This window comes from Myxocyprinus asiaticus, chromosome 32 (assembly GCF_019703515.2).
Source record: "Myxocyprinus asiaticus isolate MX2 ecotype Aquarium Trade chromosome 32, UBuf_Myxa_2, whole genome shotgun sequence".
In the NCBI taxonomy this organism is placed as follows: domain Eukaryota; kingdom Metazoa; phylum Chordata; class Actinopteri; order Cypriniformes; family Catostomidae; genus Myxocyprinus; species Myxocyprinus asiaticus.
In genome coordinates, this window is record NC_059375.1 from 41,912,414 (window position 1) to 41,984,502 (window position 72,089).

Sequence of the window (72,089 nt, forward strand, 5' to 3'; positions counted from 1 at the left end):
CTGTATATCTGTCAGGGACAAGTGTGCCTCATTATGCACCACAGTTCTGACTATTATATAATTAAATAAAAATAAAAGAATGATTCCTAGATTATGCTTATAGTGATGATCTTGTAAGTAACCATATATTGTTAATATATATGGTTTTATTTGAACACTTTAAGGTTCCCTTTGTAAAGGGTTTATAAAGGGATTCATTCATGACTAATAACTCATCTACAAATGCATTATTAAACATTTATGTGCAATTATAACAACATGAATTAAAGGGGTGAATTTCATGCAATGCCTGCCAAATAGTGAGCCTATTTTAACTCACATGTTATAAATGCTTAATAAAGGCACTAATTCATACATATTTTAATCAAAATTCATGATTTATGTCATGATCCAGCAAAAACTGATCAGTATAGAGATTAAAAGGTGTTGTGCTTATATTCATTACTCTAATGCCTTGACTTATGTTACTTCCCTGGTAATTTTAATGTAAAAGTAATGGGACAACTCCGAGTCTTACCCAGTCCTCTGCGGGTCTTCATGCTCAACCAGTGCATTGTTTGACAGTTCTGATTTTTCTATTGTTTATCAAAATATTGTTCACAAAAACTTTAATTTTATAAATCTTTAAGTCTTAATCTCATAACTTAAGCCATAACTCAATAAATGAGCTTGAGTCGTTCAGCTTGCGTACATTTTTTGAGGATGTTATATAAGTAAATCCACCTTAGACTTGTACTATAAGGTGCATTTATTGTTGCTTAATTGATTAATGACCCCTAAAGAATTATTAGAAATAAATAGTATAGATATACTTTTGATAAATGAGAGAAAGTTACAGGTGTGGATAAGCATGAAGACCTAATAGGTGAATGGCTGAGAAATTCCAACTTTGATACGCAGGTAACCACTCTGAGTAGGGATATTCTTTTGTCACCAACTAGATAAGCCAAGTGACATTTGTCAAGATATTAGAGTAATGAATACATTAACACCTTCTACTCTCCCTATAATAGTCTATTTTGTTGTATCATGACATAAAAATATTATTATGACATTTCATGGTTTTGATTAAAATTAGAATGAATAGGTACCTTTATTAAGCATTTATAACATGTGAGTAAAAATAGCTCACTATTTGGCAGGTATTGCATGAAATTCAAACTTTTTATCTATCTATCTATCTATCTATCTATCTATCTATCTATCTGTCTGTCTGTCTGTCTGTCTGTCCGTCCGTCCGTCCGTCCGTCCGTCCGTCCGTCCATCCGTCCGTCCGTCCGTCCGTCCGTCCGTCTCTCCGTCCGTCCATCCATCCATCCATCCATCTATTCATTTTTGATCAGTGGAATCATTTACTGTATGTTAATGGATTAACTTTATTATCAAGTAAAGCAGTAATTGTGCAAAAATTATCTTAAAAGGAGGAATAAAGGTAAACAGTTTATTTGTCATTTTGAAGGATTTTACAAGTCAGAAGCAATAGTCAAATTCAGTGTTTCACCATACCAAACAGAAGATTATGACCATAAACAAAGGCCATTTTTAAGCCCATCAAATAAAAGTTACATCACACAGTTCAATAACATGTAGTGTGGAATATAGACCAAGAAAACTGATGTTACAAACAAAAAATCATTCTTTGTGGAAAAATACTAGAAGATGGAAAGAGCACTCAGGAGCGAAAGAAGCAATATTATCAAGGAACCGCAGAGACCAGAAGCCCTGGACGCTTTCACTTTTTCTGGAGCCCATATATCTGTAAATAGAGGACATCATGTTTTTCAGTGCATAGTAAAGTTGCAAAACAGAAATGAATATGCATCAAAGAAGTGAAAATAAGAGAATGGAGCATGATTCATAAACATTATTAAAGTAAATGTTTACCTGAGTTCCTTTCAGACATGACCAGAGGGCCCATGGATATGGAAGCACTGTCATGGAAGTCTAGAGATCTGCCCACTCTCTGGTGGTATCCAGGGTAACAAGGCTAAAGATTGGAAATGATAGTCACAATGTGTAAACGTTTTAGTTTGAATTGACACAAAACTAATAACACTATAAAAGTGTGTTAGGTGGTGCATTTAAGCAAATTTACTATAATAAATAAAAAAGTCAGTCTGAATCTTTGAATTCTGCTAAATCAATTAATGTAAGCAATGTCTGCATAGGAAACATTTTACAGATTGAATTTTGTCTAAAACCTACAGTCTTGACTTTATTCATCTAAACATCTAATTTGCTCAGATCTGATGTGCATAGAGACTTACGCAGGATAATTTTATTTACCAAATAGTTGCACAGACACAAACCAATAAGTTTGGCTTGTATTGACTCATTGACCTACTGTATGTCTTCAAAATGCAATTTTCAAACTCAACAGAACTTATGAGAACTAAGGGAGTGCTCCAACTAAAAAAAAAAACAAAACATTGAGTTATGAGAGGATTTGTAAACTCACCGCTGAGCAGTCACTATGTGTCAGAAGGCACAGGTGAACAGCACAGTGCAGGTAAACCTTAGTGGAGTTTGCAGTAAACACAAACATCCTGAAAGAGAAACGGCTTGATGTGGAGACTCCATTCTGCAGCAGCTCCACTGTGTCATCATTTGGATTGGGACACCTGAGAATATTTGGAAACAGATTGACTTGTTAGGTTGCACTATTTGTAATTATGTAATGTTGCATAATTTGTTAACTGATTTAACCCAGTTTGCTTCAAATATGTGGTTGTGAGTAATTGGTTGCTGCATGTAGACATGTGTTTTGAATGTTGGACAGCTGGTGTCCTCACCAGGATTTTTAATTACCTTAACCAGTAAGAAATCTTAGGTCAATCAGCTTCACCAAATATTCATGGTTCTGGTTGACCAGCATGTTTTATTATTATTATTATTATTATTATTATTATTATTATTATTTCTTCACCAAATCAGCACTAACCAGCATAAACCGGCCTGGAACAGCATGTCAATTCATGACAGTCTTTTCAGCTGGGATGTGTGCTAGTTCTAACTGGTATTTTTAAATTCACAGTAAGCTACCATTTTAAACAATTCATTTAAAGAGGCTTCAGTTGTAAACTAGAAAGTTATTCTGAAGGACTGTGCCATGTTGGGTGGATGGAGGAGAAGTTAAAATTGTTGGATATTTAATTATCTGTTACGGGACAATCATTAGTCCGATAAGTTAGACAATATAAAGAATAATAAGTCAAAACAGGCTGAAGGTCTGTGCCAAGTTTGGTGGATGTACTTTGAGAAAAGGGAGTTAGGGATTTTGAAAATATCAAGTTAGTACAATAACAGTATCATGCATACACATATTATTCGTGCATGGTACACTTAAACACATCAGACAATCCTAACTGTGGTGTTGTTTATCCTCTGAGTTATGGCCTTATTTTTTTACAATTGTCTCTTACTCTCTAACGATGAGGTCCCAGCGGAGATGGTGATGTGGATCATTCTCAGGTGTAGCCCAACACGTGTCAATCACCACAGCAAACTGACGGTTATCAACCCCATCAGCACGAACTTCCACAAAAATCTGCTGGTTCAGTTCAGCATCCACACTACCAGTGAAGGGGTTGGAGAACTCTGCATCGTGATATGGAACCATCCTGACCTGATATCTGCCTTCACCAGCTGGAAGTATTCGGTGCACAATGCTGTTGAATAACAGAGAGATCTGTGTAAAATACTCTGTTTTAAGGGTAAAACATGGTTTTATGGGTGTGTATCTTTTACAGTGGCCCAAAAAAGTAGCTGGACCATATGAACACTTACAGTAAGTCACTCTTAAAAATATCTGAGTGTCATTGCATTAGGTAACAAAATATCAAAGCAAGTGGCATCTGCAAACAAATGCTATACTACTAAATACTACTAACATTTGACCACAAAGTGTTCAAGGTTTTTATTCTTCAGATTGAACAGAAGCTATTTCTATTGTTATTAGGGTTGTCGATTTAACATGTTAATTCAATGTGATTTTTATTATTATTATTTTTAAACACACAATTAATCATATGTACGGACCATAATAAGGAATATTTCTAGTAGCAATTAAAGCTTGAAGTACCACCTGTTTTCAGCAGGGGGCAGTAAGCGAAACTTTAGCTGCATACTCAATCTTGCTTAACACTATTGACAGCACAAGATGAGAAAACACAGCTGGACAGAGCCCAATTCCAAATGCAGGGATCTCGAGACATGTTTCAAACTATGTTTAACTTGGCACAATGACCTAATGCTGTGCATATGATGCCAAGCAACCAAATCGTCCATCTGATGCATGTGTACATTGACGCATCCGTAGAAAGCCCTTATAATAAATCTATTGTTTATCAGACTGTAAGCCATTGATAGGCTTATGTTCAGTAATATGGAAATAAACAATACATTGCCTTCTAAAGCCATATAAAAAATTTTATGCATTTTAGTTATCTGAATTATTTTATTTATACTATATGTTTTATGTATAATTATTTAATCATTGTATATTGAATTATTGTTATTTTAGGGAACATATTTATATATGTGATTAATTGCAATTAATTCGATTAATTATTCGGCATATCATGTAATATATTTGATTAAAAAATCTGAAAGATTGAAAGATTGACGACAGCCCTAATTGTTATACAGAATAGTTTTAAAACTAACAAAGCTAACCTCTTTTTGTGAAATGTTTTGCTTGAAAAGTGTTCTTGTGCCCCTCAAAAATATGTAATCTCTCATTAAAATAAATTTTACTTGGTTAGCTTTTGTGTGTGTGTGTGTGTGTGTGTGTGTGTCCAAACACACTTAATATTCTTGGTTTAGAGAATATTTGCACAAACTATATTTTATACTTCTGTTTTCTGCTTAATAACGCAGCCTGGCTGGAGTCAGAATGCTGAATTTAAATTTAAGTCCCACCTCTCCAGTGGGTTGATTTCCATATTCATTGAGAGAGTTTGGGTTTGTGGGTATACACAGCTGAAAGCTAGCTTCAGGATTCTCTTCCTGCTGATGAGACCTTCAGATGAGTCTGGTGCCCCCAGAATAAAGTTCTCATAGATGAAGTGGGTGCCATTGGCCTGTGGACCACACACATAATATTTGAAGATTTTACTTTAAATTGAATACAATATATTTTTAAAGAACAATCTCATGTGATAAGTCTTTGTTGTCCCAAATTGTTCTTTCTGGAAGTTATTCAGTCAGTTGCAATTCAAAATGTGAGTGTGTTTAAAAATCATACACCTAATGAATCCTACCAGAAGATTTGTCCCACAGATGTGCTCATCATTATCAAAATAGAACTCCACCCTGCCATTCTGGACTGTTCCTTTGCAACTGGGCTCATTGAGGTGTAAGATGCCAGCTGGAAAACCAGCCTCAAAAAGCTGACAGCGAGACAGAGACATAGAGCCAGAGCTGCTTTCACAGGTTTCAAAGGAATCTTGAAAAAAAAAAAAAAAACATCACACACACAAGATTATCAGTATTAATAGAGAAAGAAACTGGCAATGAAAAATGTATAGGCATATTTAAAATTTTGTTGATTCTAACCAAAAGAGTCAGGTTTAGGTCTGGAATGATCCTCATTGCAGAAACAGTCATAAACACCATTTTTCTTCCCACACCATTCATCTTTAGTACAGTTGAGTTCAGCACAGGGATCTGTCACAGCTAAGAGAAGAAACACAGATATATGAAATAGCTGATGCATTTTGGTCACCACCATGTTAAGATCACATGACTATCCAAAAATTCTCACTTCATCTTGGTAACCCCCCGTTCCTTTTGCTCAAAGAATAAATTAATCATGGTTAACTGCGATTAGCATTTAGTTTTTTTATTTCATCAGCCATTGAAAATGATCTGTACTAAACTATTTGTCAAATGTTGGATCCACACCACTAGGTGTCAGTATAAGTCCAAGATGACTGCATATCAGCAAGCACAACATAGAAAATTACTGAGTGCACCATTTATCTTAAATGGATGAGCAGGAATATGACCAGAAAAATCTCCACTGTGAAATCATTTCTATATGATATGTATATTTAACAACTACAACTGCAGTTCAAGGTGAGGATTTTGACTTACGGCACTGCAGACTCGAGCGCCATTCTGGGATCTGTATCTCCAACATTGCACAAGCCGTCTCATAGGCCTGAACAGCAGAACACAACATGCCATTGGCAGGTGTGTAGAGACACAAGTCATACACACAGGAGAAGTAGTAAGGAGCAGGGTCTACATGAAGGTGACAATGTTGGAAAGGTCCAGTGGCGTTGGTGATAATGCTACAAAGCTCAGAATACTCCCGTCTGAATGGACACTCATCAGCATTACCGATCCGGTCACTTGCACCACAACTGAAGAGGACACAATAATCAGGGGAACTGAAGGTCAGTAACATGGCTATACTGTTGAATTACTACAAAGAGCTATTAGGGGAGTCACAAATAGCCTTGCATTTGCTACTGTAACCTTGCAACAGTGATTCTCAACTGGTTTTGCTTCAGGACCCACATTGAGCGTTGGACATCAAGTGGCAACCCAACACAGTACCGAAATTGTTTATTGTACAAAAGAAACCAACAATGTCCTTGCAATGAAACACTGAAATGACCAAAGTTCTACCATGCAATTCTGTGTAGCACAAGCTGATAGGTTCTTTGACTTGTTTTCTGCCCTAGGGTTGATGGGTTGCCACCCATCATGTAAAATACAGGAGCTTCCTGTATTTAAAGATGAAATAATGCGTCCATTATCGAATCAAAACGGGGCACGATTTGTCCAGTATTTAAGCACATCTGATGGCATCACAGCAAAATCGTTCAATATCATTAATTTAACCTTGATATTCGTTGAAATTTTGCCTACAATGTTTTACTGAAAGGTCTGAAAAGTCTACACAATGTGCTAAATCATGTTAAAACTGTGGCGGGTGTGATAATAACTGTCTAAAAATGTCAGCCAGAACTCCCCCGCCATTCATGCACAAAAGATTGTGGTTTGCACAAACCATGTTCATTCTCATTGCAAGTGAACCTGTATTTAATGTGGTCTCACTTTTTTTTTTACCTAATGTAGTTTGGTTCATGGTTTTCCAAGATTAGGGCTTAAAATTAGGCAGACACTTTTATTCAAAGTAACTTACAGTGCCCTTACTACAGGGACACTGTACTAGAACTGTATCAGCAGTGCCTGTGGCAGGTTGAATTTCCTCAGCTGGTGAAGGAAGTACAACCTCTGCTGGGCCTTTTTCACAATGGAGTCAATGTGGGTGTCCCACTTCAGGTCCTGTGAGATGGTAGTGCCCAGGAACCTGAATGACTCCACTGCTGCCACAGTGCTGTTTAAAATGGTGAGGGGGGTCAGTGTTGGGGTGTTCCTCCTAAAGTCCATAATCATCTCCACCGTTTTGAGTGTGTTCAGCTCAAGGTTATTTTGACTGCACCAGACAGCCAGCTGTTTAACCTCCCTTCTGTATGCAGACTCATCGTCATCTTGGATGAGGCCGATGACAGTGGTGTCATCTGCAAACTTCAGGAGCTTGACAGAGGGATCCTTGGTGATGCAGTCATTGATGTAGAGGGAGAAGAGTAGTGGGGAGAGCACACATCCCTGAGGGGCACCAGTGCTGATTGTACAGGTGCTGGAAGTGAATGTCCCCTGTCTCACAAGCTGCTGCCTGTCTGTCAGAAAGCTGGTAATCCACTGACAGATAGACATGGGAACAGAGAGTTGGTGTAATTTATTCTGGAGTATAGCTGGGATGATGGTGTTGAAAGCCAAACTGAATTCCACAAAAAGGATCCTTGCATATGTCCCTGGTCTGTCCAGATGTTGCAGGATATGATGCAATCCCATGTTGACTGCATCATCCACAGACCTGTTTGCTCGATAAGCAAATTGAAGGGGATCTAGAAAGGGTCCAGTGATGTTCTTCAGGTGGGCCAACACCAGTCTTTCAAATGATTGCATGAACACAGATGTCAGGGCGACAGGTCTGTTGTCATTAAGTCCTGTGATTTTTGGTTTCTTTGGGATGGGGATGATAGTGGAACATTTGAAGCAGCATGGGAGCACTGCTCCAGTGATCTGTTGAAGATCTGTGTGAAGATGGGGGCCAGCTGGTTAGCACAGGATCTAAGACATGCAGGTGAAACGCCATCTGGGCCCTGTGCTTTCCTTATCCTTTGTTGTCGAAAGCACAGGCTCACATCATCTTCACAGATCTTAAGTGCAGGTTGAGTAGCAGGAGGGGGGAGGAGGGGGGCTTGCAGGAGGTCTTGGTGTTTGTGTGAAGTGAAGGTCAGAGTGGGTGTGGGTTGTGAGATTGGGCCTTTCAAATCTACTGTAGAACACATTCAGGTCGTCAGCCAGTGGTTGGTCCACCACAGGGTTGGGCACAGGAGTCTTGTAATTCATAAGTTTTTTCATGCCACTCCACACTGATGCAGGGTCGTTAGCTGAAAACTTGTTTTTCAGCTTCTCAGAGTATCTTCTTTTAGCCACTCTGATTCCCTTATTCAGTGTGTTCCTGGCCTGATTGTACAAGACTTTATCCCCAACTCTGTAAGCATCCTCTTTGGCCTGACGAAGCTGTCTGAGTTCCGCTGTAAACCATGGTTTGTCGTTGTTAAATGTTAAATAAGTCCTAGTAGGAATGCACATATCCTCACAAAAACTGATATATGATGTAACAGTATCTGTGAGCTCGTCCAGATTGGTGTCTGCAGCCTCAAAAACACTCCAATCAGTGCAGTCAAAGCAGGCTTGTAGTTCCAGCTCTGCTTCGTTGGTCCATCTCTTTACAGTCCTTAATACAGGCTTAGCAGATTTTAATTTCTGTCTGTAGGTTGGAAGAAGATGAACCAGACAGTGATCAGATAGTCCCAAAGCTGCTCTAGGAACAGAGCGATATGCATCCTTTATTGTTGTGTAGCAATGATCCAGTATATTTCTGTCTCTGGTGGGGCATGTAATGTGCTGTTTGTATTTGGGCAGTTCACGTGTGAGGTTTGCTTTGTTAAAATCCCCAAGAATAATAATAACTGAGTCCGGATATTGTTGTTCCGTGTCTGTGATTTGATCAGCCAGCTGTTGCAGCACGGCATTCAAACACGCGTTTGCGTGATATACACACTCACCAAAATAAACGAGGAAAACTCCCGCGGCGAGTAGAAAGGCTTACAGTTAATAAAGAGCACTTCCAAATTAGGACAGCACATCTTCTTTAATGTTGTTACATCTGTACACCAACTTTCATTGATGTAAATGCATGTTCCACCGCCTCTAGTTTTCCCTGTTAACTCCGCGATGAACAGCTGAAAGCCCAGCAGATGTAACGCGCTGTCCGGAATGGCTTCACTCAGCCAGGTTTCTGTGAAGCACAAGGCAGCAGAGTTTGAAAAGTCCTTGTTTGTGCGGGTGAGGTGATGTAGGCCGACGGAGTTTGACCAGCACGCCTGCTCATCTCCCTCGCCTGCGTCTCATAGTGTGTTTAAACAACACAGCCGCGCCTCCGACTAAAATGTCAAACAAAACATTTGAATATTCAAAATCCAGGAAAAGATTTACTGGTGTATGCTGTTGAATGTTCAGCAGTTCGTCTCTGGTAAAACTGACTTAAAAAAATATTACTAAACACAGGACAAACAAACAAAAACAGTAAAATGATAGAAGCACTCAATACCGAGGCGGCCATTCGCGGCACCATCATGATGTATTTGATTACCAGTTCTGCCACAACCACCAGGTTGTCACACAACCTGTCAATGTTTTGATGTCAACAACAAAAGATATGTGAATCATTTTTTATCCTTTTTGAAAATTGATACTCTAAGCCCAGTGGTGCATAAAAGTTGCAAAAAGTCGCTTTTCCATGCTGTTTGTGATCCCATAAAAACAGACATAAAACCTACAGTATTTTTGGGTCACGACCCACCAGTTAAGAACCACTGCCATAGAGTCTCATGCATCTTACCCTGGGGTGCTGGTGTCTGACATCCAGCTGTGGCCGAAGGCAGTGTCATCAGGAGCAAGGTCTCCACTGGGCAGTGCTTTATCATCCGCAGGATTGCCATTATAATTACCACACATTCCACATACAGATCTATAGAAATTTGCGCTCAGTCTGACTAGGAGGGTGCTATGGCCATCAAAATGGACAATGAACTCATTGAATGCATTCATGACCACAAATCCCTGCTCCTCATGTACCTCTACAAGATCATTGATCATTGAAGCCGGTGTGCCAATATCACTGCCATCAACCTGGAAGGAAATATAAATCATAGTCACCATCATATTTGTTGGTAAAAGAGCAATCTGGACATTCTGCTGAGTACGATTATTTGTGTTACAAGGAGAAGAAAATCATAACGAAGGAAACATTAGTCAATAATTATAAATTACTTACTTTGACTTTCCTATTCTGCTCAATAGTGATATGCATACTTTCTCCATGCTGAGACAACCAAATATCCACTACTGACACAAATGACACCATCATGTTGCCACGGTGTCTGTTGGTGGCCACCACACGGAATGCCAGATCATCTCCGGTAACATTACCACAGGTCTGTGCGATCTCATACGAACATGTTCCCTGGTGGGAATTGACACATTGCAGATCTCATTAGTGTCATAATCTTTTGCAATGTGTCCCACCCGGAAATATTTTACCAAACATTACATACATTCAGCAATTGCAGATTCTTGAGTTTTTTTTTTAATTTTTATTTGCTGTTTCAGTTTGTACCTGAAAGTGGGCCAAAGCACCATCAAAGGTGATGAAGTGGGGATCGCCCCAGACTGTGCATGTGGACATTTGACTGTAGCAACCACGACGCCCATTTCTAACAGTACACTCCATTGTCGATGGGCAGGTGTATGCAGAGCAGCGCAGATCATTTGGAGCAAAACACTCGCAGCGTTGGGAACATTCTTGATCCCAGAACTGTTCACCAATCTATAAAATCATTACGATAATGATTAACTTTATATTCCATAACAGAGCCAATTACAAAAACGTACTGTGGTATTACCATGTTTGTTTGGACTCATAATAACATAATATTCTTTGAAGTATCATCTAAACCATTCTGTAGTATGATATATTTAAATGTACCTTGGTAACTGATACAGTTTTTTTATAAGGAATTGAGATATATTTAGCAGTAATACACTAGCACTGCATTTCCTATTTTCTCTTGCATCTAAAACTGCTTACAAAAACATAATGTTTTAATCCTCACATCGTAGTAGAATCCATCATACAAGCAGCCACATTGCTCCACTGGTACACATAGACCTCCACTCCTCACAAATCCAGCATCACAGAAACAACCCTCTGAGCATGTGTGTTCACAACTAGCATCAATGCTACTGGCACATGTATGGCCACAGTCTGTACCACAGAGCTCATAGTGACTGTTTTCAGGGCAGGTCATGACTGGCAAAGGCAAACAAAATGTATCTTTGATAAGCATATATACAATAATCAATTGCATATACAGTATACAATATTCAAGATTCAAAATGATTAATACGGAAAAAAAACAAAATAATTACAAATCCTTAAATAAGAAAACATATTTGATCTATATTTTAAAGCAGTTTAAAGCAATGGTGTCTGCCCACATCCAGTAACTTACCACATGACACATTTTCTCTCCAGGGGTAGACAATGGCATTGGCCAATTGACAGGCACTCACATAGGATTGGATAGAGCGACACAAGACATCATTATGGTTCCCAGAAACACACACATCAAACACACAGTCATTAAAGTATACTTGTGGGTCTACAGAAGTTTGGCAGAAGCTTAAGGGGCCCTGATTGTCCTTGATAATCTCACACAAAGCCTGAGCGATGGTCTGATCTTGGCACAAAGGGCAATTGGCTCCACACCCATTACTGCATGACATATCATCTTCAACCTTCCAATCTGCCCCAAACTGGTCTGCTGAAGGTACCAGAGCACCTGAACGAGTCATGAAGTCATCATCCTTCTGGCCATTAAAGTTGCCACAGAGTCCACACGTAACTCCACTGTAGTTTGCTGGTACAATGATGTTCACTGCCCAGGAACCACCATAACTCACACTGACACCATAGTCAGTTGTGACAAAGATGAACTGTCCAGTGGAGTAGACAGATACACGACCAGAGTCAAGTAGAATGGGGAGATTTCTGGTCTCTCCATCAATCTGATTGAAAGGAAAGTAAAAACCAACAGATTGTTTAGGCTGACATCCAGTGAAGTAAATACATATGAAAGTGCACTTCCGCATGTGTTCTAGAAAGTTAACCAAGTCAAAATGAAGATTAAATTATGCATACATAAAATGCAAGCTTGACTGTTATTAAAATGTTTTACATATAACATGTACTGCAAAGCATTTTACTGTGGGTTGTTTACCTCAACAGCAGAAGAACCATACATGTCTTTTGATATGTGAACGAGATGCCCAGAGACATTGACAAAAACTTCAACTGTAATTGACACTGAGAGTCCCTGCCAAGCCTCATTTCTTGCATCCACCCGGAAGTGTGGAAGCCCATCACTGTCATTACATACTGTAGCTAGCACATATCGGCATGTGCCTTGAAAATCAAAGAAGGCTCCATCAAAGGACATATAATGGGGGTCTCCTGAAGCAGAACAACTAGCATGTGGAAGGGGATGGCAGCCGAACTCTCCCTCGACCACTTGACAGATTTCCTGCTCACTGCAAGATGATGGTGTGCAATGGACATTCCCAGTGATACCATCACAGACACACTGCGAGTGGCACTGTTCACCATGCCAAAACTGCTCTCCAGGATGCCGATAGCGCCCAGCATAGTGGCAACCACAACCCGTTGGGGGCACACAGCGATCTCCATTTAGGACATTTCCATCATTACACTGGCATCCCCCCTGGCATTGCAGAGTGCACAGAAAAGGAAATGAGAGGCTAGGGCAGGATTCAGGACAAGAAGTGCCACACAATTCGAAATGGGAATTTGGTGGACATTGAGGATCTGGGATGATCAAGACAAAAAAATAAATAAAATAAAATAAAATGATCAGCACTTTGCACTGTACTGAGAAATATGCAGATTTTGTCACAATAAGATACTAACCACAGTGGGTGATACTCCTCCACTCTCCAACTGCAATGCCATTCTGTTGGCAGAGAAGCGTGTAGCCTCGCAAGGCCTCGCATAGGGCCTCCTTGGCACCCCCTGTCTCAGCCAGCATCTGAATGCAATGTAGCATCCTTTGAGAAGGGTCTAATGTTCTGCTGCACTCAGCAAATGGTCCATCATTCCTGGCCATGATGTTGCAGTGCTCACTAAATTGGCTGCTGTTCTGATAATGTCCTGGTTCCCAGATGTCAGCTGGGTCCTCACAGTGGGCTGACAGAGACCCATCCCGCCAGCTGTCCGCAAACAATCGAGAGTCATCCAACAAGATACCATCTGGACTGTAAAACTCATCATCAGTGTTTCCATTCAAGTTCCCACATAGACCTCCAAGTGTTCCATTGTAAGAGCTTGGCGCCGTGATTCGGACAATGTGCGGCCAGTCAGCTCTAACAGTCACCCCAAAGTTTGTTTCCAAAACAAACCCCATCACACTGTTGTGAAAGATTCGAATCCGACCAGAACCAACATTGATGGGCAGACCAACCATCTGTCCATCCACCTGTAGAAGAGATTGAAAAATATTAATTGATCCAGTACATGAAATTTGGTTGTTTTTAATTCATGAAAAGCATCTGACAACTGGCGTACCTGTACATTACTACCTTCTCCAATTTCTATGGAAACCTGAGTTCCTTCTGCCTCAAACTTCAGGTACCTGGCAAAGTTGTGAAGGCCTCTGGGAATTTTTTCCACTGTCAAAACAAAGTAGGGTAGTTGGGATGGCCCCATTACCCTTGCTAGGGTCAGTCCACAGGCTCCCGGATATCTGAAAGTTAGTCCATCAAAGGTGTAATATGACCCCAGGCCTTCAACTGAACATGTGGAATAGCTGATGGGTCTGCATCCCCGCACACCATCATGGACTTCACACACCTCTGCAGGTCCACACTGGTGCTGATGGCAGATCATTGTCCCACTACTGCAAACACATTGCCTTCCACAGTCCCCGTCCAAAACTACTGACTGCCCCTTTGCATAATAGAAACCCTCAAAGGTACAGCCACAGTCTTGTAGAGGCACACATTGCCCAGCACTGAGGATGTACCCAGCATCACAGATACAACTCTCCTGACTGGGCAAGGGACAGTTTATTGGAGCCGATGGATTGCTACAGGTTGCAGGGCAACTTGTTCCTTGGGACTCAAAGTGGCTGTGCTCAGGGCACGGAATCTCTGGAAATGGAGGTTATAATAAGAATATGCACAAATCTTTCGGCTTGCAAAGAGATGTATTTTGTTACATCTAAAGAAGAAATAACAAGGCACTTACCACAAAAGCCCTGATGTCTCCACTGCCCTAGTTGTACACCCTGCTGCTGGCACTGAGCAGCATACACATTGAGAGCCTGGCACAGAATGGGCTGGTACCCTTGTCCTAAGCAGAGATCATAGACACAGTTCTCTATGTAGGTCTGTGATGCAAGCACTGAGTGGCAAGTAGCAAAAGGGCCAGAAACATCTCCCAGGATCCCACAGTGGTTTGTGTCACTGTAAACACTCATTTCATCTGTGGTACACACTGCACAAGCCAGACCTGTGCACCTGACATCATGGCATTCAGGATCTGTGTCCCCTTCTGCCTTCCAAGAGTTGGCAAAGTCAACATCAGAGATAAGGATCTCACCATTGGGTGAACGGAAGTCATCTTCAGGATGCAGGTTAAAGTTCCCACAAAGACCACATGTAGAATTTTGGTACTCATAAGGTACAGAAATGGTGACATAGCTATATGCATCATATGTAACTACCAGACCAAAATCGGTGCTGATGGCCAAGGAAAAACCTGACTGATAGACTTGGATGGAGCCATTGCGGAGGGTGAATGGTGTTGCTGTGAGTGTCCCATTAACCTGTACAATGTTGGAAAAAAAAGAATTTCAGAAAAAGGAGAGATGACCAAATTCAATTTAGCATTTCAGTATTACAGTGATACTAACCTTTGCCTCATAATAATGATCTTTGACAAGCTCAATTTCTTCTTCATAGACAAACACTCTGACCATTCGAGTCCATGACACATGTGTACTACCCCGGTGTTCATTTTTGCCTTCAATGCGATAAAACGGCAAACCATTTCCACAAGCCTAAACAACGAAACAAATTCAGAATCACTAAAAGAATACCTATCGAATCATATACATTTTACAATAAATAGTATGCCATTAGAACAATTGCTAAAAACTAACCTCAGACAGAACATAGGTGCAAGTTCCTTGAAAGTGAAAAATCTGATTGTCAAAAGTGTAGTAGTGTGGATCACCGGAGATGGTGCAGGTTTGTCGTTGAATGTTCTGACAAGAGTATTGGAAAGCAGCTGGACGGCAGGCTTGGGAATAAGTGCAGGGCTCCAGGCTGCACTGGAGGCCACTTCTGGTACAGGTGCATTTCTCCTGACAGGTGGCATCACTCCAGAAAGAGTCTCCTAGTTGCACTGGTAAATCTGTATGAAAGGTTTAGGTGTTATTGATACAAACACCTAAAATATATATTTTTTCTTTTTTTTTTTAGGGGTCCAAGCACCGAAGAGACACCAAACTTGGCAGGATGGTACTAAATCTTTTCTCCTTATTTAGATCTTGACAAAGAGTCAAAGTTTTTAAACACTTGGTTTTAAATCAACCTTACCTTAATACTCAATTTCACGTTATGTCACATTTCGGTCTGATATGTTATATATTATAATAAAATTTCCTCAAGAAAATCAAGATCTTTTCAAAGCAAAGTAACAAAGAATATATTACATAATTTTAGTTAAAAATACAGAACGAAAATAGCCAGTCTTGCGGAAAAACATTTCAAAAATATTTAAAAACACTTCTTGCAAAAAAAAAAAAAGGGAATTATTGCAGAGCGCACCTTTTGGTTTTCATAATGTTCTTTAGTGTGCTTCATTTTGAAGTGGTATAACAGATTGTTTGTATTACCTCAAGTGACTATTATTGCACGACAGTTTGCAGATAAATTTTTTCTAAGCTGTGTCGGCTTTTGTGAACCTACAACACAGATGTCACACCTGTTTTAATAACAAGTTCCCATTCATTTTCTTGAATTTTCTATTGATCATATCAGCAATAATTCATCATTGCTGATATGAGAAATACAGATGTGCGGTATAGTCAAGTGAACCTCTGCATGTTAAGAGATGATTCAGGTGTCTGGATCACAGTGACGCTGTCCCGGTAGAGTGTGTCTCCGTGGACTGCTGCATCCTCTGCTATAGAGTGCTCACAATCGGCCCACAAAATCAGAATTGCAAAGAATCAGCAACCAGTTTATATATATATATATATCGTTATATCCCCAGCCCTAGGTGGCGCTATCATAAGCACCTTTATGTTTTGGCTCATATCTTTGCAACTGTAAGGGCTAGAATAAATTTTTCTCTGATTCCCTGGGTCAAGACGAACAAAATGCATATCTCTGATTTCATTTCTGCCTGAAAAATTTTCTGCCATTTTGAATTTCCAGAAAAACCTTGTTTTGCAAACTCATTTGTCCGATTTACTCGAAATTTTGCACGCATGGTCATCTAGGGACCGTCCTGATAAAAAACTGATTTCGGATTTTTGATTCATCAGATCGTTTCGAACTTGGAATACTTTGATATCAGAACATTTTGAGGATGCATACAAAGTTTTGTCCTATTTCGTCAATAGGGGGCACTACAGATAAAAATTCCTTATAACTCTGCAATCATTTAAGTGAACATTTTTAAAAGCGGCATGCATTATCTCTGGGTCACGTGCTAACATATCCTTACAAAAACGATTCGACAAATCAACAAAAATTTCTGCCAGTAGCCAATCAAAAGTCAGCAGTTAATAACTTGCATTGCGAATGGCCAATCATTGTGAAATTTACGATCCATTTACAGGTCACCAAAATTAGACTGTATAACAAATTTGGTGAAAATCGTCCACAAGGTGGTGCTATAATGAGCTAATTTGCATTTTTGCTAATAACTTCTTATCTATAAGGGCTAGAATCAAAATTATTATTCCCTCTGATTCCTTGAGTCAAGACGAACAAAACGTATATATCCGATTTTATTTCCACCCCTAAAACTTTTCGCCATTTTGGATTTTCTGTAAAACCTACTTTTGCAAACTCTTCCTAGGCCACTTGTCTGATTTGTTTGAAATTTTGCACGTATCATCTAGGGACCATCCTGACAAAAAAAATAAAAAATAAAAATGTAAAAAAATACAAAAAAAACCAAACAAAAATAAAATCGATTTTTCAAATTGTTTCGAAGATATATGCCAATGTATTCTTTGGGTTTGAACTGTAACTACTACTATGTCTTTATTTGTGTGCACAAGGTCCAAACATGACAAAACTTATATAAGTTAACAATATAGACACCAGGATAGTCTGAGGACATGTGCTAAATTTCATCAATTTCCTCTTGCCAAAAGCAAATAAAAACTTATTTCAACTGTAATTGACAGATGAAGGGTGTACTACAGATTTTGTTCACTAGATAGAGCAGCAAGTTAAGAAATTCAATTCAATTAAATCCTCTGACTTTAAAAATAGCAACAGCTATCCAACAAATGAAGAGCCCTACAAAATCTGTTTAAGTTTTTCCTCAAGCTCAGTTTTTCCTGATTTAATTGTCCAAAAATCCTAAATCTCATTTATGATGGTAAATCAAGGATGTATAACTGATTTTGTCCACTAGATGGAGCATCAAAACTAAAAATCCTTAAAAATCCACTTTGACTCAGCTTTTTACTCTTTTAATGTGCTGTTGTCCAGCAAACCAAAATCTATTCTTCTTCTTCATCATCATATTCTATTGCCATTCTGTTGTCATTCTAATAAAATTCAAATTTTGCAACTGTGAAAAAAAATAATCTTTTGGAAGAGGAAGAAATTTTACACAAAACAGCTGTGTTCACAGCATCCACAAGACCTGTTGTGTCCAGTTTAATTATTTTGGCCATGTCCTGGCCATACGTGCTTGGACCCCGATGATTGTCGCATGCGGCTATATATAATTATTATTATTGTTATTATTATTATTATTATTATTATTATTATTATTATTATTTGCATAGCACTTTTCATATTCATTTCAAAGCAGCTTCACAGAAAACTATGCTGTAACAGAAAATGATGCGGTAATGTCTGTAATGTCTTAAAGTCCTCATTGAGCAGTTTTAAAAAAAAAATGTGATTAAAAATTGCATACACAAATTATTTGTCTTTAGGCCCACAGTGAGCAAGTCAAAGGCTACTGTGGCAAGGAACAAAAACTCCAGAAGATGTTAGTTAATAGAGAAAAAAATAACCTTGGGAGAAACCATGCTCAGCTGGGGGAGCCAGTTCCCTCTGGCTATACAGCATGAATGTAATGTCAATATTAGTTATCTATGTGTAATACAAATCATGTATTAATTGAGTAAACTGAATAGATATTGGTGGGCAATGTTTAAAACTAAAGATATTGACTGAACTGTAAGATTAATGATTAAGTGTCTTTAAAGTGCATCCCGAATTGACTGTGGAAAATACAGTGTCGATTTTTATTTGATGAATTTGTTCATCTCCAACCATTCAACAAGCAATACTTCAGTAGCAATAAATAAAATGCAATTAGATATTTTAAATACTAGAAGGCTTGACATAACGCTCACATAACCATTCATAGTATAACGGCTTACTATGGTTTACAGTAAGGCAGGCTACAGTAAATAACATTACCATTAAACTGACAACCCCGTGATCCATAATCTGTTCTGAAGGCCCATCTGCCTGGCATATCAACATTGCTGCTGTATGGTAGACTTGTGATGTTATTCAGGAGTGATCCGGTTATTGAGAAATGGTGGCTTGAGTCTGTGGTGTCATAACCAGCCTAATGATAAAAATATCAGATGTCTATTTAGTCAGTTTCATTGATAATGAAATACTTCATTAATATTTCATGTTGTGCATACCTGTATGTATCGTTGTGTTGGAGAAATTGTACCATAGTTCATTAAAATAAATGAGAGATGGCCATTTGAAATCAAAACCACTTGGAAAGATGTTTCCTGTGAAAAATAATAATAATAATAATAATACAGAAATTATACAATTATATGGTGAAAAATTAAAATGTAATTTGAAGAAGGACAAATAATAGTTAATTGTTAATAGTTAACTAAGTGTGCCTTCTTACTGTTCCTGAATATGGGTAGTATGCAACTCTGTCCCACGTTGCAACAAAGACCCATGAAGCAGAGAAGCTCAGGTGAGGGAAGTATTGGTTTATATCTTGTGTGGCCTGTGCAAGGACACTGCCAGAGGTGTACTGATTATATGAGACAAACCCATTCCCACGGTTGTCAAGATCTGTCCAGAATGGAGCAATGAGGTCTCTCCCACCATAAGCTGGGAACTGGTATGGAGAGTAGCTGTACCATGCCGCATCAAATGTCAAGTGCCCATTGTTGTTGACCTGAAATAAATGTGGATTTATTATCATGCACAGGATTCTTAAAAAAAGATGACAAATCCAGCGATGTGGCAAAAGAGCCATCCTTTTCACCAGACCCATTTTCAAATGTATGCCAACTTTACAGCTTGGTATAAAAACTATTGGTTAATTATGAGAATAATGAGAGTTTTGAATGATAATTTTGAATGTTGAGTCATGGACATGATAGATAGATAGATAGATAGATAGATAGATAGATAGATAGATATTTCTCATACTAGACTGACTTACATAAATTTGGTTGTGTGTGTGTCCAAAATATATAAACGGTTGCAGGAGGTAAATCACTGATGAACTTCCATCATCACTGCGTGCATTCACTGTTTCTCCAGTTCCAAATGGATAAAATGTGCCTGGGATATTGACACCAGTGCCTGAAATAATTAAATACATATTACTGAAGAGTAATAAACCTTTACTATAACATATAAATGAGTTCCTGACATCATGAAGGAAGTGCTTGATCTGGTTGTAATCATGAAAGTCGTGGTGCTAACTTTTGAAAACATACAGAAATCATTACGGAAATTTAAGACACATATTATTTGCACCAGCATTTCATCAATCACAGTAACCACAATCATGAGATCTTAAATGAAATGAGGGCCTGTATTTATATATGATAATAATCATAATAATAAAATGATAATAATAATAATCATGTTTTCATGTATATCCTCTAATAATTAAGTCAAGAAAATTGTGCTATAAAAATTGTAAAGTGAACTGTCACTAAACTGAACAGAATTTAATACAAACCACCATTTACATTCATATTAAATTTGGTATTTAACAGAAATATTTTAAGTTAATGAGAGAAATGAATTAATAATATGTGTATACTACATTTGATCTGAATCACATGCAGTTTGATATAGTGGTCTGCAAAAAAACTTTTCACATAGAGATTTGTTCTTTACATACAGTTACAAACACAACACAGATATAATCTGCTCATGCAAAACAATACTCTTCCACACTGTAACACAATTGAGTATACAGCACATTACATTACCAGTCATAATCTCCATGGTTGTAGTTTCTGGGGTTGTGGTTGTCTCTGGTCTCACAGTAGTCTGGGTAATGTTGCTAGCATCTGAAAGAAAAAAAAAAAAGATGAATATTAATCACCAAATATACAATTATCCCTTACATATACAAAGAGCACATGTAAATGTACATACCTGCACAGTATGCCAAACTACAGGCAGTTGGTGTCACAAACTCATAGACATAATAATTTCCAGGGCAGGCTTTGACTTTAATGGGATTGGATTGGAAAAAACAGCAGTCATTGTTCCAGTTACCGCACACAGTCCGGGTGACCTCTCCATCCTCAACTCTTGGGTGTTGACCGTTTAGCCACAGTGGGGCATGAGTTCCACAGCTCCACATAACAACACATGTGTCTGGCATCTGAACGCTCTGACCCTCAATGAAGAGACGGTACCAGCCGCTCCAGCTGACCCAAGTGTCACACATTATCTGAGAGGAATATTGATTGTTGGTGGATCTCCAAGGATCATCCAGCACAGTGTAATTGGAGCAGGGGTCAACTGGGATAGTCTCTGTTAGGAAAAAATTGATAAATGAATTAATACATATTTTATTATCATTATATTATTTTTTTTAAATAAATTTCTATGAAGTGGTTATTTCCAAACTCTTTACTTAAGCTTCCTGTTACACTTGCGTTTCAATTTATTGGAAGTTTAAGACATTTTGTGAGTCTGAGTATCTCTTTCATTTACAGAATGAACAAATGTGATATAAACAGCCAATATTGAGTCTTCTTTTACATTTGACTTTAATAAGGATACTTTCAACACACACTTTGCCTCTTATTCACAATAATTGATTTTGGGAGTTGGGCCTGCAAGAGAACCAATTTTTAAGATTTGACAGCGAGTATCTTGACTGCTTATTAAAAGGCGTAATTGAATCAGTATATTGTTAACACGAATTCGGGCACTGGCAAGGGTGTTGATTCACTAATCATTGGGACACTCACGACTCAATCGCCTGTGACACGATTATGAGGTTGCAATCAGCAACATCACTGAAGAAAAGACATTAGCATGCATTTTATTTGTAGATATTAAAATGAAAGTTTCATTATGAAAGATAACTTTCATTGATGAACTAATCTAAATACAAAGAATGTATTATTAATATTTTTTTAACAACTCTGATATTTTAAATGGTGTCATGCACATTATGGATTAAAGAGAATTACAAACAAAATCTGTTTTGAAAAGAAAATAAGGCTTTGACTTTTAAAAATATGTAAATTTACACTTGTGCTCAACCTGTAACGACTTGAGAGACTTAAGAAGACATGAGGACATTTCCGGTAAGGGAACACAGTAAACACTGGTGCACCCTGATTTTTGTAGTGCATTCTGGGAATGTTTTTTATTTGAATTTTTTTTATCATTTCTAACGTTTAGAAGTCAGAACTCCCTCCCCATTCCAAAAGGATTTCTGTTTTTTGGGGGTGCTGTGTCTTGTATTTCATCATATTTGTGTTTTGAAGCAGACTGTTGTCTTGTCATGGTTTCAACACGTGTGCTCATTGTTTGTAAATTTGTTTGGTTTTCATCATTTTTCAAGATTATTAATTGGATTTAGCCTGTTTTATTTTTTCTGTAGATTTAGATATTTTGTATTTTGTGGTGTATAGTTTTCTCTATAAATAAGACTGCACTTTCACAAGTTCAGCTTTTTTGTGACTGCCCATCTATTACAGTTTTCATATTTCTCTTCTGAAATGTTAGTTTCAGTTGTTTTAATGCATGCATTCTTATGTTTTCTTCCAGTAATCATATTTATTATTCTCTTTATTCAACAACTGTTTTCTTTTTCATTTGTATTGCATACTCTGTTTGTAAAATGGCATTTTAATGTGATTAAAATTAGTTTTGCAATGAAATAACCACAACCTTGTGTCACAGTGGGATAAACAAAAAGAGTTCAAGCTCTATTTTCATGCTCTTCTCCAATTTTCGTGAGAGCGCTCATTCTAAGTGCAATTTTCGTGCCAGTACAAAGTGCAAATGGGCATGGATGGGAGTGTTTGCGCTACTGTGGGTGTATTGTATGTAAATGGAGTGCTGCAAAGCGCAATTTGCTATTTTTCTAAGAATTTGGTCGTTGCGCTAAGACGTTTCAATAGCAACTCTTAACTCTGCGCAAAGTCTAAATTCAGTTCCTGCATTTGCAGTTTGGAGATTCCACCAGCAGGTGTTAATAAAGTTCATGTCCAAATTCTGAAAGTAGGCAAAAGAACATTAAATAATGTCCTTGAGGAAAATTTGTGTTACATTTTCTAGAGGTCGTGGTTTGTTTTTTTTCAATTATTATTATTATTATTATTTTTATTGTTATGTTTAAGTCACTTCAAAGGGGCCGGCAGAAGAAGGAGAGAGTAAAATGTTTGAATTTGGTATGATTTTTTTTACCATTTCATTATTTTGATTAAAGTTTCGTTCCGTTTGAAGTGTAATTTGAATTAAAAAAAAAAAAATTAAAAAAAATTCATGTTTCAATAAATGAATACAATTTTTCAAAATCAATGTTGATTTTGATGTAGAAGTGAAAATCTAATGAAAATATGTTTTAAAAAATGCCTGTGAGTGCCCATAAATGAAGTAATACAGTACTTTACCAGTGGTTGTGATGGGCACAGGAGTGGATCCTACTGGAAGGATTGTCTCTGTTGTTGTAGAATATGATGAGTTGTTGAGACTTGTGACATCTGTATCAGGAATATTTGTATATTAATATCAGTTATTTTCAAGAAAATCACAACGAGATAAATGAATAAAGTGCATATGAGTAAATGCTCTACCTGCACAGTAAGCTGAGCAGTATATTGGCCGGACAAACTCATAAACATAGTAATTTCCAGGACAGGCTTTGACTTGTATGGGATGAGATCTGTAACCACAGCAATTATTCCCATCGGAACCACAGACTTGCCGGCTGACCACTCCATCTTCCAGCTGAGGGTGAGTGCCATTGAGCCACAGCGGGTAATAAGTGCCACACATGCCATAATTTACACATGAATCTGGCATCTGGATACTCTGACCATTGTAGAAGAGCCTGTACCAACCATTCCAGTTGACATTATAATCGCACATTATATTGTAGTAGTAGTAGTTATTATAGTAAGGATTGTCAGTGGCTCTCCAAGACTCATCCAGACTGGTATAGTTGTAGCAGGGGTCAACACTTGGTGTGGTGTATGAAACTATAGGAACAGTGCATAATATATATTGCTTATATATTTATTGTGTACAAGATAATAATACATAAATATTTAGCAGGTCTGCAAAGGTGGTTGTCATAGAAAAATCAATTAAATTCATTATAAACATGTAAAAATATCAAACACTGTACCTGCACAATATACAGGAGCTGGGATTGATAGTTTTGGTCTGGTAAATTTGTAAACATAATAATTTCCAGGACAAGCTTTGACTTGGATGGGTTTGGATCTGTAGTTATTACACTGGTCATTAACTGAGCCGTAGATTTCCCGAGTAACAACTCCATCTTCTATATGAGGATGAGAGCCACCAAGCCACAGAGCACTATAACCTCCACATGACATGTAAGTCACACACCACTCAGGCATCTGAGCACTCGATCCATTAATGAAGAGTCGATACCAGCCATCCCATTCTACACGAGTGTCATCATATCCAGATAAATATCCATACATATACCAGTAATTGTGTGTGTCTCTCCAGTAGTTATCAAGAGTGTTGTAGTTATAGCATGGGTCTACTGTGATGAGATTAAAACAACAAGTTATATTTCAACGAGAGATGCAATTTCATGGCAGGTCTATTGTGTACAGTAAGACTAAAATGATTCCTTTAAAAAACATTTTCATAAACTAAAATAAAATAATAAAAGGACGATGAAAATCTAAAAAAAATAAAATAAAAATCAGATAAAAAATAAACAAATAATTAAATGAATACATTGTTGCATTCGTAGTTATTGGTCTGTTTTTTTTTTTGGTGGTGGACTCGACCGATCTGTGTGTCAGCTGCTGATGGTGATATAACACATGATGCAGGTTAATTCTGAGGTTTTGCTGCAACAGAGCATTGCTTGGATTGTGTCTAGAAGAAAACATGCAACTTTCTGGAGTCTCAAAAGAGTCTCATACAAAATAGATACACAGACACCCCACCTCTCAATCTTGACCCTAACTCATTCTTGTCACAATCCATCACTTGCTTGCATTGCAGAGAGCTTTGTTGATTAAAATAAAATCCAAAACTATAATAACCTTTATTCTGTAAGTTAAAACCATGCACTATATGACTGATTAATAGTGTGGCTACAAGTATAGACACCATGTCATTTTCTGTCAATCATGACAGTAAGAACTTGCAAAACTTTAATTGAAAAAGATGCAGTAGCATTTTAAGTTCCCCAATTAATTATTTAATGTATATATGAATTTATGTATGTACAGTGTGTATTTATTTCTCATAGATTTGCTGAAAGTAACCTACCCAAGGTAATGCTGGATCCAGTAATCATAGCTGGACTTGTAGAGGAAACCGTCTGTGATATAGTGCTAACATCTAAAAAAGGGGGAATTTTTCAGATGTGACTAAAATAACTGGAAAAAGCTGGAAAACTTTACTTGTGAAAAAGTGGGAGAAAGACACTCTACCTGTGCAGTATCCCGCATACCAGTATTGTGGTTTCACAAGTTCATATACATAATAATTGCCTGAACAGGCTTTCACTCTGATGGGTTGTGTCTTGTAATAACAGCATTCACTCCAATAAGTCGCCCCACAGACCTCTCTGGTCACAACTCCATCCTCTATCTGAGGGTGAGGACCATTGAGCCACAGACTCGGGTATGAATTGCAGGATGATGAACTAACACAGCTCTCTGGCATCTGGATGTTCATTTCATTGTTGAAAAGCCGATACCAGCCATTCCAGGAGAAAGATGCATCACCAATATACAAGCCACTTTCATTGTTGGCTCTCCAGGGACGGTCCAGAGACTCATAGTTGTAACATGGATCATTACTGATGCTTTTGAAAGCAACTGTTATGGACAAGGAATTTAATAGTACAGTTACTGTTAACATATATTATTTACATGAAAGGCAGTCTAGAGTATCATCAGGGCTCGAGTTGAGGGGGGATGCTAGGGGATGCCATCCCCCTTGCTGCAAGAAATACCAAAAAGCATCCCCCTTGTAAAACCACCATTCCCCCTTACCATCCCCTTTAGATCAATTGTGTCATGTATTACTTAGTACTAATCATGCAAGTAAAATATAAAATTTTTATACATTTGATAAATAACAGACTTTAAATAAGGGTGATTAGCCGGTTAGAATTAGATTTCGACATGTGTGGGGTTGCCAGATTTCTATAGGTGAAATCTCCCAATCAGATCTGGATATTGTACAGTTTGGATAAATGCTGCCTTTAGTCATGCAATCTGGCAGAGTTGAGCATGCGAGCTCCCTCTTCACTGCAAAAAAGATGCCGGTTTTCTGAAAACACTGTAAAAAAGGTATGTTGGAGTTTGCGATGGGTTGACTTGTCCTTTGTAGTGTTCACATCAGACTTACGCCACAAGTTTTTAAATATTTCACGCACTTTCAAACATGATCAAGAAGTAGATTGGAGCAGAAAAAATGTGTGTCTGCAGTGGGCGAGCGATCTAGAAAAAAACCCTTTTCATGATCATATCGTGGATTCTTTTTACAAGATTCATCATAAAATACAATAATAGAGGGTAACAGGTGCATATAATGGCCATGTGTCTTAAGGGTCAGTGAAGTGACGCTCATTTTTGTCCAGATCTATTAAATTGAAAATACATTAAAAAATGCATTTCACACAAACCATTTACTTGAATTGTCGTTAAAAAGGTGCATAGAAAGTATTATAATACATTTTTACGTAATGGTTACACCACATGACAATTTTAAATTAAGCTTTGACAACATCATCCCCCTTGAATTGTTTTTAGAAATTGTCCACTTTTGAAAACACAGAATGATGATTGAGTTTCATGATTGTAAGCACTTCTGTTGTAACTGCTTATAATATACTTAGTTGCATTGTGCATTTTTTTTTTTTTTTTTAATAAAATGAAAGTCTATATATATATATACTGTATATCAAGTATGCACTCTTGATATTGACCCTTTCAAAACCATGCAATGTTCACAAAACATCTTAGAGTAATAAAAGAGTACAAGAGTTTGAACTGCACCTGCACAGTATGTAGGCATGTTGATTGACACATCTGGCTTGACGAGTTTATAGACATAATAATCTCCTGGACAGGCTTTGACTTGGATGGAGTTGGATCTGTAGTTGCCACACTGGTTCGAGTAATACCACCCATACATATAAGTCCCCATGACTTCACGGGTCACCACTCCATCCTCAAGTCGTGGATGAGAACCATTTAGATACAGTCCAGTATAACCACCACATCCCATACCACTCAAACACCACTCCGACATTTGAGCACTTTCTCCATTCAAAAACAGCCGATACCAGCCACTCCATTCAACATGGGTGTCATCATATCCATAGTATTGGTATATATTTTGCCGTATGTCTCTCCAATAGTCATCAAGAATATTATAATCATAGCATGGGTCAGAGCTGAAAGTTGTAGACACTGAGAGAATAATGTCAAAAAAGACAACAGACGGTAAATAATCATCAGTCTTATTCTTTGGCAAAACCAAAAGCACATCACAAGCATTCAACTAACAACTGTATGAAAGAGATTTGATCTGTATGGATTAATTGATTAGATTGGCTAATCGAGTATATCTATTGAAAACACTATATACTATATTTTACATAATGTTTTTTATTATAAAACTTCAATAGAATTTATTCTGTATGTAAGAGTAAAACCAACTGTAAAATCTCTACCTCTATTCAGTATTCATAGCACACACCCTTTAAACCAATTTACAAACTGAAAATGTAAATAAGATGTATTCTGCATTACACATGAGCAAAGGTGTTTAGTAACAAAGTAGAAATCCGATTTTTGGAATATTTCTACTTTAAAAGATCATAAATGTTTCTGTTGTCTTTTATTTACTGCACTACATTTTCAAAAGAAAATTAAAACTTTGATTCTAGACCCATTTGTTACAATTGTGTCTAAATCTTTATTACAAGAGAAATGTCACAGATGCGTAATGAGAAGTCTAAAGAGACAAGACTACCCATTTTAGCTTTAAATGTGTTTTTTTAAATAAAATGTATTTGATATTTTTTTTATATTAACATTAAAAATGTTGTCAAATGTTGATGAGGTTATGTGTGCTAACATCTGTTAATATGACAGTGTTAACTGTTTAAAGGGGAAACCGGTGAGTGTTGTAACACATTTAGTCTCAGTTGTGATTGGAGGTATGGCAAAAATATGTTTTTTTTAACTCAAATTGTTTATGTACTGGCCAGATAATGGTATTTTTGGTTCTAACAGAATATTAAACGAGAGATCATCCATAGTGTGTTTTTTTTTAACAGCAATATTTTAAGTTATCCAAATAAATGAACGCAAGGTGTGTATTTATGATCTGAATCACACGCAGTTAGACAAAGTTCTGAAACTGAACATTTCACACACAGTTTTGATCTTTACAAACAGTGACAAATACATAGATCTGATCTGCTCATACAAAACAATACTCTTCCACACTGTAACACAATTGAGTACACAGCACATTACATTACCAGTCATAATCTCCATGGTTGTAGTTTCTGGGGTTGTGGTTGTCTCTGGTCTCACAGTAGTCTGGGTAATGTTGCTAGCATCTGAAAGAAAAAAAAAAGATGAATATTAATCACCAAATATACAATTATCCCTTACATATACAAAGAGCACATGTAAATGTACATACCTGCACAGTATGCCAAATGACAGACAGTTGGTGTCACAAACTCATAGACATAATAATTTCCAGGGCAGGCTTTGACTTTAATGGGACTGGAATGGAAATAGCAGCAGTCATTGTTCCAGTGACCGCACACATTTCGGGTGACCTCTCCATCCTCAACTCTTGGGTGTTGACCGTTTAGCCACAGTGGGGCATGAGTGCCACAGCTATACTGACCAACACATGTGTCTGGCATCTGAACGCTCTGACCCTCAATGAAGAGACGGTACCAGCCGCTCCAGCTGACCCAAGTGTCACACATGTACTGATTATATTGATTGTTGGTGGATCTCCAAGGATCATCCAGCACAGTGTAGTTGGAGCAGGGGTCAACAGGAATAGCCTCTGTTATTGAAACATTACAAAAATGTATGTTACTGAATTACATATGTTATTATATATTCTTTTTACAAACACATTTTATGATCTACTAAATAGTTATTTTCAATCTCTTTACTTAAGCTCCCTGTTAAACTGTTTCAAATCAAGTTAAAAACCTGGCTCAGATGGTGGAGCCAGTTCTCCTCTAGCTCCACAACATGAACACATTACCAATATTAGTTATGTCATGATCCACTGGTCCCTGTCTGTTTTCTGTTTGTGTGTGTTTGTTGTGTGTATGTGCACGTGGTTGAATCTGTGTTTGTTTCCTGTGGCCTGTACCATGAAGCCAGTTTCGGTGGCTAGCCAGGTAAGTTTTAGTTTAGTTTGCCTCAACCCCAGGTTTTAGGTACCATGAAAGTTGGTCGGCTTTCAGCGGTGTTGATCGCCATAGCAATTTACGTTACACAGCTAATCTTCTCTGTAGCAGGTTTCATTCTGGATTACAGATTGCTAACAGATGCTGAATCAATCAGCTGTGAGTAAAAGGACATCTCTGATGCAGTCAAATCACTTCCCCGTGTCTCTTAGGGTGTACTCACACTAGGCGATCTGTACCATGCCTGAGCATATTTGACCCCAATGTCCAGTTTGTCTGACTAGTGTAATCCCTCCGTACCATGCCTTGGCCCGCTTGAAGAGGTGGGCTTGGACACGGTTCAGTTGGCTCAGGCACGGTACGCATCTAGTGTGACTGAGCACAGAACTCGAAACATGACGTCAATGAAGCGACTGGGTAAAGGGATCACTTTGGTCTACGGCAGAGGTGCAGTGTTTACTGGAAATTTGGGGAGACGAGAGTATACAGGAACAACTGGATACAACTCAGAAGAACAGTGGATACCAAAGAACCACTGAGCAATGAAGTGACAAGCTGAAAAAACTGAGCATTCAGTATCTGAAGGTAAGGAATGCACTTCGTAAATCTGGCAACTCATCGGACGAAAAGGATAAATTCCAGTGGTACGATGCTGTCGACAATTTGGCATGTGAGAGGGCCGTGTATCACCGCACCCCTAACAACTCTAAATAAGCCACAAAGTAACGTTATAATGATGGATTGTGCACATTGTGATTTGCGAGAGCGCTTTTCTTCCTGTTTTCTTCGCATCGTAATGACATAAGCGTTCTCAGGACCGGAACGTTAAGTGAAATGTGAGTGCAGGCCAGTGGGGGAGTGGGGAGGGGGGACAATCGTACTTGGGCACGGTACAAGGCAACCGGGCCTAGTGTGAGTACGCCCTTAGGGTGCACTCACACTAGGTGATCTGTACTCTGCCCGAGCATTTTTGACCCCCAAAGTCTAATTCGTTTGACTAGTGTGCCCAGGCACGGTACGCTGAACCGTGCCCAGGCGCGCTTGAAGAGGTGGGATCAGGCACAGTTCAGTTGGCTCAGGCACGGTACGCATCTAGTGTGATCGCTAACCGTGGTCGAGTATGGAACTTGAAACATGACGTCAATGATGCGGCTGTTTCTTTTAACAAACAAAGTGGCAAAAGGATCGCTTTGGTCTAAGGCAGAGGTGCAGTGTTTACTGGAAATTTGGGCAGACGAAAGTATACAGGAACAACTGGATACAACACACAAGAACTCCGAGATATTTGGTAAAATTTGGGACTATCTTCTTGCTCATGGATACCAAAGAACCATTTAGCAATGATGTGACAAGCTGAAAAAACTGCGGGTTCAGTATCTGAAGGTACAGGATGCACTTCATAAATTTGGCAGCTCATCGGACGAAAAGGATAAATTTCAGTGGTGTGATGCTGACGACAATTAGGCATGTGAGAGGGCTGTGTGTCACTGCACCCCAAACGACTCCAAATAAGGCACAAAGTAACATTACAATGATGGACTCCGTTTTGCTCTGCGAGAGCGCTTTTCTTCTTGTTTTTTTTCAAAACAATAAGTTGCATCGTAATTAAGTATGTGTGCTCAGGCCGGAACGTTAAGTGCAATGTGTGCGGGCCAGCGGGGGAGTGGGGGGGTTCAATCGTGCTTGGGCACGGTACAAGGCAACTGGGCCTAGAAAGCACACTTTACAAATAAAATCGTTGAAATCCACAAAATAGACTCTTCATGCTAAATTATTTATTTGAGAATCTAAATGTAGATTTTCAACAGATTAACCCATTAATCCTCTTTACCCATAGCAAAAAAAAATATCTTATTTTATATATTTGGCTATCTATAAAACAGCCAGTAAGATGGATTACTATGATACCTGCTATTCTGATTACCCTAAATATATTTTGTTCAGTTTTATTTCTTAAGGACAATGGCATTTTACCCAAAATAAGGTTTTCTGGATGTATTTCTATTGTGCAGTTAAATATTAAATTAACCTGTCTAATCACTTCATTCCAATAAGTTGTCAATTTAGAGCACTCATATAGAATTTGACTGTAATGAATACTTATGCACATGTGATTTTTTTTTTTTTTTTCGTTTTTTTTTTTTTATAAATTTGCAAAGATTTCAGACAAACTTCTTTCACATTGTCATTATGGGGTATTGTTTGTAGAATTCTGAGGAAAATAATGAATTTAATCCATTTTGGAATAAGGCTGTAACATAACAAAATGTGGAAAAAGTGAAGCGCTGTGAATACTTTCCGGATGCACTGTATATATATACACACACTACCGGTCAAAAGTTTTGAAACACTTGACTGAAATGTTTCTCATGATCTTAAAAATCTTTTGATCTGAAGGCGTATGCTTAAATGTTTGAAATTAGTTTTGTAGACAAAAATATAATTGTGTGTCATGTGTATTCTGTTGTTTCATGTCTTTTATTTTGAAATTCTAGTTCCTGTTTCATGTCATGTTTTCCTGTTTCCCTTGTCATGTGATTCCTGTTTTCCCTCCATGTTCATGTGTCATGTTTTCATTGGGTTATTGTTTAATTATCTTATTATCAGTTCTGTTTGTTCATTGGTTTATGTTCCCCCATGTCCATGTATTTAAGCCTCATGTTTTCCATTGTGTAGTTGTCTAGTATTGAATGTGATGTATGTGAATGTTGTCAAGTCAAGTCAAGTCAAGTCAAGTCAAGTCAAGTCAAGTCAAGTCAAGTCAAGTCAAGTCAAGTCAAGTCCATGTTTTTGTTAGATCACGTTTATAGTCAAGGTTTTGGGATTCCACATCTGTAAATAAACTGCACTTGGGTTCTTCATCTTCACGTCTTCATCTTCATCATCATTGTCAGCAGCCAGCATACGTTACAGAATACTAGACCCACCATGAACCCAGCAGTTTTACTTCTGCGCCTACGTCAGGGGAATCGTCCCCTGGAGGACTATGTTGAGGACTTCTGTGGTCTAGCCTGCCAAGTAGACTTTAATGAGGTTGCCCTCAAAGACTGTTTTCGATTTGGACTAAATGAGTCCATTTCTTTTTTGATGCCTGGTGGTCGCAGTTCCCTCAGCCTGGCTCAATATATCGACCTCGCCCGACGGTTCATTGGTTCCCCGTTCACTGTAGGGGAGGCGGAGGCCGAGCCAGAGTTCCACGTCATGGCCGCCGCCGAGCCAGAGTTCCACGTCATGGCCGCCGCCGAGCCAGAGTTCCACGTCACAGCAACACCTCAGCCTGCTCCATGCCACGTCACAGCAACGCCTCAGCCTGCTCCATGCCACGTCACAGCAACGCCTCAGCCTGCTCCATGCCACGTCACAGCAACGCCTCAGCCTGCTCCATGCCACGACACAGCAACGCCTCAGCCTGCTCCATGCCACGTCACAGCAACGCCTCAGCCTGCTCCATGCCACGTCACAGCAACGCCTCAGCCTGCGCCATGCCACGTCACAGCAACGCCTCAGCCTGCGCCATGCCACGTCACAGCAACGCCTCAGCCTGCTCCATGCCACGTCACCGCAACGTCTCAGCCTGCTCCATGCCATGTCACAGCCACACCTGAGCAGTGGGACCTGGAGATGGTTCCCACCCTTATACCCACCCTTAGTTCTCCTGAGCAGGCAAGGGGAACTTTCGGCCCTCCGATCCCGCCTGGACCCTCTGAGCCCTGGACTTCGCCTTGGCCTGTCGGTCCCTCGACATTGCCTCAGCTTGGCATTCCCTCGGCTCCACTACGGTCCTTCAGCCTGTCGGCTGTGCCGGGGTCCCTTGTCCCTCCGGCTCCTCCTTGGTCTGTCAGTCACCTGGCTCCGCTTTGGCTCTCCGATCCTCTGGCTGCGCCTCGTCCCTCCGATCTGTCAGCTTCACCGGGGACCTCCTTCCCTACGGCTCCACCTTGGTCCTCAGTCCCACCGGCTCCACCTCAGTCTTCCGATCCCTCAGCTCCGCCTTGCTCCTTCGAGCCTCCAGCACCGCCTTGGTCCTCCCTGCCATCGGCTCCACCCTGGCCCTTCGAGTCTTCAGCTACTCTCCGGGCACCACGTTCCATGGCTCCGCCCCTCGAGCCTCTCACGGCTCCACCTTCCATGGCTCCGCCCCTCGAGCTTCTCATGGCTTCACCCCCCACGGACTATTCCCTGGTCCCATCATGCCCCTCGCCCTTTCTCGCCACGCCACGCCCCACGCCTCAAGACACCCCCCCACCCCCCACCGCTCCCTACAGAACTTTGAATTTATGTCATGTGTTACGTGTTTTGTTTATGTGTTGGGGTGTCAGGAGCCACCCCTTAGTGGGGGGGATATGTCATGTGTATTCTGTTGTTTCATGTCTTTTATTTTGAAATTCTAGTTCCTGTTTCATGTCATGTTTTCCTGTTTCCCTTGTCATGTGATTCCTGTTTTCCCTCCATGTTCATGTGTCATGTTTTCATTGGGTTATTGTTTAATTATCTTATTATCAGTTCTGTTTGTTCATTGGTTTATGTTCCCCCATGTCCATGTATTTAAGCCTCAAGTTTTCCATTGTGTAGTTGTCTAGTATTGAATGTGATGAATGTGAATGTTGTCAAGTCTAGTTTGTCAAGTTCATGTTTTTGTTAGATCACGTTTATAGTCAAGGTTTTGGGATTCCACATCTGTAAATAAACTGCACTTGGGTTCTTCATCTTCACGTCTTCATCTTCATCATCATTGTCAGCAGCCAGCATACGTTACATTGTGCCACCATATTAATTTATTTAATTACAAAACTAAAATTTTATAACAAAAATAAATAAAAAATGTTTTTGAAATTGATGACTTGGAGCAAATAAAACAGAAAAGCAGCCAATAAGGCCCAACATAGATGGGAACTCCTTCAATATATATATATTTTTCACATTAAGAATTAGTTTGCAGCAGTCCTCTTGAGCTCTCGTAGCAGCAGCTGTTTCTTCTTGTTGTGTAAATGTCTTTAATTGATTCATAATCTTACAGTTATCCCTTGTACTGTGTAAATCATGTGTTTTAAGTCTTTCTGATTTCATGCTGAACTCTTGAGCAGTGTAAATGCATTTTAATTGTTTTATATTTTTTTAAAACAATGTCTTGTGCACAGTTTAAATGAATTTACATTCTTATTTTCATAATCATCAGCTTTCAGCAGAGAGGTAAATCCTGCTGAGTCTCTCACGAGATGTGAATCGCGTTCACTCACACGATTGGTTGTGCGCTGTAAACGTCACTCATTCATGTGCATGAGCGCAATCTAATCTTAAATCAGGATTGAGGCCTGAGTTGACAGAGAAAGTTGATGAGCAGCATCATGATACCAATTAAGCCTGATTGGATTTGTTTGAATTTGACAACCTGAAACCAATCCTGAGTTCGTTCAGTGACCTTCATGGTACAGGCCTCTGGTTGCCATGTTTAGTCAGTTGGTCTGTATCGGTTCTTTGATTGGTTGTATGTTTTGTTACTGGTTTTCCTCCCTCATGAGTGTTTTTTGTTTCCAGTTTGTATTTTGATTTAATAAAGATTTACTTTCTTTACTTTCCTTGCATTTAGGTCCCATTTTCTGCAAAATTTGAGACACGTTAACTATGTGTAATACAAATCAATGGAGTAGATTAAGTTATGTAATTGTTTGGTAAAGACCATTTTTATTACAAAGTTATTAACTGAGCTGTTACTGTAGGTTATTGATTAAGTGTCTTTAAAGTCCAGCCCAAATTAACTGTAGGGGTGCAGGTAGATGCAGTGTCCTTTGCTGTTTGGCTGGTAATGGCTTTAGTTGAGCAGTCAGTTATCATCTATGTATTCCATTTTAAGAGAACAAAAATGCAAGCATTGTATTTTTACAGTGCGTTCTGGGATTTTTAATTTTTTTTAGGGAGCAAACATTTTAGTGCACTGGAACAATTTTGTGAATGGGACAGACCTACAAATGTCTTACTCCCTGTTCAGTGACCTGACTATTGAACTAGGGAGCAGAATGAGACACACATAATGAAAACAAAATTGTTGCACTTGTCTCTGTTTATTCTACAGCTGTTCTCCTTTGCATTTATATTGCAGTCTCCGTTTCTAAGATGTATTCTAATGTGATTTTATTTTATTTTTTTACACATTTTGGGTGAAACTAATTTAACAATGAATTTACTACACACTCATGTAATAGTGGGATAAACAGAAAAATAAAGAGATCACAAAATGCCTGTGAGTGCTCATAAATGAAGTAATACAGTACTTTACCAGTGGTTGTGATGGGCACAGGAGTGGATCCTACTGGAAGGATTGTCTCTGTTGTTGTAGAATATGATGAGTTGTTGAGACTTGTGACATCTGTATTAGTAATATTTTTATATTAATGTCAGTTATTTTCAAACTAATCCCAACGAGATAAATGAATAAAGTGCATATGAGTAAATGATCTACCTGCACAGTAAGCTGAGCAGTATATTGGCCGGACAAACTCATAAACATAGTAATTTCCAGGACAGGCTTTGACTTGTATGGGATGAGATCTGTAACCACAGCAATTATTCCCATCGGAACCACAGACATGCCGGCTGACCACTCCATCTTCCAGCTGAGGGTGAGTGCCATTGAGCCACAGCGGGTAATAAGTGCCACACATGCCATAATTTACACATGAATCTGGCATCTGGATACTCTGACCATTGTAGAAGAGCCTGTACCAACCATTCCAGTTGACATTATAATCGCACATTATATTGTAGTAGTAGTAGTTATTATAGTAAGGATTGTCAGTGGCTCTCCAAGACTCATCCAGACTGGTATAGTTGTAGCAGGGGTCAACAGCTGGCATGGTGTATGAAACTATAGGAACAGTGCATAATATATATTGCTTATATATTTATTGTGTACAAGATAATAATACATAAATATTTAGCAGGTCTGCAAAGGTGGTTGTCATAGAAAAATCAATTAAATTCATTATAAACATGTAAAAATATAAAGCAGAATGACTGTACCTGCACAATATACAGGAGCTGGGATTGATAGTTTTGGTCTGGTAAATTTGTAAACATAATAATTTCCAGGACAAGCTTTGACTTGGATGGGTTTGGATCTGTAGTTATTACACTGGTCATTAACTGAGCCGTAGATTTCCCGAGTAACAACTCCATCTTCTATATGAGGATGAGAGCCACCAAGCCACAGAGCACTATAACCTCCACATGACATATAAGTCACACACCACTCAGGCATCTGAGCACTTGATCCATTAATGAAGAGTCGATACCAGCCATCCCATTCTACACGAGTGTCGTCATATCCAGATAAATATCCATACATATACCAGTAATTGTGTGTGTCTCTCCAGTAGTTATCAAGAGTGTTGTAGTTATAGCATGGGTCTACTGTGATGAGACCAAAACAACAAGTTATATTTCAACGAGAGATGCAATTTCATGGCAGGTCTATTGTGTACAGTAAGACTAAAATGATTCCTTTAAAAAACATGTTCAATAAACTAAAATAAAATAAAATAATGGAAGGACAATGAAAAGCTAAATTAAACATAACTAAAAACAGTACTTGAAAAACAAATAAGATAAAAATAAACTATTAAATAAATGAATAAATTGCTGCTTTCGTAGTTATTCATAAATTTGAATTTTATGGTGGGCTCGGCTGATCTGTGTGTTACCTGATGATGGCAATATAACACATGATGCAGTTTATTTCAATGATTGTGTTGCACATAGCAAAAGAGCATTGCTTGGATAGTGTCTAGATGAGAATCCTCAATCTGGAGTGTCACGAGAGTCTCATACAAAATTCACATACTGTGTTTATTGTGTTTACTGCAATTCCCACAGACAGTTACTCAAGTAGCAGCAAATGTGACTCTTGCGAGACTTTCCCATCGAAGATTTCCTTCTACACACAATTCATTGCATTCATTGCGGTGTAGAGAGCTTTTGAGTAAAATGGAAGCTATTTAGTTTTGATGCATTGCATTGCACACTTGCATGTGTGGTGGCTCAGTGGTTAAGGTTTTGGGTTACTAATCAGAAGGTTGGGGGTTCAATCCCCAGCACCACCAAGATGCCACTGTTGGGCCCTTGACTCTATCTGCTCCAGGGGTGCTGTATCATGGCTGACCCTGCACTCTGAAAAAGATTTTCACTGTATATGTGCCAAATGTGTGATAAATAAATCAAATTATTATTTGTATTGCACTGGCATAGCAATTGCACTTCGAATTAGCGCTCTCACAAAAATGTTATAATACGTAGCGCACGTTCATTTCGCTTTGCGTACGCCTAGCACACTCATAGCAATGGAGCCCTTCAAGTTCACCAATTCATTATTTAATGTATGTACATGTAAGAATGTATATATGTACAGTTTGTATGTATTGTTTATAGATTTAAATAACCATATTATGATAACCTACCCAAGGTGATGCTGGATCCAGTAATCATAGCTGGACTTGTAGAGGAAGCTGTCTGTGAAATAGTGCTGACATCTAAAAAAGGGATTTTAAATAATAATAATAAAAAAAAGCTGGTAAATTTTATTTGGGAACAATTGGGGGAAAGGCATTGTACCTGTACAGTATCCCGCACACCAGTATTGTGGTTTCACAAGTTCATAGACATAGTAATTGCCTGGACAGGCTTTCACTCTGATGGGTTGTGTCTTGTAATTACAGCATTCACTCCAATAAGTCGCCCCACAGACCTCTCTGGTCACAACTCCATCCTCTATCTGAGGGTGAGGGCCATTGAGCCACAGACTCATGTATGTGTTACAGCTGTATGATGAACTAACACAGCTCTCTGGCATCTGGATGTTCATTTCATTGTAGAAAAGCCGGTACCAGCCATTCCAGGAGAAAGATTCATCACAAATGTACAAGCCACTTTCATTATTGGCCCTCCAGGGACGGTCCAGAGACTCATAGTTGTAACATGGATCATTACTGATGCTTTTGAAGGCAACTGTTGTGGACAAGAGAGTCATTGGTACAAGTACTGTTAAAACACATTATTTACATGCAAGGCAATTTAGAGTATCATAAGCCTATTCAAAACACAGAATGATGATAGAGTTTCATGATTGTAAGCAATTCTGTTGTAACTGCTTATAATATGCTTAGTTGCATTGTGCAAATATTTTTTTCAAAAAAATAAAAAGTCTATATATAAATACTGTATATCAAATATGCAGTCTTGATGTTGACCTTTTTGAAAATCATGTTACTATGTCATAAAAAAAAATCTCAGAGAAATAAAAGGAGCACAAGAGTTTGAACTGCACCTGCACAGTATGTAGGCATGTTGATTGACACATCTGGCTTGACGAGTTTATAGACATAATAATCTCCTGGACAGGCTTTGACTTGGATGGAGTTGGATCTGTAGTTGCCACACTGGCTGGAATAATACCACCATATGTAAGTCCCCACGACTTCACGGGTCACCACTCCATCCTCAAGTCGTGGATGAGAACCATTTAGATACAGTCCAGTATAACCACCACATCCCACACCACTCACACACCACTCCGACATTTGAGCACTTTCTCCGTTCAAATACAGCCGATACCAGCCACTCCATTCAACATGGGTGTCATCATATCCATAGTATTGGTACTGATTTTGGCTTATGTCTCTCCAGTAGTCATCAAGAATATTATAATCATAGCATGGGTCAGAGCTGGGAGTTGTAGACACTGAGAGAATAATGTCAAAAAAGACAACAGACGGTAAATAATCATCAGTCTTATTCTTTGGCAAAACCAAAAGCACATCACAAGCATTCAACTAACAACTGTATGAAAGAGATTTGATCTGTATGGATTAATTGATTAGATTGGCTAATCGAGTATATCTATTGAAAACACTATATACTATATTTTACATAATGTTTTTTATTATAAAACTTCAATAGAATTTATTCTGTATGTAAGAGTAAAACCAACTGTAAAATCTCTACCTCTAGGCAGTATTCATAGCACACACCCTTTAAACCAATTTACAAACTGAAAATGTAAATAAGATGTATTCTGCATTACACATGAGCAAAGGTGTTTAGTAACAAAGTAGAAATCCGATTTTTGGAATATTTCTACTTTAAAAGATTATAAATGTTTCTGTTGTCTTTTATTTACTGCACTACATTTTCAAAAGAAAATGAAAACTTTGATTCTAGACCCATTTGTTACAATTGTGTCTAAATCTTTATTACAAGAGAAATGTCACAGATGCGTAATGAGAAGTCTAAAGAGACAAGACTACCCATTTTAGCTTTAAATGTGTTTTTTTAAATAAAATGTATTTGATATTTTTTTTATATTAACATTAAAAATGTTGTCAAATGTTGATGAGGTTATGTGTGCTAACATCTGTTAATATGACAGTGTTAACTGTTTAAAGGGGAAACCGGTGAGTGTTGTAACACATTTAGTCTCAACAGTTGTGATTGGAAGTATGGCAAAAATATGTTTTTTTAACTCAAATTGTTTATGTACTGGCTCGATAATGGTATTTTTTGTTCTAACAGAATATTAAACGAGAGATCATCCATAGTGTAGTTTTAACAGCAATATTTTAAGTTATCCTGATAAATGAACACAAGGTGTGTACTTATGATCTGAATCACATGCAGTTAGACAAAGTTCTGAAACTGAACATTTCACACACAGTTTTGATCTTTACAAACAGTGACAAATACAAAGATCTGATCTGCTCATGCAAAACAATACTCCTCCAGACTGTAACACAATTGAGTACACAGCACATTACATTACCAGTCGTTATCTCCATGGTTGTAGTTTCTGGGGTTGTGGTTGTCTCTGGTCTCACAGTAGTCTGGGTAATGTTGCTAGCATCTGAAAGAAAAAAAAAAAGATGAATATTATTCACCAAATATACAATTATCCCTTACATATACAAAGAGCACATGTAAACGTACATACCTGCACAGTATGCCAAACTACAAGTAGTTGGTGTCACAAACTCATAGACATAATAATTTCCAGGGCAGGCTTTGACTTTAATGGGATTGGATTGGAAAAAACAGCAGTCATTGTTCCAGTGACCGCACACATTTCGGGAGACCTCTCCATCCTCAACTCTTGGGTGTTGACCGTTTAGCCACAGTGGGGCATGAGTTCCACAGCTCCACATAACAACACATGTGTCTGGCATCTGAACGCTCTGACCCTCAATGAAGAGACGGTACCAGCCGCTCCAGCTGACCCAAGTGTCACACATTATCTGAGAGGAATATTGATTGTTGGTGGATCTCCAAGGATCATCCAGCAAAGTGTAATTGGAGCAGGGGTCAACTGGGATAGTCTCTGTTAGGAAAAAATTGATAAATGAATTAATACATATTTTATTATCATTATATTATTTTTTTTAAATAAATTTCTATGAAGTGGTTATTTCCAAACTCTTTACTTAAGCTTCCTGTTACACTTGCGTTTCAATTTATTGAAAGTTTAAGACATTTTGTGAGTCTGAGTATCTCTTTCATTTACAGAAGGAACAAATGTGAAATAAACAGCCAATATTGAGTCTTCTTTTACATTTGACTTTAATAAGGATACTTTCAACACACACTTTGGCTCTTATTCACAATAATTGATTTTGGGAGTTGGGTCTGCAAGAGAACCAATTTTTAAGATTTGACAGCGAGTATCTTGACTGCTTATTAAAAGGCGTAATTGAATCAGTATATTGTTAACACGAATTCGGGCACTGGCAAGGGTGTTGATTCACTAATCATTGGGACACTCACGACTCAATCGCCTGTGACACGATTATGAGGTTTCAATCAGCAACATCACTGAAGACATTAGCATGCATTTTATTTGTAGATATTAAAATGAAAGTTTCATCATGAAAGATAACTTTCATTGATGAACTAATCTAAATACAAAGTATTATTAATATTTTTTTAACAACTCTGATATTTTAAATGGTGTCATGCACATTATGGATTAAAGAGAATTACAAACAAAATCTGTTTTGAAAAGAAAATAAGGCTTTGACTTTTAAAAATATGTAAATTTACACTTGTGCTCAACCTGTAACGACTTGAGAGACTTAAGAAGACATGAGGACATTTCCGGTAAGGGAACACAGTAAACACCGGTGCACCCTGATTTTTGTAGTGCATTCTGGGAATGTTTTTTATTTGAATTTGTTTATCATTTCTAACGTTTAGAAGTCAGAACTCCCTCCCCATTCCAAAAGGATTTCTGTTTTTTGGGGGTGCTGTGTCTTGTATTTCATCATATTTGTGTTTTGAAGCAGACTGTTGTCTTGTCATGGTTTCAACACGTGTGCTCATTGTTTGTAAATTTGTTTGGTTTTCATCATTTTTCAAGATTATTAATTGGATTTAGCCTGTTTTATTTTTTCTGTAGATTTAGATATTTTGTATTTTGTGGTGTATAGTTTTCTCTATAAATAAGACTGCACTTTCACAAGTTCAGCTTTTTTGTGACTGCCCATCTATTACAGTTTTCATATTTCTCTTCTGAAATGTTAGTTTCAGTTGTTTTAATGTATGCATTCTTATGTTTATGTTTTGTTCCAATTATCATATTTATTATTCACTTTATTCTATAACTGTTTTCTTTTTCATTTGTATTGCATACTCTGTTTGTAAAATGACATTTTAATGTGATTAAAATTAGTTTTGCAATGAATTAACCACAACCTTGTGTCACAGCGGGATAAACAAAAAGAGTTCAAGCTCTATTTTCACGTGTGTGCAAAGTGCAGCGACACGCGCTATGACCGTGCGTAAGGTCTTCTCCAATTTTCGTGAGAGCACAAATGCACAAATGCAAATGGGCATGGATGGGAGTGTTTGCGCAAACTGTGGGCGTATTGTATGTAAATGAAGTGCAATTTGCTATTTTTCTAAGAATTTGTTCGTTGCGCTAAGACGTTTCAATACCAACTCTTAACTCTGCGCAAAGTCTAAATTCAGTTCCTGCATTTGCAGTTTGGAGATTCCACCAGCAGGTGTTAATAAAGTTCATGTCCAAATTCTGAAAGTAGGCAAAAGAACATTAAATAATGTCCTTAACCAAAGCTGTTTGTTGAACCAAAAAAAATAAAAAAAAACTGAGATTTGTTACATTTTCTAGAGGTCATGGTTTATTTATTCAATTATTATTATAATTTGTATTGTTATGTTTAAGTCACTGCAAAAGGGGCAGGTAGAAGAAGGAGAGAGTAAAATGTTTAAATTTGGTATGTTTTTTTTTTAACCACTTCAACCATTTTCGTTTCGTTTGAAGTGTAATTTGAATTTAGAAATATTTTTAGTTACATTTTTTCGTGTTTCAATAAATTAATTACATTTTTCAAAATCAATGTCGACCGGAAGTGAAGTGCGTTCTGATACAATCACTGTTCATACTAGCAATGATTTGTGTGTCAGTAGATGAAAATTATTAATAATACTTACATTCTCTATAATTTAACGGAGCCTACATCCATATCCTGAACCACATTTTTTATGCTTATAAAAGGAATGTGTCCCATTTAACAAGGACACACAAAATAATGTAAATCCATATTTCTATTCTTCCAATTCATTGCATACAGTCCATTTACACTACCAACTTCTTATGAATGTACTGTCTTTGTTTATATCGCTGGTGCTTGACAGGGAATGGACAGTATAATAGGACAGAGACGGTGCCGGAGAAGTTGCTTCATTGACCCGATTAGCGCCTTGCATGGGCGATTTTGCCAAACCCACTTGCGCCCACACTTAGCGCACGCTTGCACGAAAATACTAAAACTTCATGGCCATGCCCACTGACTTTGTGATTATAAGTTAAGGCATTGCGCTGCGTATAGCGCTTGCGCAATTAAAGTAGGGCCCTTCATGTCTAATGAAAATATGTTTTAAAAAATCCGCTCATAAATGAAGTAATACAATACTTTACCAGTGGTTGTGATGGGCACAGGAGTGGATCCTACTGGAAGGATTGTCTCTGTTGTTGTAGAATATGATGAGTTTTTGAGACTTGTGACATCTGTATCAGGAATATTTGTATATTAATATCAGTTATTATCAAGAAAATCACAATGAGGTAAATGAATAAAGTGCATATGAGTAAATGATCTACCTGCACAGTAAGCTGAGCAGTATATTGGCCGGACAAACTCATAAACATAGTAATTTCCAGGACAGGCTTTGACTTGTATGGGATGAGATCTGTAACCACAGCAATTATTCCCATCGGAACCACAGACTTGCCGGCTGACCACTCCATCTTCCAGCTGAGGGTGAGTGCCATTGAGCCACAGTGGGTAATAAGTGCCACACATGCCATAATTTACACATGAATCTGGCATCTGGATACTCTGACCATTGTAGAAGAGCCTGTACCAACCATTCCAGTTGACATTATAATCGCACATTATATTGTAGTAGTAGTAGTTATTATAGTAAGTATTGTCAGTGGCTCTCCAAGACTCATCCAGACTGGCATAGTTGTAGCAGGGGTCAACAGCTGGCATGGTGTATGAAACTGTAGGAACAGTGCATAATATATATTGCAGATTGAATGTGTATAAGATAATAATACACACATCTTTAGCAAGTCTGCAAAGGTGGTTGTCATTTGAAAGTCAATTCAATTCATGATAAACATGTAAAAATATAAAGCAGAATGACTGTACCTGCACAATATACAGGAGCTGGGATTGATAGTTTTGGTCTGGTAAATTTGTAGACGTAATAATTTCCAGGACAAGCTTTGACTTGGATGGGTTTGGATCTGTAGTTATTACACTGGTCATTAACTGAGCCGTAGATTTCCCGAGTAACAACTCCATCTTCTATATGAGGATGAGAGCCACCAAGCCACAGAGCACTATAACCTCCACATGACATATAAGTCACACACCACTCAGGCATCTGAGCACTTGATCCATTAATGAAGAGTCGATACCAGCCATCCCATTCTACACGAGTGTCGTCATATCCAGATAAATATCCATACATATACCAGTAATTGTGTGTGTCTCTCCAGTAGTTATCAAGAGTGTTGTAGTTATAGCATGGGTCTACTGTGATGAGATTAAAACAACAAGTTATATTTCAACGAGAGATGCAATTTCATGGCAGGTCTATTGTGTACAGTAAGACTAAAATGATTCCTTTAAAAAACATTTTCATAAACTAAAATAAAATAATAAAAGGACGATGAAAATCTAAAAAAAAAAAAAAAAATCAGATAAAAAATAAACAAATAATTAAATGAATACATTGTTGCATTCGTGGTTATTGGTCTGTTTTTTTTTTTTTGGTGGTGGACTCGACCGATCTGTGTGTCAGCTGCTGATGGTGATATAACACATGATGCAGGTTAATTCTGAGGTTTTGCTGCAACAGAGCATTGCTTGGATTGTGTCTAGAAGAAAACATGCAACTTTCTGGAGTCTCAAAAGAGTCTCATACAAAATAGATACACAGACACCCCACCTCTCAATCTTGACCCTAACTCATTCTTGTCACAATCCATCACTTGCTTGCATTGTAGAGATCTTTGTTGATTAAAATAAAATCCAAAACTATAATAACCTTTATTCTGTAAGTTAAAACCATGCACTATATGACTGATTAATAGTGTGGCTACAAGTATAGACACCATGTCATTTTCTGTCAATCATGACAGTAAGAACTTGCAAAACTTTAACTGAAAAAGATGCAGTAGTATTTTAAGTTCCCCAATTAATTATTTCATGTATATATGAATTTATGTATGTACAGTGTGTATTTATTTCTTATAGATTTGCTGAAAGTAACCTACCCAAGGTGATGCTGGATCCAGTAATCATAGCTGGACTTGTAGAGGAAACCGTCTGTGATATAGTGCTGACATCTAAAAAAGGGGGAATTTTTCAGATGTGACTAAAATAACTGGAAAAAGCTGGAAAACTTTACTTGTGAAAAAGTGGGAGAAAGACACTCTACCTGTGCAGTATCCCGCATACCAGTATTGTGGTTTCACAAGTTCATATACATAATAATTGCCTGGACAGGCTTTCACTCTGATGGGTTGTGACTTGTAATAACAGCATTCACTCCAATAAGTCGCCCCACAGACCTCTCTGGTCACAACTCCATCCTCTATCTGAGGGTGAGGGCCATTGAGCCACAGACTCATGTAAGAATTACAGCCCAAATATGAACTAACACAGCTCTCTGGCATCTGGATGTTCATTTCATTGTAGAAAAGCCGATACCAGCCATTCCAGGAGAAAGATGCATCACCAATATACAAGCCACTTTCATTGTTGGCTCTCCAGGGACGGTCCAGAGACTCATAGTTGTAACATGGATCATTACTGATGCTTTTGAAAGCAACTGTTATGGACAAGAGAGTCATTGGTACAAGTACTTTTAAAACACATTATTTACATGCAAGGCAATTTAGAGTATCATAAGACTATTCAAAAGGCATAATGATGGAGTTTCATGATTTTGAGCAATTCTGTAGTAACTGCTTATAATATGCTTAGTTGCATTGTGCAAATCATTTTGTCAAACAAATAATAATAATAAAATTTTTTATCTTTAAATGGAGCATTTACTTGTAATATTGACCTTTTTTAAATCATGTTGTCATCACAAAAAAAAAAAAAAAAAAAAAAAATCTCAGAGAAATAAAAGGAGCACAAGAGTTTGAACTGCACCTGCACAGTATGTAGGCATGTTGATTGACACATCTGGCTTGACGAGTTTATAGACATAATAATCTCCAGGACAGGCTTTGACTTGGATGGAGTTGGATCTGTAGTTGCCACACTGGCTGGAATAATACCACCATATGTAAGTCCCCATGACTTCACGGGTCACCACTCCATCCTCAAGTCGTGGATGAGAACCATTTAGATACAGTCCAGTATAACCACCACATCCCACACCACTCACACACCACTCCGACATTTGAGCACTTTCTCCGTTCAAATACAGCCGATACCAGCCACTCCATTCAACATGGGTGTCATCATATCCATAGTATTGGTACTGATTTTGGCTTATGTCTCTCCAGTAGTCATCAAGAATATTATAATCATAGCATGGATCAGAGCTGGAAGTTGTAGTTGCTGAGACAATAATGTCAAAAAAGAAAAAAAATATGATACATACTCATTCACTGGCAAAACCAAAAGAACATTTAAAGTTGCAAATGAACAAATGTATAAAAGAGATTTGGAGTTTAGATTGATGAATCAGAACAGATGTGTCGAACACTTTTTAGTTTGCTGACCGGACTGGACTTTAGATTAGTGAACTGTGATTATACACAGTATTGCTAATTACTGATTATTAATTAAATAATAATATTAAAAAAAGAGAAAATCAATCACTGCTCTTCACTTGATAAAACACATATTAATTCAGGAATAATTCAACTAAAATCATCTACTCACTGTCATCACTTCTGAATACATGTATTTAACCACTGGAGTCAGATAGGTTACTTTTATGCTGTTTTATGTGCTTTTTGAGCTTCAGAGTTTTGGACCCTGCTGACTTTGCATTGTATGAACATGCAGAGCTGAGATATTTAAAACAAAACAAAAAATCACAAATCATCTGGGATGGCATGAGGGTGAAAAAAATTATAAAAATAATTTTCATTTTGGGGTGAACTATTCCTTGAACGTGTTTTTTTTTTTTTTTTTTTTTTTTTTTACATGCAATTTTATGTTAAATAGTCTCAAAGGTGTATAGTAGCATACTTAAGTAGACTTTTGGAATACAGATACATTACAAGAGTAGGGTAGACAGAGTAAAGTTGTAACACTTTTTGCTATACTGTATCCGTACAAAAACTGACAAGAATAAACATGCAGGATTTTTCCACATGAGATGATCTTTTCACAATGAAATGGGAGATAAAACATGCTAAACTTTTTCAGATTTTCTTTAATAACCCATTTAATCCCAAATTTTCTCCAGATAAGTGGGCACATACTTCTAAAATAGCCCACTGAAACATACCGGTTTTGTTTTTGTTGTTGATGATGAATAAACATTATAAATTATATTTATATACAAACAATAATTATATATATTTAGTCTTTTGTACATGTTTATTTATTTATTTTTTTATGAGGGGTACTTGAGCCTTAATTATGGTGCTATGAGGGTACTTATGGCCAGGGGCGTAGCACCACATTTTGGACCCTGGGCACAGAACTATTTTAGGGCCCCCTGACCAATTTGGGTTTTGTGTTGGGGATAATATCCAGTATAAACAATCTAGATGGATATTTAACAGTGCTAATTCATAAAATGTTTGTTTTCAGATGCAAATATTATTTGAATCAAGCAATACATTATAAAAAATAATAAAAACATCCTACTAACAATATAACTTATACATGTGTACATTTATGAGTTTTCTGGTTGGAAAAGTCACCGTATCATTTCTGAAATGAGAAGAGTGCCAGGTTGTTCAGTCTATCCTGAAACTTGCTAACTGATATTTACACAGGGTCTAAAATGATCTTAAAATTTGGGTTGGGTATTGTTCCAGATTTTCAGGTTCAATTTGATTTGATTCACAAGCTCTCGATTCGATTCTGATTTTATTCTATATGGATTAATTTAGGTGTATTTTGGTTACAGTGCCCATTTAACTTAAATATTAAATAAATTCTTTCTCAGCTCATGCTGTTAATTTTGTCAGTTTTTTGTCTGTTTTTCATCATATTGGTCGCATTTTAGCTTTTGAAAAATGGTCAAATTAATTATATTCCCACAGTAAATATCTTGAAACTGCATTTGTTATTTTACATATATATTTGTTACATGTTTGTTTACAAACATGTTTACATTGATACTCAGAACACGCTAAATCAGTACTGTCTCTTTAAATAGTCAATAGCATCTGAGCACAATGACAGGTGATTTTGTTCCTCACATATTCTTTTGATGGCTTAATGTGAAAATTTCACTTGTATCTCATGGAGTTCTGGAAACAAATAACATTTAGGCATCATAGATAAACATCTGAAGTGAAATACAGTGCATCCGGAAAGTATTCACAGCGCATCACTTTTTCCACATTTTGTTACAGCCTTATTCCAAAATGGATTAAATTCATTATTTTCCTCAAAATTCTACAAACAATACCCTATAATGACAATGTGAAAGAAGTTAGTTTGAAATCTTTGCAAATTTATAAAAAAAAAAAAACATGTACATAAGTATTCACAGCCTTTGCTCAATACTTTGTTGAAGCACCTTTGGCACCAATTACAGCCTCAAGTCTTTTTGAGTATGATGCTTCAAGCTTGGCACACCTATTTTTGGGCAGTTTCTCCCATTCTTCTTTGCAGGACCTCTCAAGCTCCATCAGGTTGGATGGGGAGCGTTGGTGCACAGCCATTTTCAGATCTCTCCAGAGATGTTCAATCGGGTTCAAGTCTGGGCTCTGGCTGGGCCACTCAAGGACATTCACAGAGTTGTCCCGGAGCCACTCCTTTGTTATCTTGGCTGTGTGCTTAAAGTCATTGTCCTGTTGGAAGATGAACCTTCGCCCCATTCTGAGGTCCAGAGCGCTCTGGAGCAGGTTTTCATCAAGGATGTCTCTGTACATTGCTGCATTCATCTTTCCCTCGATCCTGACTAGTCTCCCAGTTCCTGCCACTGAAAAACATCCCCACAGCATGATGCTGCCACCACCATGCTTCACTGTAGGGATGGTATTGGCCAAGTGATGAGCGGTGCCTGGTTTCCTCCAGACATGACGCTTGCCATTCAGGCCAAAGAGTTCAATCTTTGTTTCATCAGACCAGATTGGTCTGAGAGTCCTTCAGGTGCCTTTTGGCAAACTCCAGGCGGGCTGTCATGTGCCTTTTACTGAGGAGTGGCTTCCATCTGGCCACTCTACCATACAGGCCTGATTGGTGGAGTACTGCAGAGATGGTTGTTCTTCTGGAAAGTTCTCCTCTCTCCACAGAGAAATGCTGGAGCTCTGTCAGAGTGACCATCGGGTTCTTGGTCACCTCCCTGACTAAGACCCTTCTCCCCCGATCGCTCAGTTTGGCCGGGCAGCCAGCTCTAGGAAGAGTCCCGATGGTTCCAAACTTCTTCCATTTACGGATGATGGAGGCCACTGTGCTCATTGGGACCTTCAATGCTGCAGACATTTTTCTGTACCCTTCCCCAGATCTGTGCCTTGATTCAATCCTGTGTCGGAGGTCTACAGACAATTCCTTGGACTTCATGGCTTGGTTTGTGCTCTGACATGCACTGTTAACTGTGGGACCTTATATAGACAGGTGTGTGCCTTTCCAAATCATGTCCAATCAACTGAATTTACCACAGGTGGACTCCAGTCAAGCTGTAGAAACATCTCAAGGATGATCAGTGGAAACAGGATGCACCTGAGCTCAATTTTGAGTGTCATGGCAAAGGCTGTGAATACTTATGTACATGTGATTTATGTTTTTTATTTTATTTTTTTTATAAATTTGCAAAGATTTCAAACAAACTTCTTTCACGTTGTCATTATGAGGTAGTGTTTGTAGAATTTTGAGGAAAATAATGAATTTAATCCATTTTGGAATAAGGCTGTAACATAACAAAATGTGGAAAAAGTGAAGCGCTGTGAATACTTTCCGGATGCACTGTATGTTTATACAGTAGATTTGTGAGTAGCGGCAGATGTTGACAGTTTGATTTGAATTGTGCACGTCACTTTATTTTTTATTTTTATTTTTATTTTCTCCCCTTTTTCTCCCCAATTTGGAATGCCCAATTCCCAATGCGCTCTAAGTCCTCGTGGTGGCGTAGTGACTTGTCTCAATCTGGGTGGCGGAGGACGAATCTCAGTTGCCTCCACATCTGAGACCATCAACCCGCGCATCTTATCACGTGGCTTGTTGGGCGCGTTACTGCGGAGACATAGCGTGTGTGGAGGCTTTACGCTATTCTCCACAGCATCCACACACAACTCACCACGCGCCACGCCGAGAGCGAACCACATTATAGCGACCACGAGGAGGTTACCCCATGTGACTCTACCCTCCCTAGCAACCGGGCCAATTTGGTTGCTTAGGAGACCTGGCTGGAGTCACTCAGCACACCCTGGATTCAAACTCATGACTCCAGGGATGATAGCCCCCCGTGCATGTCACTTTATTAAGCAAGCATCTGATTGTTGTTCACTGTTTAATGAAAAGCATGTAATGATGCAGTTGCTAATAATGTTTCCTTCCACCTGGTGAATATTTCCGTTTAATTTTTTCACCAGAAGCTATTTTTTTCTCCTATTTGGCACGTGCCAAGTGTTAATTTTGGATGTTGTTCGCTAACATGGGAGGAGACAAGGCAGTTTATAAGGGAACTCCCCATATTTACAGGTGGAAAACAGAGTCTTGCGACATTTTATTCAAACCAACAGCATGTTATTACTATATATATATATATATATATATATATACATACAAATGATAATATAATGGAATTTCAATAAAGCCTTTATGTGGGCCCCCCTCCAGTGAGGTCCCCTGTTATGCGGGTCCATCATTACCTGCGGTCCGACGCCCCTGCTGTTGGGAAACACTGAGCTAGAGCAACCATAATTATAGATCCTTTAAATACTATAGCTTATGTACCAAATATGGTAGTTGTATACAGGGGTTAAATTGGCGTTCCGGCACCTTCGATTAAAAAAGAAAAGAAAATATTGGCAGCTTGTTTGTCAATCTATTCCATATCTTGTATGTTCTGGCCCAGTTTTTGTTTGATCCATTTCACACATTTTGTGTTTTTAGCAAGTGAACTTGTAAAAAAAAAAAAAAAAATCAAGGTCATTACATTAAGCATTATGCTTCCCTCTATTTAGCGAGAGTGGCACATTTCTCTAGTTTTCAAACTGGGGTCCAGGAACCACCAGGGGTGCCGTGATGGGGTGCTAGGGGGTCCGCAGAAGATTTCAGAGAAGGCCTGAGGTGATTATTTGAGATAACAGCAACTATTGTGCACTTCAAATTCCAAGGGTTTTACTGTCCAAGTAAGGGAATTTTAAGCGAATAATTGCAATGGCAATACCAAATTGGATATTATTGATGTTTCAATTCAGAAAAAGCTAATGAAAATCCCTAAAATTATCACATTTATTTTGAGCCAAAATAGCCTAAGTAAATAGCCTACTTATTTGTCACTTTCAGTTTTGTTTAAGGTGGTTAAATATTATTATTTTTTATTTTTTATTTTTTTTATTTTTTTTAACTGGTCAATTATTGAAATGATAAAATTGTGAAAGTAAGTACTACAGGCGCTTAGGAGGATATAGTTCTCGCCTTGGGGCGTAGGTCAGAACACAAACAGAGGCAGGAATTAGTTCAAAAGACTTTACTGACAGATCTTAGTTGAACAGCACAGACATACATTATACTGCCATAATGATGAATGAAGATGAGTGAGCTCAGGCACTGAAACTGACTAATTAGTTGAAACTCAGCTTATAATGGTGATTAGGATGCAAGGGTGGACATGGGTGTATGTGTGGATTTTTCAAATGGACACACACTGTTCTTACTAAACACGACTGCATCGGGAACACTCTTCTGTCACAAACTGTTACTGTTTCTGGCATGTGTGTAACTTATGTCTCGTGCACAGTTCTGTAGAGTGCGTCCAGCAGTTGCCACTAGATGGCGCATTTGCTCTGCCTTTGTAACAAAAACACAGTGTTTTTCTTAAGTTGGACGAATAGATTTAATATGGGAAGAAAAATAATATATAAAAGTAGGTTCATTAACTGATATAATCACAATGGAGATTCACTTGTTTATAGAATACTTGAGATGTTATGAAATGCCAAAAGTGATTGAAATTAACAGGAAATGGTTAACCATTTTCTAAAGTAGGCCTATGTATTTGAATAAGCATTATCTTAATTAGTAATTTATATATAGTAAAAAATATATTACTGTATCAAAAATATTTGCCTAAGTTGACAAATTTTGCCCTATAAGTAATGTCCCTATAGGTATTCTACACGATGTCACTATAACCCCCTGGGGGATTTTTACCCCAAATTCCACCTTTAAAATAATAATAATAATAATAATAATAATAATAATAATAATAATAATAATAATAATAATAATAACAAACTTCCGTTATTATTTCTTTTCAAACACATGATTTTGCTCCAACTATAATTAATACAAATAAATATATTTTTCCAAACTTGATACACTTTGTGACCAGAAAAAAGCAAATTTTCCTGGAGGGAACATGCTTTTGGACTATTGGTTGGAACTGCTAAACGAGGGCTGGATTGGTAATCTGGCATGCCGGGCATTTTTCCAGTGGGCCGACGGATTTTGGGGCCGATCAGGGGCATACAAATTAATTATATATATATATATATATATATATATATATATATATATATATATATATATATATATATATATATATATTTCATGTAATATTTTGCCACCTAATTTATTTTTGTAGCCCATTATAACATTATAACGATTGCTTGTTTTAATGGAGCTTTGACACAAACATCATCTTTCAGAGGGACCTGGTGGAATTAAATATTGTTGGTCATGTGATTATTGCTCCATCCATGTAAAAATGTTGAAATCAAGAAATGTCATTTATAGTTACCATAATGTTTCTATTTATTTTATTTTCAAAATAAAATGAGTAGCCATATATATTTACTGTGATACATTTCCCCAGATTTGTTTTGCAACTGCAAATTGTTAAATAATGATTAAAGTTGCAGCTGTAATCTACATTCGGAATGCAAGAAAATAAAAATAAAGAAAGAAAAAATCTCAATCAAAATCAAAATCACAAGAGAAATAATCAAGACATCACCGCATTGTTAAGTTTGAATAAAACAAGCTTAAATAAAATTATTAAAACAGTGTGATATAGGCCCTTTAATCTTTGTCTATTTTTTTTTATTATTAAGAATGTTGAATTGTTTATATGACTGAAGTCTCCCTCCATCCTACTAAACTGTTAACTGTAATATACAGTACAGCAGATCTACGGAAAAATCTGTTTTTTGGAACATTCAATCTTTACAAACTACAAAACTTTTACCAAAAGTAAGTTTAATAGAGCTATTATTAACAACAAAATATGATATAATTAGTTAAAATCATGCCTGTAGGAAACAAACGCTGAGAAACCCCATTTGGTACTTCAATATCTTTTAAATGTTACTTTTTTTTTTACAGGCAACTGTGTCATGATTCAATATAAGATACACGGTATATAAATACATTAAACCCAGTACCCACAGGATAGAGCACACGATTTTAAAAAGTCTGATGTCAAGTTAATTACATTTCATGCTAATCAAAGTGGGTTATTTCTTTAAACGAGATTATTTTTATTTGTATCTTAACCTGCTAAACCCAAAATCAGATGACATGATATCATTTACATTTGACATGTACATTTATTAATTTCGTCCTATGAGGCAATAATAAGAGTGCTAGGATAGGTCTACCTGTTGCAAATTGCTTTGAGAAGTACACGTATGAGAAAGGTGAGAGATAGTGGAAAAATAATGGATTGGATTTTTTTAAGAGGAAGAAAGAAGACAAATAGATATGTCGGCAAAGCTGATATTGGAACAAGATTAAAACGTGTTTGGGATTTCCTAGAAGTGTAGAGTTCATAAATTACATAAAAAAAATAAATAAATAAATAAATAAAAAATAAAAATGTTTTGGATGCTCATCAAATAAATTGTATATATGCAGCTGTGTGATAAAAAGTCGAAACTGTTTCAGAGCAATTTATATATATATAAGATAAAACTATAGTTAGTAGCCTATATATTTAGAATTACAACACTGAGAAAATGTTACATTAAAACATTAAAGAATGTTTTGCAAAGACAGGAAAAAAAAAATGTGTTCCAAACCAGTTACTCTTGGAGTCCGTATAAACAACATTGCAATGAATCTGTTCTGGGCCTCCTTTCCCAATAATAATTGATCTTAGCGGTAAAAAGCATTTTCTACCAGCAATTTTACGAACGTTTGTTATTGTTTACCTGAGTTTCCCAAAACTGCACTTAACATGAAGGAGCAAGGACGCGCTTTAAGTGCTACTTAAGAGAGTCGCTGTCCAGGTGACAGTGCTGAAATGTGACTGTATAGAGCTGCTCATCATTGTAACTTCATTATATTTGTGCGTAACTTTACAATCATTTGTAATTTACCTCGCTAAAGTTTGTTTTAAAATATGTTCTGAAATATTCGACCTAATTAAATGCATATTTACATTTTGTTTTTACAATAATTTTAAACAGATCATTTTATTTTACACAGTCTGCTTCCATAATCAGGTGTGCATTTGCAATATTTAGTTTTCACAAATTCCTCTCGATATAAAAGCTTCCAGGATCAGTGAAGACAGTGGAGACCCTGTGTGTTATCCTGCTTATTAAAAGCATTCATTGAATATTTGGAAGATGCGCTTTATGGACATTCAGCAATAAAGTGGAGGTCTGCTCTTTACTCTCAAAAGTCACAACGGTGACAGCAATGCTGCTTGTGTGGTGCTCCTCTTCAGAGAGGAAGAGGAGACAGGATAAAAGTGTCTACCAAATGAATGAATGTAAATGTAGGATGATGAGCAAATATATACAGACGATTTGAATGCATGGAAGCAAGTTAATTACTTTTTCTTTCTCTCTCTAATATTAATTTATACAGTTGCCTGCATCAATAATGCCACCACTTTGTTGTTACCTACTATTCCAACAAGTTCACACAAATAACTATATTTATTTACTGATTAATTTATTGATATATTTAGAGTATCTATTATTATTATTATTATTATTATTATTAGACTTTTCTGTAAAAATAAAAATAAATAAAACACATATCCTGATATTAAAGTCTCAGCATAGAGTGTAGCTATTAATATTTAAATTGTATGAAGTGAAATTCTTTGATTGTCCTGCAGCTGTCTGCTTATGATGCTCTTAGCGCTGTACGATTACTCCAGAGCACTTATAAATCTGTTTCTACTTAATTTACAATGCTTTTGGGAAACGAGGTCCTGGACTGGTTAAAAAATAAATAAATAAATAAATAAATAAAATTAATGCATCAAAGGGTGAAGAAGTAAAGTATTATAATTGAATATAAAGTGGAGGAATGATTACCAGATGTTTGTCCATTGATCAATTCACCTGTTAAACAGAATATAAGCATAATCATTTAATATTTGGGTGATGATAATCAGTTCACTTATTTGAATACTGCATCATTGTAATGTCTGTGACAGATATTGGTCACAGGTGTGCATTTAAAGATGTTCAAAACACTTACCATTAAACAGCAGAAGTGACACGCACAGCGAGATTAGAAACCTCATTGTGACAAACGCCACGTCCTGTACACACACACATATATAAACAACTTTTTATTTTATTTTTATTCACATATGATTATACATAATTAACTTGTTATACAAAATAATTAATATCCATAAAGCAGGTGACATAAAGAGTGAGTAGAGCCCAGTTGGATAAAATAAATGGAAGTAACATTACCTGAGATTAAATGCTGCTGCAGAGCAAACTCAGGGAGATTCTCTCTTCAGCAGTTTAAACAGAATACAGAGATGCTGAACTGCATCCTCACATTCTTATTAGTGCCTTTATTAATAAACGTGGGCGGACTCTTACTGGAATCAAGAGTAATCTCTTAACAATACCTTAAACCAGTTTTTCAAATGAATTTGTTTGTTTGAACAGTTTGCTTCCTTGTACACCTGTCACTCAGAAAGACATTCTTTTAGTCTATTCTTGAATAGATGAATGCAGATGGAATTATCAATAATCAGAACTATGACGATACTATACAAACACAAATTGCAAATATATGTACCCAATTAATATCTATTTTTTCCAGACAGTTTTGACTGTCCTAAAATATATAATCAAATCAAGTGACTTTTATTTTTCAAACTACTGTACATAGTTTTAATGTTGCAGAAAAATAGTGCCTGCAACTCTGCAACTATAGTCACATTTTTTGTCCTTGTATGCACAGTAGAGAGATGTTGTTCTTTCAGGAAACGATGAGGTTAGCTTTTAGAGAAAAATGCTACAAAGCAGCTTTTAAAAAGTCAGCAAAGTGCAGTTGTGCTGTCAATCTTTAAAAATGTGATTTACCAGCAATTGCAACTGGTAAAACAAGATTATGGTGATTTTGCAAGGGTGTTTTTGTTTTAATGGTAACTCTTGCATTAATCGTGTTAGTAAATTCTTTAATGCCAAGCATTGACAAAAGTTTTGATTATACTTTATAGACAAAATAATTTTTAGTCAAAGTAATACGATTAAAACAATAAGTAAGTCATAAAGAATGCAGCAAAACATTATTTGGCAAAGTGGAACAGCACTGAAAATTAGGACAACCATCACTAAAGACAGACAGACACACCTCTCAGTTTCTCTGAGAGTTAAAAAAGGTTAAGTGTATTTGTTCTGTTCATTTAAATCACAGTCCAGTAAACACTTTCACTCTCTTAAAGTGAACAATAAACTCATTTTTATTATTCATTGAAGTGACTGTAAACACACACACAAAAAAAAGGGATTTTTGCAGATTGTTCAGTTTACTTAATTAAAATAAACTAAAGCAACACAATTCTAGAACATTTTGTTTTAACTTGATTTCATTACGTTCTATACAAGAATACATTTGTAAAACTGAAGTTTACTGAATCAATTTGAGTTAGGACTACATGAATTCTTTTTGTAGCATTGATGAAACTGGGCAGGGGACTGGATGGGGTGGACAAATATTGAAACTAAGTGTCATTTTATGCATTTTAGAGTAAGATAAGAATAGGAAGAGATTTGTTCATGTTTAATGCTGTGTTATATTGGCATTTAAAAGGATTGTTTGTAGGCTGGAGTTTTTGGAGTTACCATTGTGGTGAAGATTGGTGCTTGTTCTTAGGTTGAGGATGGGCTCTCAAAAGAACATTTTAACCAGTGCAGCAACATTCTTCAAATTCTTTAGAAGTAAAAGTACAATAGCAAGGACATTCTCACGCAAATTATTATCAGTAGCATTGTCATGTTTATGTGTTTTGTCTTTGTTTTCATGTCTATTATTTTCAAGTTTAGTTCCTGTTCCTGTCATGTCATGTGATTTCCTGTTCCCTCATATGATCTTGTCATGTGTTTCTCCTGTTCATGTGTCTTGTTTTCATTGGTTCATTGTTTGATTACTTTGTTATTAGTCTTGTCTTTTCATTGGTTAAAGTTCATTTAGTCTTGTTGTCTTGTTTATAGTTTAGTCTTGTGATTGGTTGTCTTGTTTACCTGTTACCCATGTCCTTGTATTTAAGCCCTCATGTTTGCCATTGTCTAGTGTCAGGTATTGTGAATGTAACTTTGATTTGTTTAAGTCTAGTCTAGTCTAGTCTAGTCTAGTCTAGTCTAGTCTAGTCTAGTCTAGTCATAGTCCATGCCATGCCATGCCATGTTTTGTTTCTGTCAAGTCTATAGTCAAGTCATGTCAAGTCGTTCATGTTTTGTTTTGTTCACGTTTGTAGTCAGGGTTTTTGAATATCATGCTTGGAAATAAACTGCACTTGGGTTCATCACTTCACCATCGTCTCTTCGTCTGCCTGTTTTCAGCATTGTTACAAGCATCAGCAAGGAGAATAATCAAAACAATTGTACAGCCAGTAGAAAAATGTTAGACTAATATATATATATATATATATATATATTTAAAGAAAGGATTACAATAGGAAAAACAGACAGATTATGAAGCCACTTTGATTAATTCTTTCTATTAACCCTTTTATGCTTTTCATTTGAATAAACATGAATCTGATAGTCTTTGTTTTTTGTTTTTTTCCCACAGCCTATCTGAGTATTGTTGCTGACCATGTGTATCCCTTCATGGCCACAATTTACCCATCTTTTAATGGCTACTTCCAGCATGATAATGCACAATGTCACAAAGTAAAGTTCATTTCAAACTGGTTTCATGAACATGACAATGAGTTCATTGTTCTTCAGTGGCCTTCATAGTCACCTGATCTGAATCCAATAGAGCTCCTTTTGGATGTGATAGAACGGGAGATGAATGTGCAGCTGACAAATCTGAAGAAATTGCGTGATGCAATCATGTCAGCATGGACCAGAATCTCAAAGGACCTCATCTAAAGTGCTCAATGTGTGTGTGTGTGTGTGTGTGTGTATATATATATATATATTTACAGGGTTGGGAGTGTTACTTTTTAAATGTATTTCACTACAGATTACAGAATACATGCTGTAAAATGTAATTTGTAACATGTTTCGTTAGATAATAATAATAATAATAATAATAAACTTTATTTTATAGAGTGCCTTTAAAAGTAGCTTTTCAAAGCGCTGTATACGAAATAAGCAGTACATAGCATAATGAAAAAATAAATAAATAAATAGAAATAAATGTAAACATCAACAAGCAAATGCTATTTTGAAAAAGTATGTCTTGAGTTGAGCTTTAAAAATGTCATAGGTCTGAGCTTCCCTAAGTTCTAGAGGAAGAGAGTTCCAAAGGGTAGGAGCATAGACAGAAAAACCCCTGTCACCCAAAGATTTTAAGCGGGTTTGTGGAACAGTCAACCAATTAGACTGTGAGGAGCACAGTCTGCAATTTGGGGTGTGAGGGATTAAAAATGCAGACAAATAATGAGGAGCCAAGCCGTGTAATGCTTTGTATGTCAGCATCATAACTTTAAAATCAACATGGAAACTGACCGGGAGCCAGTGCAAAGACTCCAATACAGGAGTAATACGATTGCATGTCCTGGTCCCAGTCAGGATCCTGGCGGCAGAGTTTTGTACATATTGGAGCTTATTGAGTGTGGATTTAGAAACTCTGGCTAAAAGGTCATTACAGTAATCAATCCAAGAGACAACGAATGAGTTTATCAGCTTTTCAGCTACAGAGAAATTGAGCATAGGGCGCAATCTTGCTATATTTCTGAGGTGAAAAAAGGATGCTTTAACAGTACTCTGTACAAAAGAATAAAATGCAAGACTGGTATTAAAAATAATTCCAAGGTTCCTCATTTTACTTTGAGTCTCCAAAACAGAGCCATCAACAAACAGATACAAAGAGAATTTGATGACGGGAACGTATAAGCATAACTTCGGTTTTACCGCTATTCAGGCAAAGAAAATTATTATTCATCCATGTTTTTATCTCAGAAATACAGTCAGAAAGAAAACAAACATCAAGGTTTTCACCAGATTTTGAGTGTATATAGATTTGGGTATCATCAGCATAAAAGTTTACTCAAAATCAGTAACGTATTCTAAATACTTTGGATTACTTCTTCAGCACTGGTAGATTTTTTCACTTGTTTTGACTATAAAAACTCTGCCAGTACAGTAAGACAAAATACACATGTTAAAAATACATTTTCTGAAAAACCGAAATATCTTATGCAGTGTTGTTTTTAAAACAAAGTAAATCAAATTGATCTTGTTTTAAGGATTTTTAGATATTTTTACATGAAAACAATACAAAAATTATTATCAAGAATACAGTGTTTGCCCTAATATCAAAGGTCTTACTAGAAAAAAAGTAAAATATTTATTTTCTTGATAAATAAATATGATCGTGCCCGGTAATGTGCATGTAAAATGGCTAGAAATAGCATTTTAACTTAGCGTAAAGCTGTCAATTTACACAAGGTTTATTTCTATTTCTTCTGCTCCAAACTTACTTCAAACTTACTTCTCTGTCTGCTCGTATGAATGTAACACATCATAAGAAAGTGTTTCACTGCTGTTCAAATGCACTTTGGATCACATCATTTATATGTATAAATGTTTTCCATCTGAAAGGACTAAATATTAAATGAAACAAATGACAATAAAATGCAAAGTAATCTCTTCAGTAATCTAAATACTTTTTGAATGTAACTGTATTGTAATTACTAATGATTTAAATTGTAACTGTAGTGGAATACAGTTACTTATATTTTGTATTTTAAAAACGTAATCCTGTTACATGTATTCCGTTACTCCCGAACCCTGTATATATATATATATATATATATATATATATATATATATATATATATATATGTATATATATGTGTGTGTGTGTGTGTGTGTGTGTGTGTGTGTGTTTGTGTGTGTGTGTGTGTGTATTATATTATTATATCATTATTATTAGGGGCCAAGCACTAAATTTTCTGTGGCACCTATTATATCCGTTAGTATTATTATTATTATTCCTGCCCAATTGTAGTCTATGGCAGCCCATAGAATTCTTCATAATAAAATGATGAAATTTGGCAAACTTATAGGGGTGGTCATGAATAGTCCCAATAGCAAATTTTGGACTTCTATGCCAAACTCCATTGCACCACCACCAGTTCAAAAATTCACTTTTCTTTTGCACGTATCTTAAAAACTATTTGTCCTAGCGACACCATTCTTTTTTGTCTAATTACTCTCCTCATGGAGATTTAAACAATGTCTTGAAATATTCTCCAGACCAAGCTGCACAGAAATTATCATACAAAATTTTGATTTTCACCTTTGTTTAAAAGTTATGGCATCCCAAAGTTAACGAGGTCAATGTGAAAATGGATTTCAGGCTGTGTCTCGGCAATACTTTGTCCTATCAAAATAAAACTTGCTTTCGCTTCATTTCAGAGTTTTGCGACAGTGCCACCTATGGGTCAAGAAGTGAAAAAAATAAAATGCTTTTTTTGCCCATCATTTTTAAACTGTATGTCCTAAAATCACAGGGTTGGTGTCTGTGAATTCCTGAGGTCATGTGGATTACAACTATATCAGCCTTTCCCATATCAACCAAACTATCTCTCTGCCATATTACATTTTTGCATTTTTACATTTACAAGTTATATATTTTTCAAAAGGATTGTCAGGTTTAAAAGAAAATTGGAATGCATCATCTACATCATGTCCTGAGGTTACCTGGGCCTTGCCCAAAAGCATCGTAAGCTTAAGTAGATCGTAGAATCCAACTTACGATTCATCTTATTTTTGCGGCCCGTTTCCCAAAAGCATCATAACTTAAGTAGTACTTGAAAATGCTTGTAGATTAACGAATGCTCTGCAGTAATCGTACAGCGCTTAGAGCATCGTAAGGACACAGGCTTATGCAGAATTACACCTAATACAATTTAAATACCTACAGTATAGCTACACTTTATGTTCATTTAATATCAGTATACATACGTTTTATTTTATTATTATTTTTAACCGACAAGGCTAATAATAATAATAATAATAAATGCAGAAAATGGTTAGTCAATATTGGATGAACAGATAAATTAATAAGTAAACAAACAAGTTATTTGAGAACTAGTTGGTATCAACAAAGTGGTGGCATGATTGTTGCAGAGAACTGTGGAAATTACAATCAGAGAGAGAAGGGAAGAAGTCAATAACTTGCTGCCGTGCATGAAAATCATCTGTACAGTATATTGGCTCCTCATCCTCTTCTCCTCTTTCTCTCTGACACCTAAGAGCACTCTTGTCCGCACCACGCATTGTGTAGTACCACACATGTTGTGTAACATTGCTGTTACCGTTATCACGTTTGGGAGTAAAGAGCAGTCCTCCCTTTGATTGGTGAATGTTCCTAAAGCGCAGCTTCCACACGTCTCCTTATTTTGTGCTTCACAATAACGGTGAACCTCGTTATATTCAATTAATGCTTGTTGTCATTTGCAGGACCATACACAGGGTCTCCGCTGTCTTCGCTGATCCTGGACGTTTTAATCTTGACCGACAGAGCAAATTTTGTAAATTAAATATAAAAATGCACATCTAATGAATGAAGCAGTGATTGTGTAAAAGAAATATATTGTTCTGCACAAAATGATCGTAAAACAAAATGTAATTGTGTGGTGAATTAAGTTAAATATTTCCAGCGAGCTAAATTACAAAAGGTTTTTAATTTACGCACAAAATATAATGAAGTTGCAATGACAAGCAGCAATTTACGGTCACATTTCAGCACTTCACGTTTATGGACAGCATCTCTTTTAAGTAGCACTTAAAGTGCGTCCTCGCATGTTCATGTTAAGTGCAGTTTTGGGAAACATGCATGTGGCGAGCAGGGCGGGGCCGAGCGGCGTCTGGGCAGAGTGAGGCAGGGAAGATAAGTGGTGAACGAGTTCCACCTGTGTGCCACACTGGTCTCACATTCCAGTGAGGAGCAGCGGGAGTATTTAAGGAGAGGAGACAGCAGCAGACGAGAGAGAGAGAGAGAGAGAGAGAGAGACGCACAAAGCTGTGTGTGTGTGTTAAATGTTCGGCTGAAAAGCCTATTGTGTTTGAGTATATTTATGTAGATGCTGAAAAGCATAACATAGTGTGAAGCAGTGTGTTATTGTATGTGACTGAAAAGTGCAACAATAAATGTCTACGTGTTTTGTCAAGCTGGTCCCAGCTTCCTCCTTTCCTGAATTGTTACACCGGTGCCGAAAACCGGGAAGGAGGAAAGATGGAAAAATTTCTGTTGTTACGGAGATCTTTGCATTGAGCTTACTGAATGGTTGCTGGACTTTTCCCCAATCAAATTTAGATTAAAATTTTTGTTGAAAAGTTACATGAATATGGTGTTGATAATGGTGACTGTTTTACACCACATGCCGAAACAGGACAGAAGCAGTGCGTATTTGTTTCGGTCTCCATGTTAACAAATGGGTGTATTTACATCGGAAGCAGAAGCAGCGCATAAGCAGCAGTTCAGCGGGAGTTTCGGTGTCTATTTTTGCTACGCTGTTCGAGCTGAATTAAAGTGAAAGTGCAATATTGATGGACATCATGAATATGACTCAACCAAAAAAAAAAAAGTAGATATTGCACAGATTAAGCATTTATTTGTAGTCTAGTATGTTTTTATTTTAATATTACAGCTTGTAGGGGAAAAAAATCATTGACACAAAAACAAAATGTAATTATTTTAATTATTTAGCTTAAGCAGACATTCGGTTATATAATTTAAAACTACAGTTTACTACAAGTCATATCCTTAAACAAACAAAATAAAATGGCCCTTTTATATACACTGCCTGGCCAAAAAAATAAAAAATATCACCGTTTGGATCTAAATAAGTTGATATTTAAGAGCCTATGATTGGATCATTATTGCAGTGATTAATATGATCCAGCTGGCAACAATTCTTTTAACCCTAACTGATGCAGTGTGCAGCTTCTCACTTCTTAAACAACCATGTCAGAAGATGCATCCCATGGTCATGGAAAAGATGTTACTGTTTTTCAGAAGGGGCAAATTATTGGCCTACATCAAGCAAAGAAACAACTAAGCAGATTGATGAAATTACTGGAATTGGATTAAGAACTGTCCAACGCATCATTAAAACCTGGAAGGATAGTGGTGAAGTGTCAGCTTCACAAAATAAATGTGGTCTACACAATTACACAGTGATCACTCTAAGACTTTATGGATATTACAGTTTGATTTTTTTGTTCATGCATGATTTTCTGTAAAGCTGCTTTGAAACGATTTGTGTTGTGAAAAGTACTATACAAATAAAAATGACTTGACTTGGTCAGAAAAAAATCGTGAATGATCGTGATTGGCAGGGGCGCAACTACACATGTGTTGAGGGGCATGAAAAATCAATGTTGGTTTTTATTTGCATCCTTATTTTCCATCCAAACAGAAAAAGAAAGAAAATAAAGAAGAGACTTATTGTTCAACATGACTGATTCTGAAGTAAGCCTCTTCATCACACATTTCTTTGCCTATCTTTTTGGATTTAGACAATAATTGATCCAGGTGTTGTTTAATAATTCCTGAGGTAATTTACTCAAAGCACATTTTATGGTTTCTCATGTTGTGTTTGACAGCAAGACAACAACAGGCAAAGCTGGGAAAGCAGAGCAACATTAGTTATAGTTAGTATGAGAAGCCCAAGTATAGGTTGGACATGGCAGAGGGTCATTTAACAACTTTTTTAACAAGTTTTCTCTCTAAATGTAAAGCGACTGAATGCCCATTCCCAAACATATGGTGACTTTTTGCATAACTGTGACAGAAAACATACTCTGAAAAGAACTGATATGTATAGCTGGTCATCTGTACCTCTCAGCAACATTAAATGTCAGTTAACTTCAAGCCTTTCTTCAAGATTTTCAGTGATAAAGTGATAAGTTAAGCATATCAATCTCTCTTTATCCACTTGGTCACTGTTTTCTTCATTTTAATGCACTGTTTTTTTCATTTTCCATCTACCTTTTTCTGTTCTGCACCCCAGAATGCATTCCCACTCTAACCATTTTTGTTATGTGACAGTCAGAGCAATGTCAGTAGACAAAGCGTGAACCATATATGCCACTCTCCCCATGCTAACTGGAATTAGAGACAGGTGTTAAACATAATCTAGCTCAGGTGCAAGCACCCTTACCGCTTTCTCTCTCTCCGGACGAACACTTGACCATGGCCCCACTGCCACATATCCCCACCGCCCGACTCAGGCCGGGGAGGCATCCGGCCTACCTACCACCGCGCCCCCCCCCCCCCCCCCCAATTCTGGAGAGGAAGTCAGCGACAGCCATCTGTGCTCCCGGTGATCCGCGCATTGGTAACTTTCATGCAGTGGAGCCATTGGAGTGGGGCGTGATCCGAGCAGAGGGTGAAGACCCACCCCAACAGGTAGTACCAGAGAGTGAGGACCGGCCACTTGATGGCGAGACACTCCTTTTCCACGGTGCTGTACTTAGTCTCCCTCAGTGAGAGCTTTCGTCTAATGTACAGCACTGGGTGCTCCTCCCCCTCCACCACCTGCGAGATTACGGCCCCCAGCCCTCTGTCTGAAGCATCTGTCTGGTGACAGTATCAGGTGAATGTAAAAGCGGCCCCCCACAAAGTGCAGCTTTAACCTGCATGAACACCTGTTGACACTGCTCCGTCCACTGGACTGGGTCTGGAGCTCCCTTTTTAGTGAGATCAGTCAGCGGGCTGGTGACATCTGAATAATTAGTCACGAACCTCTTATAATAGCCAGCCAGCCAGCCCCAGGAACTGTCTCACCCCCTTTTTGGTCTTGGGCCTCGGGCAGGTCGCAATCGCCACAGTCTTGTCAATTTAGGGACGCACCTGCCCGTGGCCCAAGTGGAACCCAAGGCACTTCTTCAGGTTTGCTGTGAGTCCCACTCATCGCAGCGATCTCAGAACCACCCTCAGATACTGCATGTGCTGCTGCCAATCATTGCTGTAAATGATGATGTCATCTAAATAGGCAGCGGCGTAAGCCGAATGCGGTCTGAGGATTCGGTCCATGAGATACTGAAACGCAGCCGGGGCTCCAAACAAGCCGAACGGAAGTGTCACAAATTGGTGCAATCCAAACGGCGTGGAGAAGGCAATTTTTCACTGGAAATTGGTGTCAAAGGGATCTGCCAATAACTCTTTGTCAAATCCAGTGTCGAATAAAATTGAGCAGTGCCCAACCGATCGAGCAACTCATCAACTCAGAACTTTGACAGGTACGCATCAAATTTATACACCATGTTGACTTTTCTGTAATCCACACAGAAACATACAGACACGTCGCTCTTAGGAACTAGAACAACCGGGCTGGACCAATCGCTGTGGGATTCCTCTATTACCCCCATATCGAGCATTGCATCCAATTCTTCCCAGACAATTTTCTTTGTGTGCTCAGGCAAACGGTAGGGATCTCCTCCCAAGCTTTGCGTATGACATCAAGCACGCCGCGCGGGCGCCACCCATACAGCAGCTCGAATGGTGAAAACCCCGTGGAGGCTTGTGGGACCTCTTGTATTGCAAATAACAGGGGATTGAGCCACTTGTCCCAATTTCTAGCATCCTCATGCACAAACTTACGAATCATATTTTTAAGGGTTTTATTAAATCGCTCCACCAGGCCATCTGTTTGTGGATGTAAACGCTGGTGTGGATTGATTTAATGCCCAATAATTTGTAAAGCTCACATAGTGTCAGTGACATAAAGGTTGTGCCCTGATCGGTGAGGATTTCTTTTGGAATCCCCACCCAGGAGATTATTTTGAAGACTGCCTCCGCAACACTGCATGCTGAGATGTTGCGTAGAGGCACTGCTTCCGGATATCGCGTTGCATAGTCCACTAGGACCAGTACAAAGCGGTGTCCGCATGCTGACCGCTCTAATGGCCCGACAAGGTCCATTCTAATTCTCTCGAAGGGGACCTCAATCAGTGGAAGGGGGCGCAATGGCACTTTTGGGGTGGCCGGTGTATTCACCAGCTGACATTCGCGGCATGCCTCACACCACCTGCAGACATCGCCGCCAATGCCTGGCCAACAGAAACCGGCTATTAGGTAGTTCAGTATTTTTCTTTCCCCTAGATGACTCGCCATGGGATTATAATGAGCCACCTGGAACACCATTTCCTGACAGCTCCGCGGTATTAAGAGATGGGTTGTATCTTCCTTTGTTTCAGCATCCTGCGTCACTCTATACAACTGCTCATTTATAATTGCACAATACGGATATGAAAGGGCAGCATTCGGCTGGAGTTGTTGACCATCGATCACTCTCACTTGGTCAAAGGCGTGCTTGAGGGTTTCATCTCGCGACTGCTCCAAAGGGAAATCCCCTTCGGGAAATCCCCTGAGGATGGGAAGGGCTGTAGCCTCCCCCACCCCATGTCATTCTGATGTGGAGAAGATGAAGACGGCCCCGGCTCTGCCTCCCCTGCCAACGCATCACACATTTCACATCTCACTGCTTTTGTGCAGGACCCATCCACACATATTCCCTTTAATAGATTTCCAAATTCAGGCCAATTAGTCCCCAAAATCAGCGGATGGGTGAGGCGGGAACTAACCACAGCCTCCACTCTATGTTTTGTTCCCTGGAATTTAATCATAAGGGTCACCACAGGGTAGTTGTGAATATCCCCATGCACACAATTCACCCTTACAATTTTAGCTGTGCCCAAAGCCTTGTGTTGAACCAAGCATTGGTGGATAGTGGTTTGATTACAACCCGTGTCCACCAATGCTTGGTGAGTACCCCCCTTGACACTTACCGGTATCCGGTATGCTCCGGCCCGATCAGGGGCAGCCTGCGGAATGTCGGGGATCTGGACCACCGTTCCCAGCTCCATCACAGGGCACTGATCCCGGAAGTGTCCCGGATCCCTGCAACTCCAGCAGACCGGCCCAGGTGCCATGCCCACACCCACGTCGGTGGACACTTCCACCTGAGGGGGAGAGCGGCGTTGCACTGTCGAGGCTGAGGGTGATGCAAAACCCCGTGTGTGGGGAACAGGCTTCGGTGGTGGGACTCCTCACCTCCGTGGGGCAGGAACGGGCTCTGGGGAGAGAGCAAAGTGAGAGTGAAGAGGGGAGGGGGAAGAGAGTGGGGAAAACACAGGGGGAGGGGAGAGAGAGTGGGAGGGCTCTTCCGCCCTTGGGTACTCCACCATATGGTCCTCTGCCAGTTGGACAGCTTCCTCCAGCAATGCCGGGCAGTGGCACTGGACCCACTACGCCGTTCCTCTTGGCAGTTGATGGATTAGTTGCTCCAGCACCACCTGGTTGACAACTCCCGCGACATCGCGATCCCCCGCCAGCAGCCATTTCCGGCAGGCGTCTCAGAGCCGCTGGGTGAAGGCAAATGGGCAGCCGCTCTTCTCCAGCTTCATGGTTCGGAAGAGCTGGTGGTACTGCTCTGGACTTTAGCCAACCCACTGCAAGATGGAATTTTTGAGGTCTTCATAGGCCAGGAGGTTAGCTGCCGGCAGTTGTTGGGCAGCAAGCTGGGCTGCCCCTGACAGCAACGGGAGGAGCCTGGCCGCCCACTGATCACGCAGCCAGCTCCAGATCTCAGCGGTGTGCTCGAATAAATCGAGGAAGGCTTCCGGGTCATCATCTGCCCCCATCTTCAAGAGATTGGGTGGGGCAGGGGCTGTGGCTGTCCGGGGACGCGGCCGGGGTTCTCTCCTGGCTGAGGAGGCTCCGAATCGCATGCCGGTCCTCTGCCTGAGCCCTGAGGATCTCAAAGAACCGACGATCCTGGTCTTGACATAGCTCAAGCAGAGACTGTTGGTATGACTGGTGTAGGCCGGCAAGGGACTTAAGGATCTCGGCCAACTGCGAGGACTCCATGGGGCGCACTTCAGGATCCCATGTTTTGGCACCAATGTGAGTCAACTCAACAGCAGGAAGGAAGTAGACACAGGAAAGCGGGGTTTCTTCTGACACAGGTGAGATTTTTAATCAGCCACTTCAAGGTTTTTCAAGTTCACAAACTCATCAGATTCACAGCAGGTAGTCAAACAAACACATCAGCTTTACAGGAATGTAATAACCTCAACACATCAGCATCACACACATAACAGATTAAACCGCTTCAGCTTCGGGTACACCGTGGCCTTTCTTGTGCCAGATCCTCTCACTCTGCTGCTGGTGGCGTGGCTGATTATATGCCACTCTCCCCATGCTCACTGGAATTAGAGACAGGTGTTAAACATAATCTAGCTCAGGTGCAAGCACCCTTACCGCTTTCTCTCTCTCCGGACGGACGCTTGTCCATGCCCCCACTGCCACAGAATCCATTTAAAATGCTAAGAAAATTTTGAGTTAAATTAATAAAATAAAATTAATCCTTTCATTATTGTTTAAAATTGTTCTTTTGGTTATTTGTAAGGTATTATGGGAGATTTAAAAAGTATGATTTTTGCGCCCTCTCAATGTGGCACCCCTATGTTTGCACCCCTGGTGATTAGAGATCACTAAACCTCTTGGTGAAGTCACATTGTAAAAAATCAAAAGAAGAACTCACGGCTATGATTAATACTGAAAGTAAGAGCATTTCCACAAGCACAATGTGACAAGAACTTACAGTACTGGGACTAAACAGCTATGTGGCCACAAGAAAGCCACTCGTTAGTGAGGATAATCAGAAAAACAACTTCAGTTTGCTGAGGTGCATAAAGACTGGACTGTGGAGCAATGGAAAAATGTCATGTGGTCTGATGAGTCAAGATTTAACCTATTCCAAAGTGATGGGCTCGTCAAGGTAAGAAGGGAAGCGCATGAAGCGATGCAACCGTCATGCAAAGTGCCCACTGTACAAGCCTATGGAGACAGTGTTATGATCTGGGGTTGCTTGAATTTTTCAGGTCTAGTCTCAGCAATGTTATGCGGCAATAAAATGAAGTCAGCTGACTACCTGAATGTACTGAATGACCAGATTATCCCATCAATGGATTTTTTCTTCCCTGACAGTATGGGCAAATTACAGGATGACAATGCTAAGATTCATCAGGCTCAAATTGTGAAAGTGTGGTTCAGGGAGCATGAGGAATCATTTTCACACATGAATTGGCCACCAAAGAGTCCTACCCTTTACCCCATTGAAAGTCTTTGGGATGTGCTGGAGAAGACTTTACAGAGTGGTTCGACTCTCCCGTCATCAATACAAGATCTCGACCTAAAATTAATGCAATTCTGGATGGAATTAAATGTTGTGACGTTGCATAAGGTTGTCAAAACAATGCCACTTTGGGGGGGTTGTACTTGCTTGTTTTGATCATTGGGAGGGTTACCTCCCCCATCCCCCCTGTAATCTATGCCCTTGCCAACAAGAGCGCTGATGTACATGCACACAGTAAAAAAACATATTTTACAGTGTGGTCTGTAAATTCAGAACTTACCTCAGTCATGTACTGAAACACACTTGTATTAAAGTGCTCTGTTGTCCTCAACTTTTTATAAGGATTAATTAACAGGAAAAAACATGGGATGCTGTTATTGGCTGTTATGGTGAAGATGGTGAGTAAAATATTGGAAGTGCACCCTTTTTGTGAGGAAAGTACTCAACACGTAAACGTTTTGGCCAGTATTTGAACAAAGAGATATCGCTATTCAATGGTTGTTCATAATTACTTTTGTCTAACTATATTATTAAGCTATATTATTGAGTTTGATCGAGCTGAACTGAGTTATCAAACCTCTGTTGTGCAAAACAACATTCAGGCTTCTCATCCTCCCCCTCCACTAAATAGGGAGCTTATTGTGTTGGCTGTCACTACATGAAAATATTCTACAAGACTGCATTAGATAACACATGCATCATGTAAATAAGATTTTATTACGATCAAGCTTGTAACACTTATAAATAGCTCACTCCAGAAAGCCATTTTATAACTTTATTTTCTGTATAGTGTGCAGCAGTTTCTGCAGCAGAATCACTGCTGGTGAAAAAGCACATGCGTTGTTTGTTGCAAAATTGTTGTGACACACTGCTTCAGTTCGACTCACGCACTGCTTCGGCGTGCGATGTAAACAGCCGTTATGCTTGTCTGTGAGTCCTCTAAGCTTGGTATGTCCTTTTGTTGACTGTTCATGTTGTGTCAGTATGGTGCACTAAAGTGCACACTGACCCATGGAACGGAAAGTTTCAAAACCATCCTGAGGTGTATGAGGTCCATTTGAATCACCAAGAGGAGAGCATATATCTCTTTAGAATTCATTGTTGAATTCAAAAGAAAATTGTTATGCATCATCAACATTATGTTCTAAGGATATCTGAGCAGTTTGGAGACAGCAGCACATAGTGGTCAAAATGCTAATTCAATTCAAACAAAACTTTTTATATATCCTTTTTTTTTTTCATTCAAAACCTGCTGACTCACAGCTTGGTGTGTCTATTTAGCACATGTAAAACTTGTGGTAATGTGGTGCAGTGGTTGGTGTGACTTGCTGTGGAGCTTGAAAGGTTGCCAGTTTGAGACTAGCTTGGGGCAACTTGAAAAACTTTATGTATTTGCCAAATATATCATGACTGGACTGTTCTTTATTTCTGCTGTGTTTGATATCAGCCATATCGGCTCTCCACCATTTTGAATACTTTTTTTATTCAAAACCTGCTGACTCTATCCTTGGTATGTCTCTTTAGCACCTGTGAAACTTTTCTGTTTCTGTCACTTTTTTTTGGTGACTTGTGAAGTTGTGTGGGGTTGTTTTGTAGTGTGGGGGTGTCATATTCATGCAATCTGTTGTGCTTGCTATGGTGTTTAAGAAACTGTTTAACTGTTAAACTGATTAAATAAAAAAGTGTAAATATCAGTAAAAAAAAATACTGATTGAATGATTGATTTATTGATTGATTTGTAGTGATTTTTACTCAATTCACTGATGTCGTAGTGATTTTTGATCACATGTCACTTAAGGTGTGGTTATGAGTGTATCAGATGACCCCTCCCCCTTTTCAATACGGGGCACCAGTTAAGAATACTATTTTAACAGTTTAAGAATATTCCCAAAAGAGCTTTTCAATAATTTAGAATTAATGTAAACGTCATGGTTACTTGTGTAACCTCCGTTCCCTGATGGAGGGAACGAGACGTTGTGTCGATGTAGTGACACTAGGGGTCACCCTTGGGAGCCTGAGACATCTCTGGTCTTTGATAAAAGGCCAATGAAAATTGGCGAGTGGTATTTGCATGCCACTCCCCCGGACATACGGGTATAAAAGGAGCTGGTATGCAACCACTCATTCAGGTCTTATGCTGAGGAGGCGATATAAGGTCCGGCCATTTCAGCGGGTAGTTCAGCGTTGTGGCAGGAGGGACACAACATCTCATTCCCTCCATCAGGGAATGGAGGTTACACAAGTAACCATG

The 72,089-nt window shown here is 38.3% G+C and overlaps 3 protein-coding genes across 3 annotated transcripts; all 3 read right to left on the reverse strand.

Annotated features, from left to right (window-relative positions):
* Positions 1 to 1,370: 1,370 nt before the first annotated feature.
* LOC127423350 (alpha-tectorin-like) lies at positions 1,371 to 21,184 on the reverse strand. The gene is made up of 24 exons (XM_051667577.1): positions 20,872 to 21,184; positions 19,919 to 20,061; positions 19,370 to 19,648; positions 19,146 to 19,241; positions 18,910 to 19,063; positions 15,387 to 15,640; positions 15,138 to 15,284; positions 14,471 to 15,050; positions 13,790 to 14,373; positions 13,136 to 13,700; positions 12,429 to 13,033; positions 11,661 to 12,216; positions 11,262 to 11,458; positions 10,766 to 10,975; positions 10,424 to 10,612; positions 9,989 to 10,278; positions 6,097 to 6,368; positions 5,557 to 5,676; positions 5,262 to 5,446; positions 4,921 to 5,081; positions 3,423 to 3,668; positions 2,459 to 2,621; positions 1,885 to 1,987; positions 1,371 to 1,756 (listed from the first exon to the last, which is right to left on the reverse strand). Exons 1-24 carry the CDS (start codon positions 21,167 to 21,169, stop codon positions 1,653 to 1,655), a joined length of 6,501 nt encoding a protein of 2,166 aa, XP_051523537.1. The 5' UTR covers positions 21,170 to 21,184; the 3' UTR covers positions 1,371 to 1,652.
* A 344-nt stretch (positions 21,185 to 21,528) lies between these two features.
* On the reverse strand, positions 21,529 to 28,501 carry LOC127423223 (uncharacterized). Its single transcript, XM_051667362.1, has 8 exons — positions 28,460 to 28,501; positions 26,964 to 27,380; positions 25,389 to 25,778; positions 25,225 to 25,296; positions 24,092 to 24,481; positions 23,538 to 23,942; positions 23,355 to 23,444; positions 21,529 to 21,560 (listed from the first exon to the last, which is right to left on the reverse strand). Exons 1-8 carry the CDS (start codon positions 28,473 to 28,475, stop codon positions 21,529 to 21,531), a joined length of 1,812 nt encoding a protein of 603 aa, XP_051523322.1. The 5' UTR covers positions 28,476 to 28,501.
* A 9-nt stretch (positions 28,502 to 28,510) lies between these two features.
* On the reverse strand, positions 28,511 to 55,792 carry LOC127423224 (uncharacterized). The gene is given in 17 exon segments (XM_051667363.1): positions 28,511 to 28,540; positions 28,652 to 29,007; positions 35,820 to 36,224; positions 36,380 to 36,766; positions 37,795 to 37,884; positions 37,967 to 38,359; positions 38,679 to 39,092; positions 40,170 to 40,250; positions 40,338 to 40,721; positions 43,338 to 43,427; positions 43,521 to 43,925; positions 44,077 to 44,466; positions 45,210 to 45,281; positions 45,374 to 45,766; positions 46,096 to 46,509; positions 55,581 to 55,607; positions 55,747 to 55,792. Coding segments are annotated over 17 exon segments (4,377 nt in total).
* Between the last annotated feature and the right edge of the window lie 16,297 nt (positions 55,793 to 72,089).

Coding starts and splice junctions, on each gene's coding strand:
- LOC127423350 (XM_051667577.1), bottom strand. CDS start 21,169: ATGTGTGACACTTGGGTCAGCTGGAGCGGCTGGTACCGTCTCTTCATT. Junction 10,613..10,765: donor GTGCTTTGGCCCACTTTCAG/GTACAAACTGAA, acceptor AATTCCCACCAG/GGAACATGTTCGTATGAGAT. Junction 1,988..2,458: donor CACATAGTGACTGCTCAGCG/GTGAGTTTACAA, acceptor TCCAATCTTTAG/CCTTGTTACCCTGGATACCA.
- LOC127423223 (XM_051667362.1), bottom strand. Junction 25,779..26,963: donor CATGCCTACATACTGTGCAG/GTGCAGTTCAAA, acceptor TGTCCATAACAG/TTGCTTTCAAAAGCATCAGT. Junction 23,943..24,091: donor AGCTCCTGTATATTGTGCAG/GTACAGTGTTTG, acceptor CTGTTCCTATAG/TTTCATACACCACACCAAGT.